At 38.4% G+C, this 71,661-nt stretch overlaps 3 protein-coding genes across 4 annotated transcripts in view; all 3 read left to right on the top strand.

Moving 5' to 3' along the window:
• Window positions 1-20,879, top strand: part of CD99 (CD99 molecule (Xg blood group)) — a 27,026-nt gene extending 6,147 nt beyond the window's left edge. The window contains exons 2-11 of one of the 2 annotated variants that reach the window (XM_066571555.1): window positions 11,575-11,613; window positions 11,944-11,994; window positions 12,465-12,497; window positions 13,412-13,453; window positions 13,603-13,635; window positions 15,014-15,088; window positions 16,542-16,583; window positions 17,103-17,213; window positions 18,009-18,062; window positions 20,598-20,879. In XM_066571555.1, coding sequence (XP_066427652.1) covers window positions 11,575-11,613; window positions 11,944-11,994; window positions 12,465-12,497; window positions 13,412-13,453; window positions 13,603-13,635; window positions 15,014-15,088; window positions 16,542-16,583; window positions 17,103-17,213; window positions 18,009-18,062; window positions 20,598-20,623 — 506 coding nt within the window. In that variant the 3' untranslated portion in view covers window positions 20,624-20,879. Of the gene's footprint in view, window positions 1-11,574; window positions 11,614-11,943; window positions 11,995-12,464; window positions 12,498-13,411; window positions 13,454-13,602; window positions 13,636-15,013; window positions 15,089-16,541; window positions 16,584-17,102; window positions 17,214-18,005; window positions 18,063-20,597 lie in introns of both variants that reach the window. The other variant, XM_066571554.1, reaches the window with a different exon arrangement.
• A 15,697-nt stretch (window positions 20,880-36,576) lies between these two features.
• Window positions 36,577-46,381, top strand: XG (Xg glycoprotein (Xg blood group)). The gene is made up of 8 exons (XM_066571783.1): window positions 36,577-36,751; window positions 37,086-37,142; window positions 41,089-41,124; window positions 43,649-43,714; window positions 44,651-44,698; window positions 45,327-45,365; window positions 45,972-46,091; window positions 46,295-46,381. The coding sequence occupies exons 1-8, from the start codon at window positions 36,577-36,579 to the stop codon at window positions 46,309-46,311; spliced, it is 558 nt and encodes a 185-aa protein (XP_066427880.1). The 3' UTR covers window positions 46,312-46,381.
• Window positions 46,382-50,452: 4,071 nt separating this feature from the next.
• On the top strand, window positions 50,453-69,319 carry GYG2 (glycogenin 2). The gene is made up of 9 exons (XM_066545168.1): window positions 50,453-50,474; window positions 56,176-56,317; window positions 57,693-57,867; window positions 59,114-59,276; window positions 59,782-59,908; window positions 60,809-61,031; window positions 63,237-63,377; window positions 65,083-65,193; window positions 66,906-69,319. The coding sequence occupies exons 1-9, from the start codon at window positions 50,468-50,470 to the stop codon at window positions 67,065-67,067; spliced, it is 1,251 nt and encodes a 416-aa protein (XP_066401265.1). The 5' UTR covers window positions 50,453-50,467; the 3' UTR covers window positions 67,068-69,319.
• The last annotated feature ends 2,342 nt before the right edge of the window (window positions 69,320-71,661 follow it).

The following is a 71,661-nucleotide window of genomic DNA, read 5'->3' as shown; positions in this document are numbered from 1 at the left end:
ATTTGTGTTGACTAGCTCCCCCCCAGCTTCATAGAGCTGAGGTTTGCTCTTCCTGGATACAGTTTGGAGTGAGACATTGTAGAGTTCTACCTTTTTAAGTGCCAGGGGATTAGAAGGAATATGATATACCATCTATGCTCCACGATCTTTCCCTCATTCTTCGATAGCTGTGGTTTTGCTTACTGCTAAGCCTAGCCAAGGCTGCATTCCATCATGCCAACACACTATGTGTTTGTTGCATCTAGGGTGCCACCTACATTATCTTTCCAAGTAGAAAATCTTCTGGCAACTCCTGTCTGATTTTGCTGCTGCATGGACTGGTGGTGTGAACAGAAAGGGGGCTGCTCCACTTGCCAGGCTTCTTCAAACTTCCCTTTCTCCCATCACATTACTGTTTCAACAACTTTTCATGCATGTCCTATTATTCCACTGATTTCACACTGCCTGATGCTTGCACTGTGGCTTCTGAGATGAGTCTAAGCTGTGTTTTCTCCCTCAGTACATGAGCAGAAGTTTCATAGACCTACCTGTCTAAAAATAGCTTTCTTTTGTGTCCACACCATAAGCCTGTACTGGCAAGTCTGGTTAACTGATCAACCTGGTTACTATGTTTCTTAAATTGCCTCTGAATTTCAGATATTCTTATTTACATCATATGTTCAAGGTATTTCTCTGAGTAGCTGTTGTATTACTTTCCATTCTTCTGATGTTGGAAATGGTTTCCCTCATTGCTGCTGATTAACATGACTCCAGTCTTTGACCCATTTCTGGACTGCATTAGTGATCACTCAGGAGGCTGTGTATATGTATTCTCAGGGCCACCGAGGCTCCCAAGCATGTTCTAAGGCTAACAGAGGCCATTACTTCTGCAAATTCATGGCAGCCTCTTCAGCAAATAACTTGTCATATTTTACGGCCTTCATGTTGATTTGCTGGCGTCAGATTAATCAGTTCAGGCTGGGGAAAGAAAAAGACTACATGGTGCCCATTCCTTATTACTGTTTTGAAGGTTTTTCCTTCAATCAATATAGCATCAATACCATGGAAAAATTCTCAAGAGATGTTGCCTTGAACCTTTGTGGATGGTGCCATGGAAGATGGTAGGGTTGCATTTCTGTCCCTTGTAACAGCCAGTTCCAGATATATTGCACACCATTCCAGGTGAAGGCAGACCCAAAGCTAGTGTTTGGAAGGTTGCTTGGTCTCATACAAGGTAGTTTTAGTTTATTTTTCATTTAAAAAGAATAATTTCTCTATATGTTTGTAAATTCTAGTCTGGGAAAGATTTCCCAGCTTGCTGCCGAAAATTGGTTGCTCCTTCCACAGGTACAGTTTTCACCTGTTGAAAATAAATGCAGTGATAGTCATCACAAATTCCTTTTAAACTGGTTTAGCCTCTGCATTTGATGTGACTGTGAAGCCTAGAATAATAAGATCCAGAAGATTTTTTTACAAAGAATTCCAGAAAGTCATAAGGCAAATTCCTCTGAAAGTATAAGAACTTATATCTTTGTGGTATAAGGCCTGTTTACAGTAGTGTTTCTAAATCCTGAATGGGTTTTTTAAATGTAGAACAGTGTCTTTAAAATATATAGTTGACATGTCAAATACAGGAGTAATTCAAACATGTTTTGGGAAAAAGATTATTTTGACAGGAAGTATTTACATTTTAAGTCAGGTCTGATCACACAGCATTGTTGGTTGTATAAAAAATGCATTTGTTTTACTCCATGCACATTTCAGTCACTTGTGAAGTGTCTACATGCTATAAACATCTAAAATTGGCATCCTTAACAGTACTTGTAAAAGGAAAGGAAGGTCTCTTGGCTGGAGCAATGGTTAGTTAAATGCAGATGTTAATTCTGCTCTACTTTTCTCATAGCTTGCATCCTGTAAAACTCCCATTGGATTTCTTCTTGCTCCCAAATTTTTCACAAGAAATGGTATCCGTTTCTTGATGTGAGTAAAGTATCCACAAAGCTCATTTCACTCTGAGCCCAAGAGTTTTAATCATGGTAAAATCAAACTCTTTTTTTTTAGGATAACAGTCGTTCTTTCATTGGTTAAAAGTTAAACTCCGTGTACAAGTTAATCTTTCCATGACATAGAAATTTTTTTTAATTAAGCACCCATCAATTTAATTGGTAAAAATCTGATTTTAATTATCAAACTGTCTTTGTATGCTTTTTTGCTTAACCACAGAAAAATATTGCTTGTATATTTTCTGTTTGTGAAGAAATCTAACATTCTGAGGATAACATGAAGTGAAAATTTTTGAAACTCTGATATTTCCAGGAAAGCAAATTCAAGCAATATTGGTAGGATTACTGTTTTTATGACTGACGCAAAAATATTACACTCTAAATCTTCTGTTTCTGGAAAAAGTGCAGTTAGAGTGTTTAGACATATATTTTACCACTGAATTTTTTGTTCCCTGTGACTTGGAGGAGAAGAGTAAACTATGTGAAGATAAAAGGAACTAGTAGTGATAGTAGCAGTAGTAGAAGTGAGATGTGAATAAAAAGTGAGGCTGTTGTGTTGGGTAGTGTTTATTATACTTTTATTATATAAACAGTGTTTATTAGAGCTGATGCTATTGTTGGACAAACCAGACAGCTCTAGAGTCACACAAGTCCTTGTTAAATTTAGAAATGAGATTTTGGGATACGCTTTGGGGGAGGGGCTTGGGGAATTCTATGCTGAAAGCGTTTAGATAAGTCTGTCTTTTTCTGCATTTTATATCATTATCTTTCAATCTAGTGATTTTTCCCTCACCTCCAGCTACCCATACCTATCTGTGTCTTTTCAACACCAGAAATGCCTTCCTGCCTCCTATGTGGCTCTCATTCCATCCTGGATGCCAGGCCTCTTGCAGTTTGATCCCAGATTCAGTGGTTAGTTCACCATCTATTCCCTGCTCTCTCCCTCCCCAAATGTTGCACATGGTTATGGAGACATCTCTTCTTCACCTCAGAGCTGTCCCTGCTTGTCTTAGCCAGCAAGTTTGCAATTTGATTTACAATATTCTTCTCCACTGTTCTCACAAACTTTCAGCTTTCCTTTTTTCTAATTTGGCCTTCTATGAAGGTCTTTGTATACTAAGCAGAGATGTGGAGCTTTTTTCCCCAAACTTCAGGCAAGACTTGTGATTCTGAAGCTTGTGGCTGTAGTGAGCTGACAGCTTCTCTGATTCAGATTTCTCGTCTCTCTCTCCCTTCCTTGTCACTGTTGCTTCTACTCCTATCCCTTGGACGTAGTCATTGTATCTTTGTCACTGGCTTCATTGCAGTTCTATATCCTGGCACAGCTCCTTCAGCTTGCAATTCTTACCTGTCCTGCATCCATTCTTATTGCTTTCCTTTGATGTTCTATTAAATGATTAAATTTTAAAAAGATAAGTAAATTTATAGTGCAAACTGAAGTCTGGCATGTGAAATGGCAGGCTGCAAGTGATTAACACTGGAACATAAAATCTAATTTGATTTTAGGAAGTGATACAGAATCAAAGTGAAGATGATGCAAATAATTCTTAGAGTGGACATGGAGAATTCTTGTTAAAGGTTTTGTCTAAATATAGCAGTAGTACTTTGACAAGATGGAGTTGAACTGGAAATGCTTACAGTTCGACTGTGAACGCATTCCAGCTGTTTTTCTGGGCTCATAAACACACTGAAACTACTAAGAACATAGCCTTGGTACAAAAGGGAAAACTTGCCTTTTTCCTCAAGTATTAAAGGATAGGAAATGGAAAGGAAAACCTCTCAACCTTATTTTAAATGAGAAACAAAACTTATACCATGTTTCTGGCTTTCCATGTATTTGTGCCAACTCCTGTGATTCAAATCATTGCAAACACTGTACTGAGTCTGGTTTCCTCAACCCACACCTTCCCCACAGGAAGCCCTCATCATAAAACCCAAAGTCTTTCTCTTTCTATTAGCACAGGAGGTTGTAGCTCATTTCAAGTACACAGATTGAAAAGCCTGAAGAGTCTTTTTAGCCATAACTGAACAAGCCACAATTAAAATAAAGAGCCTGGAAAACCAGAGTCAGTTTTACTGTTCAGTTAATGTTTCTGGTTAGATTAGAGATTTTGTTTGGACTTTACTATTAGCATGCAAACTGTATTGAATTGTTAAGAATTGTAGTGAGGAAGGTAAAAGAAACAATCTGTGAAATTGTCATCTTACAAGTATCAGCAGACATAGGAGTTCTGCTTTCTGTGAATCTTCATTTCAGTGTGCTGCTATAAAAATAACAGTGTTGATCTGGCTCTGTAAGCATTGCAAGTGTATATTTCAAATACATTTTATTTTAAAGAAGGAATTTGTAAATGAAGATCCAAGTTCCATTAATTTGTTCAACATAAATTATAATTTAACTCTTTTTCCTTGATCAGAATGAGGATTATTTACCAGTCCAACAGTTGAGGTTTTGGGACCAGTGCCTATGCCAATTATTACCCAATGCCAGATCACAAATTTTGGGTTCTTAGTATTTCCTCATTTCTTGTGCTAAAACTTCACCGTATTTCATCTAATGCAGATTGCCCTAATTTTTTGGTCCCTGGACCTTGCTGCTAGACTTTCTTTTTTTCCTCTGAGCCCCCTACCACACTGGGATTCCTCATTCTTCCATTCCTTCCTGCCTCAATCCAAGAGCCTACCAGAGATGCAGACCAAACAAAATGCTGATTGATTGCAAATGAATTTCTGGCTGTGAAACCATGTTATGGAGTGAAACCTTTAATCTATAATTTTACACATTTTATTCCATATGAAGTGTTTTACTGATTTGGGATGAGCAGAAAAAGCACCCACCCCTTGAAGTCATGCCCCAGACATCACACAGTTGCCCTGCAAACATTTCTCCCTTTCTCTGCACTAGACTGGGCAGGGTACTGAGCTCTAGAAATGCATGAAGAGGTTTGGCTGCTTGTGATGTGGCCACTGTTTTGAGGTACACACTTCAGGCCAAGAGGCTGCCTGGATGTCAGTCAGAAAGGTTTTTCTCAAGAACTGCTGAAGCTATTGCTAGATAAAAGTGCAGAAAACCTTGAGGAGTAACAAGAGTCTTCAACACTGGAAGATGGAGAGGTGCTGACATACTGGCTTTGGCCTTTGGAGGAAGTTATGACAATTTGCAACAGACCCTTGAGGACTGAGGAGGAGGGCTGGGATGCAAAATGCAGAATTACGAGAGTAAAATTTGTGTGCATGAGGTATCCTAGTCATCCTGAATGTGATTTTACACAGGGCTCTTGTAGCTTTCAAATGTTGACTATAACAGAAGTTGACTAATGACTGACCACTAATAATGGTAAAACTTTGGAAAGCACCTGTATTTCTTACTGCTTTTCAACTAATCCAGACATTCTTGGAATCAGATTAACTTTAATTATCTGTGATGCCAGCTGATACTGGGAGGGTTTCTTAGAGGTGTCAGAGGGGTTAGGATGCTGACATTACGTTGGTTGCCCAGGCATATATTTTATTATCTCTAAGCTTCTAAGAAATAAAGTCAGTATTTACAGGGCCAAGCTGTCCTTTGGTTTCTTTTACTTTAGCATGATCAATACCAAACTGTCCAGTAAAATTCCACTACCACATGGCATTGTTAATGTAAAATGTGAACTAATGTACATTAACAAAGTTAATATATTTTTATGCTACAAAAACCGATTGATATAATAGTTGGGAAGGAATCTTACATAACAAGAGTAAATGTGAGCCTTGTGGTCAGAATGCACCTGGTTATGGAAATTCAAGGTATGTGAGTAGTAGCTGCCAGGCTTGTCCGCTTTGTGAAAGCTTAAAATCCTGTCTGTTGAACAGCTTAAACTTTGAAGCTGTAGACTGTGAGCAACACGTAATTAAGGAATTTTGGTGTCTTAGGCTTATAAAAAATTAACTACTGACATTTCTTATGCGAAGACAGAACTTCAAAAGTGTCTGAATGCAAAGCAGGTGCACAGTCCTTATTGATCTTGGTGAGATTTGGGAACAGGTTTTCTTAAGACTGCTTCAGAGCTCCTGATCCAGCCCCATGACCACAGAGGCAGTGGTGGAGATCAGAGAGGTTCTTGGCCCATTGTGAGCCTCCCTGGAGGAACAGTGATTGCCCTGGGACCTGGGAAGAGGGGCAGGGATACTCCTTGCCTGCTCCAGGGGGACAAGGCTGACTTTGCTCTGTTGGTGCAAGAGAAGGCAGTGGCAGGAGTGGCTCTGGGGCTGGCCTTGATGACATCAAGTAACTTCATGTTTAATGCACAGAGTGACCTCGGCGTGTTTGGGGTTGCTGTGAGGAAGGTGCCATGAACTGCTGCACTGGGATGCAGACTAGCCTATGTTTCTCTCTGCCAGTTGTGTGTTGCTTTAGTCCCTGAATTGACACAAAAGGTAACTTAGTAATAATTAAAATGCTCACTAAGTTTAGTAACGCATTTATGTTTGGTAAGGGCAAGTACATAGGTGAAATAGCATTAAGCATAGCCTATGATACTTGCAGTCTTCAATTGTGGTCAGGCCCTCCTGAAATTACAGGTAAGAAAAATGGAACAAAAAAAATCAAATAAATATATCCAATGACTTTTGATTGCTTGCCATGTGGATTCAGTACCTTTGTTACATTTTGCAAAACCCTTTTCCATTCCTTCTACTTCCCACACCAGTGCCCCCAAAACTTTTAATTTCTTGGTGGAAGTGTCATGCTTCCATCACCCAAATGTTCTTCTAGCAGCTCTTGTTAGTGTAGCTTAGGTTTCTGCTTACAAACTTCAGGAGACAGAGCAATGTATTTCAGTTCTCATTTATAAAAAGAATTGCAGACAGAGTGACTTACTTTATTTTTAATTCTATGACTTTGCAGCACAAGGAGTATAGTCCAGTGGCTAGGATTGGCCCATATCACAGAACCATAGGCTGCTGAAGCTGGTGCCCTTTCAGTCCCACCCCCTGCTTCAGAAGGATCAGCCACTGCAGGTTGCCCAGGACTGTGGTCAGCTGGGTTTTGCTTATTTTGAGTGTGTGGAGGTGGTACTTCTCTGCCTTCTGCAGTGGAATGTGAATATGACCAGTCTAATACTGTAGCAGAAGTATCTAAGAGCAGTGACAGGTCTTTGCAAAGATCTTGGCACTCTTATTTGCTTACTTGGATCTCTTGGATACCCTCTGTTCATCAGCTATTCAAAGCCTGTGTTTGCACTTTTTCTTTTACCTACTGTTTTCCTCCCAGCTAACACAAACTGTGTTGGTTACTAGCGGTGGCCTGGTGAAGATCTGTGGGGAAAATTCAGGACTCCTGGACAACTAATCAATATGATTAAGCAGAAGATGTGTATTGTTTACTTTATGCATTTATTTATACATTCTAACTCTACTGCCCATGCTGATCATGCATTTCTTATTGGTGCCTTTGCTTGTCCGTGCATTTTGCATGCACTTCTCAGAATATGTGATTGGTTACAGTCCAGGTGGCTCACAGCTCTCTAGTATCTCCTTCTTGTGGTCTTGGAATTCTGTTTCTTAGCTGCTTCTTTCTTATTTTAGCACAGTTTATGTCTTAGTAACCTTGATGAATTCCAGAGAGCCCTGAGAAAATTCTGATAAGAACAGTTACAAATGAAATGGCTGGTGCACACTGTAGTCTGAGTGGTTCAGATAGATTGCTACAGATCTGTCTCTTGAGATCCAGGTATTTGAGATACAGAGGTGAAAAGAAAATAGTGTAGACGCTTCTAAAGTACTCTGGAATCTGCTCATGCTCCTAGGAGCTAGAAATACCTGCTGTATTGTTCTTCATATGCAATACAATATCTGCTTTATTTGTAAGTATCCTTGTTTAGACTAAGAAAATGCTCATAAGCCCAATTGCTGTGGGTGTTCCTTAAATCTGTAGGGAGTGCAGCATATTCTTGCTGACTTTTCCTTCTCGGACCCTGATAGCACCTTTGTTCTTTAGCTTTATCTCTTGTTTTATAATTGCTTTTTTTCCTGGAACCAGCTGAATCATACTTAGCTTTTCTCCTTTTAGACTAAGTCTCTGAACTTCTACTTTAGTTGGACCCACCCATACCAAAAGTGCTGTGAGTACATTTTTAAAAGCAGCTGCTTTAAAGACATAGGAAGGTTTGTCATGAACAGTGGAGAAATACCTTTCTTTGCTGGGAAAGCTCACTTCCAGCTCTTTAGAGGGCAGATTTTTATTGTAATGAGTTCCATAACCTAAGTCTTGACATTTTTTGCTACCTTATCTAAAATAGTAATGTATATGGAAAGCCTGATGTGCTTGCTGCATGCTTGGAAAGCAGAATTTTGGTTTCAGAATAGTAATTCTAATCAATAAAGCATAGTTATATTTTTCTTTTATTGACTCTCAATTTTATTTATTCCTCTGTCAGAGCATTTTTTATGTGGGCTTGGCAGTGAGCAATCTCATCCTAAATTATTTCTCTGTGAAGTTCATTTGCAAAATCCCTTAAAATAGCAATGTCACTGAAAGCCTGAAAGCACACCCGTTTTACAAAGGTTTCCTCTTCTTGAGGGAAACCACTGCAGCTGAAGCCATTCTGAGTTCCTGGACTGAGTTTTATGCTGGCAGTGGGAAACTCTTCATATAGCCTCTTTGCTGCTCCAGGTAAAATTTCAGCTGCACCAGCTTTCTGTAAAGTTGAGTGTATGTGCTTATTTTTCCATCTGCCTGGAAAGAAACAGGGTTCTTGAAATATACACAGACCAGCGTAATGTTCATTGTGTTAGTGCTATACCTTTGACTTTGAGACAGATGGTGTTACCAGGTCCTGATGGTCTCTCCTCTGGGTGCTGCTCTGGTGGAGTGTTTTGAGGAGTGTATGTTTTCAACAAATTCCTCTGCCTGCCTGTCAGGATCTCTAGCTGGTCAGAGTGACCCTGAGAAAAGTTGGAAAGTCTCTTTTCCCAGCCCGGCGCTTGAAGAAAGAGTCAGGGCTCTTCATTTCTCGGTCTCAAGGTTGTTTATTGTTCCTTATCTATACAATTCTTTCTCCTGACCTGCTGAGGTCTGCTCAGCAGGACAGTCAGATGCACACTGCCTGCCCTCAGGCCAGTGTTGTCTTTATATTAAAAACTACCTATACAATGTTTACAATTACTTCCCAATATCTATCACCTATGTTAGACAGTGAGCTTCTACTCTAAACCAATCTAAAAGTGCCAACATCACAGCAGAAGATGGAGACCAAGAAGAAGAAGAAAGGCTGGACACGCCCAGATCCCTCCATCTTGCCCCCCCGAATCCCCATTCTAAAAACCCCAAAATCTACTTTTTCACCTCGTGATAAATTCACTATCATTCTGCTTAATTTGTCATGGCTTGCAGATCTTCATCTGAGGTTGGTAATTTGCTCCATGGATCATAATCAAAACCACAGGCATTTTGGGCTCTGTGCCAGGGTCTCTGAGCCCCCTGGCAGGGGTCTTGGCTGCTCAGGACAGCCAGAGTGATGTCCTGGGTTCTGACACCTGCTCTCTTGGAGTTACACTGCCAAATTCTGATCAGGTCCTGTCTTAGGCATACCTCCCAGAGGACTGTAGCCTGAGAGGTGTATGTACTTGAGAGCACAAGCAAACTAGAACCCGGGTTTGAGGAGCAGCTATGCAAATGCCTGTTAAAATTTCTTATGAGTGCTTTGACCTTTTTTTTGCCTGTTGATACAGAGGTTTCTTGGTGTAGTCTAACCAAAGGAGAGCCTTCAGAAGTAACTGGCATTTGTGTCTTAGCACCTCCTAACTTCACAGAGGTTTGTAAAATTGTATTGCAAGTTGATATAGACTTCAGATAAATGACCTGCTAATATACGGCATTCTTGTGATCTAACAGAGCTTGTGGTCTCCATCTGAAATAAGAGATACCAAGTAAAATATCTTCTTGCTTTCTATTCAAGATCTATACCTACTTATTTTATCCAGGAGATTTTAAGTGTGCTTTGCTTGTGCACCACAATAAAGCCATCAATCACCTCTGTTTCTGTGAAAGGGCTTTTCAGAGACCAGGTAGGCCTGTCTCCTTACTTGGCTGTGAGCAAGGTGGTTTTAGTTCAAATGTTACACTATGGGAATCGCTTCTTAGACTTCCGATTTCAGTTTCTGCTGTAGCAGTTTAGTTGGCCAGAATGTACATTTTTTTTATTCCATTTCAGTTGCTTCCCTGTTCCAAAGGAAAAAAGAAAGTATCTTACTCTCCTTTCTTTTCTTTTTAAAAAAGGCATTATTGATGTGTAGTTACCTGAGAAGGAAAAGGCATTTCAATTTTGACCTTAGTTACGTCAAAAGATGTCACCAGGTATATAAGCATCCATCATTCCTGGTATTAGACTCATGACTTAACTTGGTCTGTCATCTAAGTGAAAGGTGCATTCTGCTTCTAGTTTGATTTTGATGTTTGTTTTTATTCCTCTCTTTAGACTTTGCAGTAGCTGCTTCTGATGCCTCTTTGGTGGTTACATTCTTAGAGGGAAAGCCAGACACATAATGCTTTATGCAGGTATCTTCTGAACTAAGCTAGTTTCTGTTTGGACATAACTTTTGCTCTGGCTGGCTTGATCCTCAGTAGGTAGAAGTCTTCAAGCTTCTATGGAAGCAGTATATTTAGATGTCTTTTTCTTGAATGGCTGATGGCTACTTTCAGGCCTTTTTCTTTTTCCACGCTTCAGTGAAAGTAAGGATGGTGAAAAATCAGAAACACCCCAAACAGTTGCTTTAGCTATCCACTTACCTTACAAGGCTCTGCTGTTGATCACACCCCACCACATTTGTGCTGTGAGATCAGTTTGTGTCATCTATGTCTTGAGTTGGTGTGTTTGCAGTTGGCTGGGTAAGCAGCAGTAGCTCTAGCACCTGATTTAATACGAGGGACAGTGTTCTTTTCCTAAGGACTGAAAATAGAATCTAATCTCCCTGTAGGGAGACCCCATGGTGGTGCCAGCTGCATTTAGCTGTGTTTTAGGAAGTTGAAAAAGTGCTCAAGATCATACATGCTAATATCTTAACCACCTCCATACTGCTAATCCTAGTTAGGGGCAAAGGTAAGTCTTACAAACCCCTGAAAATTAATTTTTAATGCCAAGATATTAACTCCATTACATAACTTTCATAATGGCCTTTGTGCTCCAAAGCTTTGCTTCACACTTGAATCTTGTATGTTCTCATGCATTGGAGCTGTCCCCCAGCTTATTTTGTGGTTCAGTGGAAAGAAGGGTGGGAAATGCTTTGGGTGGCACTAAGGAAACATGCAGTAGCAGTGGCAAGAATAAAGTGCATTATTGGCTGCAGGAATGTATATTCCAACCCTTCAGGTCATTTCTATAGAGCTAATTTTTAGTGTGGTTCCTTTTTTTTTCTGAAAAGACATATGGAAAATGACCTGGAGAAATAGAGAAGAATGTCTGTCTTCAACCCTGACTCAAAATATTGTTCTAGATGGACTCAGGAAGCAGAAAGCATACTTCAAGATTGATCACAGACATGTTTATGACTTTATTAAGTGTTGGATTTGAGTAAGAAAAAGCAGTGTCCTTACTGTTTCTTTTATCATCTACAGGCCAAGATGAATTTTCCTTAGAAGATGCACTTTTCGGAGGTAAAAAAGTTTCTTTCACCTGTTGATTTCTTAGCATTACTGCATGACCAAGCATAACAACTTTGCTACATTTGTTTAAACCTTTGTTTAAACCTCAGTGGAACAATTCAGCCATGTGTTTGTCAAGGTGTTGACCACACAGAACTCAAATTTGTCTTTTGAAGACTTAAAGATTTCTCTTTGAGGTGAAATTTTCTTGCTGTATAGATTTGATCTTGTGCGTTTTGATGTATAGGCATGTACTTAGATTTGTCCTTTGTCCTTCATGTAGCTTCTGAACAGTGTGTTAAATAGAATTTAATTATTTTTTTCCCTAACCATACCTGACAGAAAGTACAAAGAAGCCTCTTGTAACTCAGAAGACACCATCATCAAATAAAGGTGAGATCTAATTGGCTTGTAATGCCTTTTACTGTAAAATCAAGTGTAGTATACGTTCCAATTTGAGATCCTGAATTTTTCAATTTAGTGGCACACAGGGTTGTGATATTTCTATAAAAGAAAGCAGTCCCCTACCAACAAAAGGATTTCTTCATTTTAGAATCTACTCTCAAAAATATGTTTTGTGATTTCACAAAAAGCCCTGTGAAAATTACTTCTCTTGGCTTTCAGTCTACATGTTTGGAGCTTGCTCACCTTGAGCTGGCCCTTGACAGGTCCCCTCATCTCCAAAAGCAGCAAGTTGCTTGGCAGGTAATGCTGGTAACTTTGTAGGACCTTTCTGTGAGTCACTGATGAGTGAGCACATCTTTCATTTGTAGATAAAACGTTGTGAGGTCCATTTTGTTTAAAAAGTAGTCTAAGAGTACATGTTTTGCATTACAATTAAAACTTTCCTTCTTTCTTTGTAGATTATTTCGACTTGTCTGATGCTTTTGATTTTGGTAAGTATTCTATTTTCCTGGATACTGCTCAAATGTACCTGGTGCAATGTTTTCCATCCTTTATGACCTAAGTATAATAAGGCACTGAGTTTATTAGAGTAGCAGGCTGCTGATAAAAATAACTGCAGCCTAGTTTTGTTTGTTAATCTTAAGGTTCTGGATCACCAAAACTGTAAGAATTTCAATAATTTCTTAGCCAGCTTCTACTTGTTTCATTGCTGTTTTTTCACTAGATGGCACTGACTCCATAAACTATTACTTTTGGAAGTAAATGTTAATTCCATAGTAATCTCTCCCATTTCAAGAAGTATTTTTAGTAGCCCAAGAAATATCAATCTGTTATAAATAATTTGAAGGAAAGTACTTTTTCTAATGTGAAGGTTGTGACAGAACTGTACAGAGATAATTTCTAAGATCTCTTATTTTCCTATTTTGTGGCAAGCCAAATGAAATGTCATTGTGGGGACCTAGTCTAGTTATATTCCCTGTACTTTGTCTATTTTACAAGTGAGGTACCAGGCTTTATATTTCATTAAAACCTGGTAATTTTATAAAAAGAAAACAGCCAAGTATTATGTACCTGGTAGAAAAATTGAAAGAAACTCAGCCTTTGAAATCAGATGTGCAAACTAAAATGCTGCATAAGACTTAATGAATTTTTCTGTGTATGTTCCATCCTAGCAAGGATCTGACATGCTGGTTAATGTAGCAGGAAAACCTTTTCTGGCATTAAAATACACTATGTAGCTAAAATAACCAAAGAAATACAGGATTACCTAATGAAAGGAAAATGGGGAAGTTTTGATACAATATTTTAGGTCAGATAATTTTTCAAGGTCACTCCCATGCTCTGCTTTTGGTTTCTTCACGCTAGTAATTTTGCTCAATTTATTCTAACTCTTATTTGTCTACAGGTGATCCCAAGCCACATCCTCCTGCAAATCCTAGAGACACTGGTAAGACTGATCTAACAGGAATTTCTGAACAGTAAAAGAGTATTTGTTAATCTTTCCTAGTCCCTTTGAACATTACTGTATTATAGTCTGGTTTTGTTATCTTAACATTTCCTTTTTTTTTTTCTCCTAAATCTCTCTTCTTTTATTAGATAACCCCAAGAAAGATCAACCTAAAGACTCTGGTAAGGCTTCTAGCACAAACTCCTGGTTTTACTGTCTCAGTTACACTTCCTGTAATTGATCCTTGTTAATTGCCTGCTATGGATGTCAGGTGTGGCATACATCAAACACTGAAGCTTGAGCAAAAGTTGTCTTGCAAATAAGCTTTGCACCAGTCTGGAAATTCCATAACAAACCTGTTGAGTCACTTTCACTTAAAAACAGGATGATATGGGGAAGAGGCAGGATAGGACAGTGTGTGTGTGTGCTTGGGGCAATGCTGTTCTTGGCCCCCTGTGGTTAAGCACCCATGTATTGCATTGAGTTCTTTCTTCTTTACAAACTGAATCCCTTCTAGTCATGCTCAAAATTAAGTAGCAGCTGCCTATGATCTTTATTCTTAAAGGATCTAAATTAAAGGGAAAGCTCTAAGTTTAAGGGTTGCCTTTTTTTTTTGTTTGTTTTGTTTTGTTTTATTTAAGGACCCCATTAAGAAATACAATTCTTTGTGTTTGAAAGATAGGTTTTAAATACACGTCCTTTCCTGCATGTTCTGCTTTAGAGGTCCTCCCTATCTTTGCCTAATCCAGAAAAAAAAAAAAAAACAGATTCAGAAGGATGCAGCTGTGATGATGCCATTATTCACATGGTGGTAAAGAGTACTGGAATGCAAGCCTCAGATCTTGTTCTTTCACCTGATTTGCAGTAGATAACTTGAATTTGATTCTTGCATGCCTCAGTACAGTGCTTTTGACACCCAACTAAAACATCCTCTGATGCAATACTTTTAGTTTTTCTGCCTGAAAAACTGATTTGCATTGTGTAAACTAAATATTCATTTGGCAGCAGAGAGAAGGAGGAGAAGGTGCCATGAGGGAGACAGGAAGGCTCCATAGGTAGGGTTCATAGGGAAATGGAGAGGGACTACTTCAATGTCCTGCAATAAATCAGAGAAGGGAATTACATTTGGATTGTTTGAGACTTAGACACCCAACTCTGAAGAATCATTCACAGTTGCAACCTTGAAAGTAAATGGTCCTTTTCTGTCCACATTGTTTCTTTGCTTTCACAGGACAGTGAGATTTGGGCTTTTAGAGTTAAGCAGCTTATGAGGCTCCATGCTTGCTTAACCTGATTTGTGCAGTACTACCTGCTCTTCTCTCAGTTGTTCAGGAAGTCCAGAGAAAGGAGTGCTGCTGTCAGACTCTGTAGTGCTGAGCTGAGGGGACTTGACATTGTGAGGTCTTTTAAAAGGTTAAATGCTCTGACTCTGGTGCTGAGCCTAAAGCCACCACAATTTCAGTTGAATGGTCTTGAGAAAATTTCCATGTTATTATATGCCTTGGTGTATCTTATTCACTGAACTTAAAACATGGTAATGTTATTTGCATTGTTTTATAGGCAATTTTGGTGATTCAGATCTATTGGATGGCAGTTTCCCAAGAGGAGGAGGAAGCGATGGCAGTGGCAGCAATGGTAAGATAGCAGGTTGGGCTTCCTATTGTTTCTGTGGCTACCTGAGCTTTTGATTAAAGCCTGCTCATAAGCTGGTTAGACAATTAGAGACCTGGTTAGAGCTGGTTAGCTCTAATTTGTAATGCATTTGGTTCTGGTATCTGAAACTGAAGAGCATATTTTCGAGTTCAAAAGTAACATGTTCTGTCTCTGCCAGAAAAAAGCCCCAAATACTTAGGTGTAAAACTGGTCTAGAGCAAACATTTTCAGTGATTTTTTTACTATAATGCTAAGAAATACGGCTTATTTCACAACTGAAATGTGAATGCACTACTGACTTCAAAATTGACCATTAATGTAGTTTTTAGGGTCATCCAAGTGCTATTTTTGATCTTTTATGACATACTCTTAGTTTCTTTTAGAAGTTGTAGGTAGGAAGCCTAGGAGTGGGCCAGAAGAGGGTCCACCTTATGTTCTCAAAGATTTCCTTTGTCCCACAGGATTAACTGACATTTGCACTTCCAGGTGATGCTTAGCCTTCACTTCTTTACTGTGGTGGTAGTGAGGCAGGTGAGGAAGTGAGAAGTTGTAGATGCTCCATCCCTGGAAGTGTTCAAGACTAGACTGGATGGAGCTCTGAGCAACCTGGTTTAGTGGAAGGTGTCCCTGCCCATGGCAGAGGAGTTGAAGCTTGGTGATCACTAAGGTTCCTTCACCACCATATGATTCTATACTCTGAACAGTATAAAACCATTTCATAGCTTGCCACACTTTTTTTGGTAATTTTCTATGCCTAAAATTACTGCTTTACTGCAATTTTAGTATTTCCAAATCAGAATTAGTTTTAAGTATCTTGATGGGGTTTGGGATGTGCTAATGGTTACTGACTTCTCTGAAGACCTGTCCTATGGTGGAGACTGTTGATGCCACTGTTTTGGGTAGCTTCCTCCTTCCAAGGTTCCTTTGGGGCAGTACTCGAAAATTGGAAGGGGCAAGAAACATCTGTGGAGACTCGAGTGGTGGTTTCATCTGCACAGGTTCCTGCCTCAGTGGTGTGAGTTGCACAGTAACAAATTTAGAGTTAGCACTTATAGAAATTCTGGCTTGCTTGTGAAGAGAATTGCAAAGGTAGATGAGGCTGGGATTTTAGGAAAAGATAGTTGGTTCTGTGGAAATACAGCTGAATGTTACTCTGACATTATATGAGTTCTCTGTGGTGGTGCACAGGCTTATTAAACTAGATTTCACAAATGTTATTAGCTCATTTTGTAGAAAGTGCTGAGCACTCAGGGCTGGAGTTGGCACTGCTCTGAGCCATACTTTGAAAACAGAAAGTTTCAGTGCCAGTTTAACACTGTATGGATATGATATAATACATGCCTTGTATTTTTTGATAATTAATTGACAAAATGTCAATTATGATATAAGTGTTCTTTAGACATATAAAATGTAAACTCTCCATTTATTTTTACAGAACGGAAGGGTCCAACTCCAAATAGTGACCAAGAAGGCGAAGGTAAATGCATGAGTATGTGTGTATGATGTGTTTAGATGTATGAAGCTTGTTTTCTTGGGGTTTCTGATTGCTAATCTTCTGCTAGAATTTTAATTGTAACCCACTACTGGGAGTGGGTTGCAATTAAAAAGCTTTTCTGCAATCTGGAATTTAAACTCTGTTTCCATAGTCCTTTAATATTTCTATGTTACAAATGATTCCCAAGTGTTGAGGTCTCAGAGATACTGGTGCAGTGATGGCTTTCATACAAAGTAGATGTGGCAATGAAAGGGTTGCTTTTTTAATTAGTGGAACTTAAAACAGGCATGCTTAAGTTCTTTAACAATGGGCATTGCTAAGAAATCAATGGTTACAAAATGAGAGGATTCACTTTTCATTGAGCACAGAGTTGATTATTACAATTTCATGTAATTTCAGTTTAATGGTTTTTGGAAGTGTTCTCAGTGTTTACTTTGAGGCAATATTTTGATGTGGCTTTCAGCTCTGAAATATATTCATAAACATCTCTGTTTTTTTCAGGTTCTCAGGGAGTATTAGCTGGAATTTTAAGTGCTGTGGGTGCTACTGTAGTTGCATCAGTAGGTAGTTTCATTGCTTACCAGAAGAAGAAACTCTGTTTCAAGCAAAGCGGTAAGAGTTCCAAATTAGTTTTGTCTCCTACTGTCTAAAGATAGGTATTTTTGTATTTATATGTGAACTATAAATTGATCCTATGCATAAGGTAGTTGTAATAGCCCAGTGAATTTATGTTCACCCCTTTCCTACTAGGCATCTAAGACTGACAAATTCCTTGCCCAAAAACTAGGAGGACTCAAAGCTTTACATTTCCTAAAATAAAAGCACTTCTTGCTAAAATTAAGCAGGAGAGACTGCAAAAAATACTTTTTAAGGAGAATCAAGTGAAGGTTAGGATTAGATATTTTTCATGCTGAGAAATACTTGGTAGTTTCTAATTTTGCAAATTTTAGCTTTGTGTCTTCACAAGATGCTTGCCTACTTATTAGTTTTATGACAACTTACCCCAGTATTCATCCCCAGATTATTCTTCTGCAGTGATATACTGCTTGCTTCCTTTCCACCTAAATAAGATATAATTTGGATATGAAAACTTTGGGAGTACTGTGGGTGATAGGATGGGCAGAAGCTTTGGTTTTGTCTGTTTTAGTCTTTCTGACTATTTAGTGAAGGGATAGAGCAGTCATTCAGCCAGGCACTGCTGTTTTGTAACTTGGTAAGTTTGGAAACTCTTAAAAAAGATCTCTACCATGTGTGTTAAAATTAATGTGGAGGCAAAACAGGGCAACTCAACTACTGTCAGTAGCCCACTTTTTCACTGCTGTTTCTTCTCTCAGATTATCTCTATTTATCAAGAACCTCAAATATAAGAGAATTTGAATGCTAAATATCTGGTTTTTTTCCCAGCAGATGAAGAGAATGTGAATATGGATAGCCACAGGGGAGCACAATCTGAGCCACCTGGTAAGACAAGAATCTAGATAGAAGATCAGCTCTTTGCTGGGGATCCTATAAAATGCACTTTATTGACCATACTGGAGAAAATGAATTGTGCTTTTTGTTAAAAAAAAAAAATTTACAATTTTGGCAGAATATGAGCTAACGGTGTGCCTACGTAGCCAGGAAGGCCAGTGCCATCCTGGGCTGTATCAGCTATAGTGTGGCCACCAGGACCAGGGCTGTGATTGTCCCCTCGTATTTGGCTCTGGTGAGGCCACACCTCGAGTGCTGTGTCCAGTTCTGAGCCCCTCACTTCAAGAAGGACACTGAGGTGCTGCAGCATGTCCAGAGAAGGGCAGTGGGTCTGGGGAAGGGCTATGAGGAGTGACTGAGGGAGTTGGAATTGTTTAGCCTGGAGAAAAGAAGGCTCAGGGGTCATCTTTTCACTCTCTACAGCCACCTGAAAGGAGGTTGTAGCCAGGTGCGTGTCAGTCACTTCTTTTAGGTAACAAGTGATAGGACAAGAGGAAATGGCCTCAAACTTTGCCTAAGGAGGTTTAGATTAGATATTTGGAAAAATTTTCTCATTAAGAGGTTTGTCAAGCATTGGAACAGGCTGCTCAGAAACTCCTCAGGAAAGCACAGGAGTTGTCATCCATGGAGGTATTTAAAAGATATATAGACTTGGCACATAGGTGGACTTGGCAGTTCTAGGGTAAGAGTTAAAATGGATGATCTAAAAGGTCTTTCCCAGCATACATGATTTTGTGATTCTATGATTTTACCATGATGACAAACTTAGAAGTGAATCAGGCATTTGGCTCTGACAATATGGCCACTTTTCTTGAGTTTTTTATTGAACAGATTGGTTTATTGCCTTGAGAGGGCGTTGAAATGTGGCAGCTTAGAGAAAGTGAAGAATTGAATTTTCTCTGCAAAAGTATCATTAGAGGCAATTGTGAAAACACAAGCCTGCTCCATCACTGTGATGAATAACTGCAGTTGGAAGTTTATTAGTGCATATTTTTTCTGATTAGAATCTGAAATTTTTTTCTAATTATAAACTGATAACACAACACTGAAAGAATATATACTAAAAATTTATGATATTTGGACAGATATGAAACTACACTGGAGGCAAAGAGGACTGAACTCACTAGCATGTTGTAATTAAAGCATTCTCTATTGTGAACAGAGAATGATTCTTGTATGAAAGAACCATCACATAATTAATATTTCTACAAAGGTGAGAGTTGTTGAAGGATCTCTTTTAAAGCAACAAATACTGAGAACCTCACCCTTCCACGTATAGTTGTGTAGGGGATTTGGATGATGGAGCAGGTGATAAGCTCCAGAAATCCATGGACAGAGCTAGAGGAAATGGTATAGGTGAAAACTTGGCCTTGTGACTGGTCAACAAAAGAAGAAGCACTGTAACCTCATGCTGAAGTTCATTGGTTTTGAAGTACTGAGTATTAATATCTCACAGCAGTATATATTTGCAGTATATTCTTCTGTGAGTTTAATCTTAAACCTGCAGAACTATTTCTGGGTTTTTTTATAATTGAAAAATAATTATGCCTTATTTCTCTCGGGTATTTCATGAGTGTGTTATAAAGTTTCATCTGGTTTATTATCTTCTTTATAAACACTTTAAGCTGTTAAGTATATAAAACTCTCAAGTACAAAACATTTTCTTGTGACTGGCTGTAAGCACTGAAGAGACTCGGGTATTCTCAATTCAGCTGTGCATTAGGGAAGCAAGTGGCATCATTCAAAGTCCTCTACCAAAGGCAGTTAAAATATTAAAATATGACCTGTAGTTGGGTATGCTGAAATTCTGGCCAAGATTCACCGGAACTCAGAAGTGAAATGCCTCAGATGATGCAACCTTATCTTAACCAGTAAAGTCACACTTGGGATGTTGTCAAATACGATTACTTCTACCTATTGATTTAATCTAATCTAATATTGATGTCATATTATGTCCCAGATTTCATACCTCTGTTATATTTTGCAGACAAGCATGATCATGTGCTTAGCTAAGGGACTGGGCAGCCATGGTCATCATGGTGCTGCTCCTGATCTGAGTTCTGGGAGTCAGCAGATGTTAGGTCTGCTTTTGGTAATAGATGTGCCTACATGGCTTCCAGTTAGAAGCAGTCTCTCATTAAGCCAGGTCAAATGGCATAGATCTGTGTTTTTAAAATTTTCTGTAAACATGTCTTTGATTTCCTGAACCTATTTTCACTAGGTTACTTTTTGTATGAGCAGCCTGTTTGCATTTGCAAGACCTCAAGCCTGAACTGAGTGGTGGGTTACAGTGCAAGTGTAGCTAGCTTCCCTGTGTGATTATTTGAGTGAGAAATCTGAGTGTAACCTTCCTTGCTATGCAGCCTGTTGGCTTCATAGAATCAAGCCTCCGCTTTCCTAAATTTACCACACGGTGTCAAACATCTGCTGAGTGTTGTTGACTGCATAAACTGTTACATAGTAATGTATAACTTACATTGTATGCTAACTTAGTGCACTAATCTTGAATTGGTTTTCACTTTTCAGTTCAGCGCACACTTCTGGAGAACTAAATTAAAGGAAGAGTGGTGAAGAACAGATCTTTGGAACTGGATAAACAACCTGCATTCTGCCAAAAAAAAAAAAAGAAAAGGAAAGGAAACAAAAAAAAAGCATAGCAAACAGCAGAGCCTGAAGTTTCATGAGAAAACATGAAACTTGTTTCAAACACCTCTGGGACTGTCACTTAGACCTGAGTACTTCTGTATGGTTAGCCCTGTGAAGCATTGTTGCACACCAATACATGGCCTTAATGACAGGAGTGTAGAAGTATGTTGTGCCTTTGCATTCTTTCCTTAACTCCTCTGACAAATAGGTGTATCTCAAGTGCATTCAGTGTATTTAACTTTTCCTTACCTCTCCAAAACCAATATGCAGTTATGGTTTCTGTTATGTTATTGCTCTCAGGCAATACAAACATTTTTTTAAATAACCTGAACTCAGTGAGTGGACCAACAAACCAGCTTGGTGTATGTTGTGGGCACCTGAAAGCAAACAGCTCACTGTGTATGGATGGTGGATCTGTGTGTGGGTGCTGCTGATCCAATCTGTGTAGCTGCCTGGGCCAGCTGCCAGGGAAGAGCTGCTTGTGCTTGAGCATTCAGGAGACAAAAATTCTGTTTTGTTTTTAGATTTTTTTTCATTGCATCTGTCTGGTACAGATTGAGAAAACCCAAAGTTAATGCACACCAAGCCTTCATCCTTTCTGGCTCTTCCTGCTTGGCAAGTACTGAGCTGGTCAGTTGTGGAAAAGCTTGTTTTGCAGATCAGAAACATAATTGGACCTTGTATTTCTGGTGTCATTGACATTTGGCATTGTCTAAAAAGTTGTGGATGAAGAACTTGGGAGTGGGGATTAACATTTTCAGACTTCCATAGCCAAAAGCTTAAGTAAAGATTGTGTTGAATTCAGAAGGCTTATCATACATGTATAAGGGACAGAAACAGTGCCACAGTTCCAAACTACAAACAGCAAGAGTGACCAGAACAAGCCTGTCTCACTCCACAGGCATCCACTGAACAGTAGAAATAGCAAACACGTGAGAAGTGCTTTTGGACTCGGGAAGGATTCCCCTAGGGTGATCACCTGTGGTTGCATCCTCCTCTGAAAGCACTTGTGACCAGTGCTGTGGCTTTTGAAAGCAACAGGAAGGTTTCAAGGATCTGTGGAAACACAGAAAACTACAACTCATAACAGCTAAAGGACTAAGTCTGAAATAATAACTAGTTCTGTCAGGAGGGAATGGTCTGACCAGTTTTGTTGGCTTTCATTCTAGTTGCTTTAAATTTTCATGCAATTTTACCATTTGTGTCTTATTAATGGGCTTCAGCCACCTGACAAAGTTCTACAGGAAGATGGCATTTTTTGGAATATCTTAGAACTTAGAAATTAATGAATTTGGATATTAAACCTGTAAATATATCTGTACATTCAGACGTGAATGTATGCTAAGGATAATTCATTTCAGAATTTCTTGTACATGTTTCTTAGCTTGCAACAAAGCTTTACACAAATTTTAGTATTTTCTTATGGAATTAATTTGTAAGTCTCTTTTTGCCCTCTGTCTGCTTTTAGTATAAAGTGCTAAAGCTTTTAAGTGTGTTTGAGAGTGCAAAAGTGATTCCTACATAAGCATTTGGTTTATGTAAATACAGAGAAATGTACTGCTTGCCTATATGAATAAACAGATATATCTATGCCAAGTGTAGAATAAACAAAAATAACTGTTTGTTAGGGATAAAATGACAGGAGGAGCTCAAACTAGCTTTTAGCTAACCAAGACTGTTGAATCCTTTTTCAGCTTTTGTGAACCCAAAAGTTACTTACTAAGACCTATCAACATTGTGATTTTTCTAAAAATAAATTTTAAAAAAAAGGTTTGTGTCTTCTTCTCCTCAGTAGTTCTGAAAATAAAAAAACTTGGTGCTCACTCACCTAGGGAAGGACCCTTTTAATAGTTTGTCTACCATCAGCAGCTCAAGTTTATTTCCTAGAGACGTTTTAATTATTTTGGAATGAAGTTGGCCAGAAGCAGCAAAGCTTTGTGCTACTTACCGGTGTGAAGTGTAGAGAAGACATCTCTCTGTGTGAAGGACAGGCATGGCTTTTGAAGAAAAAGATTTGGAAACCCAGAAAAGATGCTGAAAAGATGTACTTAGATGTCTTAGTATGGGCAAACTTAACAGTGTTCAATTTTCCTCATCCAGTTATCATCAGATCCTGGAGCAATAGACACTTTTGCAGGTCCATGTGTTTCCTCACTTTCTGATGTGGGAGGACCATAAGAGAAGGAAAAGGGAAAGCAGGGGTTGCCAAGTGTCTGAATAGTAAAAAATTTACTGATTTTTCCAGCTTACTGATTTGTCCACTTGTGGTTCCACAGTCTGGAGTTGTGGAAGGAAGATGACTGGCTGCTGCCACCTGGATATTAAAGGCTAAACAGATGACTTGAAATTTCAGTCTGTTCTCTTGTGAGAATGTGCCAGTTTATGGGTTTCTGTTACTTACCTGTGGATAAAACAGCAGTTCACTTGCAGTTATTGGGGTATTAATTTGTTGCATTGCTATTTGCCTCACTACCCACAGAAAATTTGATCTTGTTTCTTTCTCACTCAACTTCCATTACGTTACAGAGCTAAATATTCCAATTCATTATTTCTCCCACACATTGGGACAGGAAACATTACCAGTTAACCATTATTGGCCACTCTGCTGAAGTGGTTTTGCAGTCACATCCCACAGATCAGCAGCTGCCCATCATGGCCTTATGAGCTGCCATTGGCTTTCAGATGTGGGAATTAACGTAGTTTCTATACAGGTTTCAATCAGGCTGTGCAATGGAATGAAAAAAATACTGCCCTTTCTGAGTCCAAACTGCACCTTGATCCCTGTGAGGTACCTTCATGATCAAACTGAGAAAATGGGTGGCAACAAAGAGCCCTGTCCCAGTCCTGTGGTACACCCTCTTCATTTCCATTTCTTACTCTAGTCTACCTCCTTTGAGGATGAGGAGGGGTTACCATCAGTAGTAGGAGGAAAAATAATCAAAGCAGGATCTTATTGTAGAATATGTCACTTTAGCTTCCACAAGGTAGCTGCAGTGGCAGTTTATTCATCCTATTGGTGGAAAAGACTGCTTGAAAAATGTTTTGATGGTTTTCAAATGCCATGTTCATTTCAAATACTTATTCAAAGTTATCCAAATGAATTCATTGGATTGTACAAGCAAATGAAAGCAAGCAAATCTTAATCATAACATTTAGCAGCTTTTTGCTGTAGCTCTTATTTGTGCATATTTCAGTATCTGTGCCAAATTTTGAATGCTAAGGAAAACATTTTAGTGCACTCAGTTTTCAGTATATCTTGGGCTGAATTACACTTTCAATGATGCTTTTCTGTGTTGGCTTTTTTTTTTTTTCACTTTAGGCCACAATCTCAACCACATGTTCCATGTGTGTTTTTCACTTGAGAAACAAGTTGAAAATATTACTTCCTTTTTGCTCTTTTCTGTTACAGAGACACAAAGACACGTTTAAAAGGAAGTAGAGATTATTAGGAATGGGAAGAGGACTTAAATGGAGCAAACCCAGTTTTCCCAAATCTCTGTATTTAGAGTAAATTTAATAACCACAAGAATAAAATACATGTTCCTCCATCTGCTTGTGAAAAGTCATTGAAGCTTTAGCTAGTACATAGTAATTTTATTCTGTTGCCAAGAAATTGTATCACCAATTCACTTGAGTGTTTGGCTTACATTTACATTAATGGCTTATATTACTGGATGCTTCAATATTTTAATTAAAGCACTTCTGCTTTTATGAAAAAAGATGAGTAGTGTAGGATATTAGTGGCATTCCCAAGTAGTTCTAGTGTATAATTCAGTTGTTTCATCTCCAATAGACACATAGGGCAGGTTACCCACACCAAAGAGAGCAATGCCTGACCTCTGCCCATAGGAGGATGGGGCTGCCACTGTGATGAGTTGTGACTGAACTCTTGTTCTCTTTTAGCTTGTCTCATCTAAAAGGCCTGATGGGGTAAAAGTATGTGGTGTAAAGAATAGACAGACACATTGTCTCCTTTTCTACCTCCATTTAAGTTTCTGAAATATTGGCGTTTTCCTTAAAAGACAAGTAAAAAAGTAAAAAAATGTAGGCAACCCATCCTACATTTATATAGGTGAATAATAGAACTTTGTTGTCCTTTATGCAGAAAAAGATGGGTCAGTGATTTTTCAAGTGCTAAAACTGCTATTTATCATCAGGTATTAGCTCATATATTTATTTTTAATATACAGTATTTTTTACTTGCCATCTTGGGCAAGCTGTTGTATGTTTTTGCCAGCACTGGGATTAGGAAGTTCCTGTAATGCTCCCAAGAACAGGAGGGGGATAAGCATTCAAGACATCCTGACTCCTACACTAGATCCACTCCTTCCAGTGCTGCCCACTTTCATATTGTTACTTAGCTAGACAGGGCAATAGCTGGCTTCAGGACGACTGAACAAGATGTGCATCATCTTCAAACTTCATCTGAGAATGTTCCATATCACAGTGAAGTTGTATCAGCAGGCAGGTGAGACAATGCATTTTGGGAAGACTTCACTTGCAGAACAACTGTTTTGAAGTAAAGCTACTGAACATGTGTAAGCTGTTCGGACCTGCCTGGGACTATTCCCTAACCTTGCCAACATTCCTGTTCCCTTCAGGCAAATTCATCCACTTGTATGAAGATCAGCACATGTGGCTCTGCTTTTGGCATTCTGATTAAAAAAATAAAAAAATAATAAAAAAAATCAACCAGTGGATTTATAGGATTTCTCATTTCATGGTATAGTTCTTGTTTTAACTGACTGAAAAAGTCACCTCTTCAGCCTAAGTGTCCTTAGCTGTTCTGAGACAGCAATTGGCCCTGACATGGAGGATGATGATACTCAAATCGACCTGTAAAGCTTCTATTAGTAGCTTTAAGCCAGACATATATAAACCATTCTGCTGCTTCAAATTTGGGCAGGGGAGAGGGAGGCAGTTGATTTACTTGAACATCACACTTTTTGAGGACCCAGTACCACCAAGTTCTATCAGTCCATCTTAATGCTGTTGCACCTGGTTTTTGTAGTTACTGTAGAAGCATGAGATCTGTTGTATGTTCTGGGTAACTCAACAGAAATGCAGCTGGGGACAGCCTGTGCCCCACACCAGACTGAATCACCCTGCAGCACCACAAGTGCTCAGACTGGCCACTCATGGTAGCAAAGTCCTGAGCTATTTGCTGCCCTAGACAAAACAGCTCCGACAAAACCCCCTGCAGCTCATCCCCCAGCACAAGGGAGGATGCACGCCAGTCACCCTGCTGGTGCTGGGCACCAGGGTGGAGGCTGCCATCCTGTTCACAGGACAAGGCTGTGTTTGCTAGAGTGCTGCATGAGATAGCTATGATGCTATGACAAAACTGGATTTAAATCACATCAGTAATTTTAAATTAAATCTGTGTACAGATAGATGCATTTTTTTTTTCATTTTCCAAAGCTTTGTACCATCTCAGTCAGCACTATCTGACATCTCTCCCCATAAAGGATATGCATGGATATTTGTATTTAAAAAATAAAACCAAAACAAAAAACAAACTAGATCAATAGAAAGAGTCATGATGGGCAATGAAGATAAGCAGCTACTGGGGTTTACCTCTGAAGAGAAGCATCTACTGGGGAGCAGAGCATGCTTCAGTAGTCCAACATCATATTTTAAATTTATGAAACTAGGTTTTTATGTCATCCCTCTCTAGCCAATTCCAAGCTGCTGTAAAGTGGATTCCTAATCTCCATCCACTTCCTTTATTTGGTGGCCTGACTGAGGGGTTAAGTCTGACAGGATTGCTTTTATCAGCTGTTATTGCTGAACCAAGAAACAAGCAGGAAAGTGCTGCTTTGAGGACAGAATATGTCTGAGTGATTCTTTCAAGCATGCTTCAGAGAAAGACAGTCTCCTCTTACAAGATACCTGAGCTCCCACAGCACCACACCCTACTTGGAAGGCAAGGATGTCAAACAGGTTGGCTTTCCCCTCTGGGAAGGAGGTGGATCCAGTGTGTTCAGGCACCCTCCTCATTGGGTGCTGCCACTGCTTCCCCAGCTCTCTGTGCTTCCTGCCTGGACGATAAATAAGTTTCTTGGAGCACAAGTGTCACCTAATGTGCTGCTCACAGCTTGGCTCTAGCAGGGTTGCTTGCTTTCGTTACTTGCCTTGTAAGCAAAAAGGTTTCTTTGTCTCTTGCAGAGCTTGGGTGTAGGGGTGAGAAACCTTTTTGGACAGAGCTGCTGATTCCAAGTGTCTCCCTCAAACCTTGGCACTGCAGTTGCGACATCTACCATCACTGCTTGGAAAAAAACCAGCTGGTGCAATCAAGGCACTGCACAGAAGAGCATGGAGAAATTCAGAAGTATTTTTCTTTTGTGCCTTGGCTTCCTCCTAGTCCATGTGAGAGGTAAGTGACCTTTACCTTGGCTTATTTCAAAGGCTAGATTATTAAAAAAGAAAAAAAAAAAAAAAACCCAAACAAAAAAACCTAAGCTCCCAGCCCTTAAAATGGATGTTTGTTTCTTTGGAAATGCCTGCTACCTTTTTTTTTTTTTTGGAGCTACTTTTTCATGAGAAGCATTCAAAAGTGTTTATATGTACTTTACCAGTTTCTAAAGAGATACATGTCTCCTGACTGATTGTTCATAATAGCTGTGCCAGTTGAAGTTTGTTTATTATGATTTCTTATTTTCTTGCTAGTGTTACCTCCCTAAAATAATTCACAAGCTTAGGCTTGAGTATAAACTTTTTTAAATGGAAGCTGTAAAATGAGAGCTTCCAGGGGAACTTAAGAGTTTCCAAAGAGATCTGTAGTCAAATCATGACTTCATGTCTTAAAGCTTTTCTTGGCTTTTGATATTTTGAAATCTATAAGTTTTATTGTAAAAACAAATTCTGATGCAGTTTAAAGGTGTTCATGCTTTTATATTGGTGCATATGCTTTAATAATTATAAACCAATAGTTCAGTTACCTTAGTAAATGTATTCCACAAGCATACTTTTTCATGCAGGATTAATTAAGAATTGAATAAATTTTGTACATATTTTTGGTGAATTAATAGCAATAGAGAAAATGTAGCCTTTTCATACCGAGTCACTTTATTCAAACATAACTTCTTTCAGCAAAATATTCTTTAAAACTTTTGTTGAGGTAAAACCAAATAGAATTATTTTTGTGTGCATCTGCCATGTGGTGTAACCTTTTCTTCTTTGTATATTAGCAGTACTGCAGAAACTTTCTGTACAGTATTGGCTGCAGTAATCATTCATTAATCACTAGTTCATGAATCACAAATCAATCATTAATCACTAGTTCCAAAATAGCAGCTGCTGCTGATCCTCCCGCCTCCCCTGATTTAAATGAAGTCCCTAGGAGATCTTGCAGTGATGGGCAGTGAAAAACACCTTGTCTTAATTTAGTTTAATAGTTTGATTTTAACAAATGAGGAATCATTTAGAGGTCTTCAGCAATTAGCATGGCATAGAAAGAGCAGAGCAGAGACTGTGCTGGCCTGCATGTTGTGTTGTGAGCAGTGATTATTCATGCAGTCTCTCACCTCTTGGCATGCAGACTTTCTTGTTCTGTAGCTGTCATATGCTGAATAGTTCTGTTCAGACAATCTGAGCATGAGCAAGCCAATTTGCATATACTCTACTATTTTAATTACAAGGGTAGTTAGCCTAATCATTCTTCATTTATACATGTGCTAATTTAGAGCAAGTTCAGGCTCTGCTTTGGGGGAGAAGTCATTGCTGAAAGTTGCTGTAGGCTTTGGGCACAGTCTTATGACTCTGGAAACTATTTAATCCACTTTAATTAAGCAAACTTAATTATTTTAAGTCTGTGGCAAGAGCCACTGAATTTTATCATCAAAGTATTCACCATATTTCAGGGATATTTACAAGAACCTCCTCTCAGTCCTAATCAAGATGTGATGTGAGAAATGCTTGGCCATGTTGGTAAAAACCTGGTCTAAGTACTTATGAAGGGAATGTCTATGGCATGATTCACCCTTTTATAGGCAGCTTAATTCTTTTCTAAATTGTAATCCTCTGTGATAGCATCTATAAACTACTGGACAACCACAGCCAGACCAGATGACATCATTCCTCTTACCATCCAGAATTTCCTTTATGTTCAATCATCTTGAGTTACTTAGCTAGACTACCTTGATGGACACATCTTGACAGAAGCATAACGGAACCAAGAACCATATTGCATAAGGAAAGTGAAATCTGATACAGTTCAGAAACATATATGCTCACTGCAGTATTCCATTTTTAGCTACACTCTAGATTTTGGAATTTCCAGACTTAGGTAGGTTACATGAAGACTCCTATGTATTTGAGCTTCAACAACTAATTGTCTGTGAGGCTTTTAGCCCAATCCGAATGAAATAAACTTCACAGAAACTTCTTCCACTGAATTTCACGGTAACATCCCTCATGAGTTCCTGGAGCTTGGCTGATCTCTGGTAATTCAGGTTTGACTGTGTCTACACTGCCCATTTAAGGGCTCAGACAAAACTCAGGCTGCTCCCCTGTAACTGGGATCATGAAACTGTTTGAAGCATAGGTCCCACCTGGGCCAAAAACCTGTGTGCACTCCTGCAGTGAGGAAGCTGTGCAACCTGGGGGCTCTTCCCTTTATGGACCTGGAAGGCAACTGAGACTCCCACTCAAACCTGACTGCTTGGAATGCTCCTCAGGCTCCCAGTGTAGATATAACCTATATATCCATGGTCTTTAAGGCTGACAGATGGATCCCCTGTCAACCAGTAACAAAGACAGTGCAAAGACCGATATGTCTGAGATGGTTTACATTTACTCCATCAGCTATTGAATGCTACATAGGTAAAGGGAACAGCATTTGTTGCTAGTCAGTAAACCAAGCACCTCTGTTCAGCTAAGGCTTACAAAGCTTTTGACTCAAAATCAGTTGTAGTCTCAGTTAATCAGCTGTGCACTTTATAGGGAGGAAATTGTAGACCATTTTGAATTTGAGACCTTATGTGACTTAGTTCTACATCTCTTGTAGTTTTCCCTGGAGTTAAAAGACAGAACAGGAGAGATGACAAACACAGTCCTGTTTTTTCTTATACTGCTCCATGTATCTGCAGTCCTCACTGTTCTGTGTGAGGTCCCTGTGGACGTGCTGAAGCACTTACAGATTCAGCTGGCAACAAATTCTCTTCTGCTGGCTGCCAAAACTATTTCACTCCCAAGACCTGAACTGCAATTATCCACAGGCACATCAGTGCTATCAGCTAAGGGTGGAATTGCAGTTTGAAAAATCCACATACCTGAGCTGGCTGAAACACTAACAACGGCAGAACTGTTGCAACATCAGAGCTTGAGAAGAGAAAACAAGGGGTGCAGTTACTCAGCTGCTCAGGTTCACTTTTCAAACACTGCTGCCACTGTTGCAAGCCTGGCAGCAGTGATCAACCTGCCTGAGTATTTATTATTAATTTATTTTCACCATCAAATAATTATTTATTATTAACTTATTTGCAATTGTCAAACCCTTTCCATCCCATTGAGGGTAACAAAAACCAAATAAACATCAGAATTCTTTCAAGATTAGAAATCACTAAAAATGGACCTTTCTGTGGCATTTTAGCTCATAGTAGGAGAAGAGAAATTCACTTTGTTTTGATTAGAGTCTTCCTTCCTTTCCACAGGCTGACATCTATAAATGTTATGGGAAAATACTAAAAATACTTAAATCTGACCTGTAGTAGAATATCTTCTGAAGGCAAACACACCATCCCAGCTGAAAGAATGGGCTTGGATGGGTTATGAAAATATAACAGTCTCACTTCCACTGAATAAGCATTGCCTGTTATCATAGATTTTTAATTTGTGAAGAATTCATGCAAACGTTGTTTGCATGAATGCTACAGAAAAAAGTGAATGAAAAGTAAGTAGGCATTAAGATTAGCAGACAAGTTGAAGTCCTTCCTTACATCCCTGGTCTAATTACACCAGTGGTAAAGGAACCAGGGTCTATTGAAGGTCAAGAGCTCTTTTGCATGCATTTTACCAGTGTACCTGGTGTGAAAGTGGGAAGGGGAACATTAAAACACATTCTGTGAGCAAGAGAAACAGCAAAGCCTGGCATCCCTCTGACCACCTATATTACATTCAGTTCTCTCTCTTGTCTCCAAACTACTCACTGGAGAAAGTGGGGATTAGCCAGCTGGTACTTAGGCAGAAAGTGGTCACTCTGAGAGCCCAACACAGCTGTTGTCTGTGCCACACTAAGCATTTCAGTAGGAATACTCATACAGGTCTCTTGCTTCAGTACAGTTCTCATGTAATGTGACCAACATTAAGCCTAAGACTCTCAGACTAAATGGCTGAAAACGGCTGGTGGCTTCATGAACCTGTAGTGCCAGAGAGAAGCTTTGGATGAAGAGCCCACACCATGGGCTAAGCTCTTCTGCCTCAGGACACAAAGCTGAAAATCTGAGAAAGGTGCACAGGAACATGTATGTTGTTCCTTCATGGGAGATCCCAATTCTTTTGCTCTGCCTGCAATTTTACAGCACACACCATCTCTTCTGCACTCACTCTCTAGCAAAATACAGAAAACCATATCTGTTTTATTTTATGTATGCAGGGCATAACAGATCATAAAGAACATCAGTTACCTTTGAACAGAAAGGCAAATGTAATAGAACTAAAAGATTTTTGTTTGTGTTTGGTGAGACGATGTTGCACAGAGCTAAAGCAATACTGCCACTCCTACTTTATTAGTGCATCTAATTATTTAAATGTGTTCTTGTATGAATAAGCAAAAGAGTCCTTTTCATTTCCCCTGCATTTAAACTAAAACCAGAAATGGCCTAGCAAAAAACATGAAGCCAATAATCAGGTCCATATGTTGTGGTCTATATGCTGGGCCTTGGATCTTAATTATAGATTTTAAAGCATACTCATTTTCCACCCCAGCATCAAGGGGTTGTAATGGCAATCGTTGTTTATGAAACTAAAGGTCCTTGAAGGAAAAACAAGCTACAGTAACATCATCAGGAAATATGGATCATGGGGCTATTGCATGAAAGAAATAGTACCTGCTCATTGAGATTTTGTCCACAGTGCCCACTCTGGGGTGTAAACCTGTGTGTTCTCCCAGAAATGAGTAATTTCCTTTAAACAAACATAATTGCTTCCTGAACAAAGTTGGAACACTACATGGGTATGTTCCAAGTCCCATGCATGGAAAAATACATACTATTTTCTCATTATGGAGTAAATAGGTTTCTAGATTGTATTATAATCAGAAATGGTCTGTGCAAAGAATGACTTACAATTTTAGCTAGAAAAACCCATAAAATGAGTTTAATGAGTGATTTTGGTAACATATTGTTCCCTTTTATAAAATTTTCATTCTCATTTTTAAGTCATAGATATCTTTCTCAGTCTCTTTCAGCTTCATAATGTTTTAAGCACATTGTATTCATGGAACAATTCCTATTTAAGTACACTGAAGAAATCATACTTGATCAAGTCTTTAAATACTGTAAAATCAACTTATTTTCCCTATCTTGCTTAGAATTAGAAGTTAGTTGCTTCTAATTTATTTGTCACACACATAAATTCATCCCAAACACATGACTTCTAGCAATGCACCAAAAAACAATTAATTTAATCATCTTAATGACAAAATTATTAATCTAACACAATACACATAAATGCATTTTAGTTGTGTGTCCAGAAACATGTACAAACACATTCAAACACCTTTTCTCATGGATTTTAGCTTCCTTTTTAATACTAGACTATGCATATTAAAAGCCTGAGAAGTTAGTTTCATTTGTCACATAACCTGATCCTCACTTAGAAATATTCATTTCTGCCTTATTTAAATATGCATCATAGTAAGGGCCACAAGCTGTGTTCAGTTAGAGATTGAAAATTGTAGAGAGATGTGGTAGCCTTTTGTCAGAAAATTTAACTGCTGTTGTCATGACAAACTGGTAACACTCCCTTGCAGAATCCAGTCTTGTTCCTCATAAACTCAACTCAAAAGCTGTGGGACCTCAGACCCTTGTGATCAAACAGATATATGTGGTTAAAGGGTGGTGAATCCCCTCAACATTTAGATAACAAATTAAACCACAGACAAAAGATACTACTGTCTGCATTTTAGTGACTGGATATTTGGGTCACATTTTCAGAAAACTAATATTCAAAATTTGTGAACACTAAATGCAGATGTGCCTGAGGACATGAGTTTGCAAGCATTTTCTCAAATTCTCTGTTATAAGTCATTGAGGACAACCCACAAAAAACATTATTACAGTAATTTTATTTCTTTGTCAAAACAGGGATACTCCCAGAAGAAAGGTTAGAAGTAATGCCAAGAAATAGCATACTAGCCAAAAAGCAGCAATAGCAGAGATAACTCTGAGATAATACCACCTGCACAGCTAAATCTCTTCACAACTTTATCCAGATTAAAACAAACAACAAAGACAACAGCAACAAACACAAAACTCAACCAATTTAAAAAAACCCAGTGAAACAAAGCTCTTTCTGCCCCACTAAAATTTCTTTCATTCTTGTTATCATCAGTATATTTCTAACTCTTACTATTATTATGGAAACTGATTAAAAAATTATGTGGAAAATTAATTTATTTCAGTCTGTTTTTTCTGTGGAGAGCTTCACTAATTTATTTCTTTTGTCAGTTATCTTCAGAGTTCTCTGAAGTGACTGCAGCTCCTATTGAGTGAAATATTTTCTGAAGCTCTAATGTGGTTTTGTTTTCAGACTGACCATGGTCTGAGCTGTTCAGCTATTTAACCAACTATCCTCCTTAAATTAGGTTCTTAAAAATGTCTAGGTACAGTCTCACAAATGGTAATTAGCATTTAAAATTCTGCTCCAAAAAATCTTACTCCTTCTGGTCATTTTTGATGTGATTATCGGAGGAAACTGGCATTGAAATCCAAGCAGTCTTTAGGTTTATTGCAGTATAATTTACCATGCTGCACAGATGTCCTCATCCAAACTGCCCATCTGCCAAGGTTTATGTTTACATAGTCAAAGAGATTTCACTGTGCACTCCTGTCTTACTCCCAGGCAGCCATTCTGTGTTGATGTCCTTTTCTTTTTATTGCTTGGTTAATCATTAGAAATATTTTTTTAAAAAATCAATCTGAATAATTGTTGAAGGAGATTTTCAGTCTTCGTTTTTCTCTTCTTAGAATTTCTGTAGCTTTCTTCTGTTTCTCACTCAAAGTCTGAAAGCAGGACCTTTTGCCTTTTCACACCTTTTCCATAGGCGAACAGACGTAACAATAGGAGAGGGAAGTGTTGGTATTGTCCAGAAGAAGGGCAGGTATCAGTAAATGCTTCAGTCTGTTGTTTTGCTTTAGTTCTCATGCAATTGAAAGCATCTGGATGATCGTGCTTGAATTCCATAATCGGATTAGATGCCACCTTCTTTTTTTGTTTTTCCCTAACTTCAAAGAAATATTCTACCTGAAAGTTTTCCGCAGTCTTCCTTCACAAAATGATTTTGTCACATTCTCTTTGCAGCATTAGGACCTCAGTAGTTGCTTTCCATATTGTTAGTTCCTGCTTGTCATGACCTGTAAAAAGAAGCTGGTTTGGCCAGCTTTGTTATTACAAAATTATTTCTCCTGACTCTTATTCTGATTATGGTTACAAAATTATTCCTGATAACTCACTCCAACAAGAAAAGGTTTTAGCCATTGATTGTGGTATCCTGAGGCAATGGGGTTTGGGTCAGACAACCTCCTCCAATACTCAGGATGCTGATCAAAAATGAGGATTTTGCCAGAGGTCAAAATCAAAGGACTGTCAAGCTTATGTTGCTTGTACTGCTGGCACTGAAGAAATGCTTCAGAAAAATATAATTCGACCATATAAGTCCAGGCAATGCCAGGATGTCTGCCTGTGCATAGCGTGTCTGCATCAAGATCAAAGGGTCCCATGGCTGGGCTGATAGCCCATGGGCAGAGGCTCAGGGCCAGTAAGGGCTGGTGGTACTCAGGGCTCAAACAGAAAATATCTTCTGATGAAACAACTTGTTTATTTTATGTATTTATATATTTAATGGATTAATATTTAAAAGTCCCAACCAGTCAGAGTCTTAGATTATGGCTTTGATAAAGGCTTTAAATTGAAAGAGAGTAGTTTTAAATTAGACTTTAGGAAGACTTTTTACTGGGAGTTTGGTGAGGCACTGGAACAGGCTGTCCAGAGAAGTTGTGGATACCCCATCTTTGGAAGTGTTCAGGGTTGAATATGTCAATGAACAATCTGGGCTGGTGGAAGGTGTCCCTGCCCATGGCAGTGAGAGTGGGAAGCAGATAGTCTTTAAGGTTCTTCCCAACACAAACCATTCTGCGGTTCTATGATTCCGTGAATATTATCCACCTGAAGACCCAATCCCAATCTATTTTATTGGGATGGTTTTACTTTAGAAGCCATTCCTTCTTTGCATTCCAGCCTTGTTTTATCTCTTCCATCAGGCCCCATCTATAATTAAGTCCAAGACTTACACTAAAATCCTCGTGGGAATCAAAACATTTCCACTTTATATTCCTGCCCTGACTGTTATTTGAGGATCACACAGTGTTTCACCACTGATAATTAATCTTTCTGGAAGCTCTTTGACACACGCAAGAGCTATTATTCAGGAACAGTGATTAATGAGAAGAATGCCATGAAGATGTACAGGACCTGTCAAGATGAAGGAGCTGAGCTGAGCCCTGAGTACTGCTGTGCTGACAAACCTCTGGCAGCCTTTCTCTTCCTCAGCTTCTTCACTTGAACAGTGATGCCTTTCTTGCTGTGAAGTGTTCAAGACTTGCCAAGAAAAACTCCTTAATGAACAGTTAGGTATTAAGCTTTTAGAAGGGATAATAAACATATGCAGATCAAGTGCAGCTTGAGGCTTACTCAATAGAGCACAGTAATGCATTTCTGTGGGAGGGAAGTCATAGCATGTCATGACTTTTTGTGGGTTTGTGCAAACTGTTCTTATGTTTGGAATGCAAACACAAGGATGATGCACCACCCTGGATGAAAACCGCTGGATACATGTTCACCAAACATGTGTTTCATGAAGCCTGTATATTACAAGGAAAGAGGCAGATTGCAGAGTTAAAAACAGTTAATATATTTAAAATATTTCCCAGTTTTCTTTGCCTGCCAACTTCAAAAGTACAGATGCTAATTACTCTGCTGTGACATTCAAAGATATTGTTTGTTGTCACCTAATGGAGAACGGAAAGAATTTTTTTTCCCTTTTCAGCTTTTTTCATTTACAGAGGAAAATAAGTTGGATAAACATATCTTAATATATTTTACTTATGGCCCATGTTGCAGTGAGAATTAAAAAAACAAAGCTGATTTGTATTGCAAGTGATCACAAAGCTTGACAGTAAAGCTGCTTGCCAATAAAATAATAATGAAGATATCAAAAATTATTAATATATATATGTTATATATTAATGGAGATATATAATATATATTTTGATATTATATGTATATTATATATACATATAAAAATGCATATATACACACATATATATTATATATGTAATATATATTGTTATATACATAACATATATAAAGGTATATATGTTATATATTAATGAAGATATTAAAAATTCTCACCTAGTGATTTTGGTTCACAAGTACTATGCTGAATGCTACTTTCAGCTGTCTCCTGGCAGTAGTCCTGTGCCCTCTAGCTGGCAACCTGTGTTCTTCAAAGGGCTGTTTGTACAGCAGCTGAATATGATAACAGGAGAGAGCAGCTTCTCTTCGGCCTACCTGAACAAATAACTTCCTTGGATTAAATGAGCCCATCTCTCACAGTCATTCAGGACTATGCTGTGCAGGAATGACAGCTGACAGCTTGGATGGGTCTTTCTTTTGCCTCTTACGGGTGTTCTGCTTCTGTACTGAGCCCTCCAGGTCTGGGGGTGATGGAAACCTGCCTGCTGACTTAGTGTCTTCTGTCACATTCCTTCTAGGTCAAGATGATTTTGATTTAGCTGATGCCCTTGATCACCCTGGTATGTAAATTTTCTATCCTTATTTTACTATGGCATTTACATCTAATAGTAAATCTTAAGTATTTTTCCTTGAGGAATGGAATATGAAGTGGCTCCTACTTCTGTTAAAGGTACACAGAACTGAAGAATGCTAGGTTTCAATGTTTCTATCATGAAATAAAAATCTTCTTTAAAACAAACCGACAAAAAACTAGATTTGAAAACATATTCCTTCATTTTTGGCTTCTGCTGTGATACATAAAGATGTATTGAAAGCAGCTCTCTACATTTGCACATACCTGCTTTTGTTAGTTGAAGCTGTTAATGTCTATTGGCATGTCATTGTGTTCAACAGATGACATCATTACCAGGAAACCCACAGTGATTAGAAGACCGACAAGACCTGTGTACAGTGAGTAATAAATAATGGGTCATAAAACTGATTTTGTACATGTAGGAAACTTTCACATGAGGTTCTTTATCATATTTGCTGCTATGCTTTAGCTGAGATAATGTGTGATTAACAGCTGTCTTCTTAAAGTAAAATAAGCTCTTTTGACAATTACCAATTATGTGTCTTTACTGCTTCCAGTGAGGCAATCAAGCATGGCTGGCCAGTGATAGTATTTTATTTCCTGAAGACCTTCTTCACACTTTTCTAGATGGCTCTGAACCCCCTAGGGAGTATAACAATGGGTACCTGTTGCTAAAATTGGCTAACTGTTCCTCTACTTTTTTTCTCTATTATCTTTATTTTTTATATATTTATTCATGACACTTGATAACAGAGTTGGAAAGGAATCAGAACAAAGTTGGAGCTATTCTTTTTTCTCACCATGTATTTAATTCATATTATCTACTATTGATTGATACAACCACCTGTGTCAGAAAGGAGAAAAGGCTCTGAACAGTGGAGAGCTGTAGTCCTGAGAATGCCAAACAATGAATTCCAATGAACACTTGTTAACGTTGAAAAAATCCAAATTCCAAACAAGAACTAAATTGCATTTGTGATGGAACAGTTTATGACAGCATAGATTTTTTTTTTTTTTTTACCTAAACTGCACTGGAATAATTTTCTGTCTATCAAACAAAATGCTTGGAAAATGCTAGATAAAAAAAACCCCATCAACTTCAGGTCTTTTTCTGGATAAACATTGAAATAAGATTTTAGGTGCATGAAAGTAGTTACATTTTTCACACAATTCTCTGGCTCCCTCTCTGAACAAACAGGGGCAGTGTTTTGTGAAAGTGATAGCCATTGTATACTTTAATGGCTGCATTCTTTCTTTTCATTTCATTTGATAAACAAAATTTGTATCTGGCCTAGATTAGAAGTGTCTATTTTAAAATATTGCCCTAAGTGTGGATTTGTTCATATCCTAATGTAAATGTTTCAAGTTACTTGAATTGTGCCCTAAAATACTTTATCCTTGGTCATGTTTAAAGGTAGCTTAGGGTGCCAATGTCTGTACTCAAGCTGCCTCAGTCAGGTGAAAGGAATTTTTATTTTTAGGGACTTCTAAATCTGTTAGAGATATGAACATCTGATTAATATCTGCCCTAACCAAATCCACTTCACTAATTTTTGGCCAGGAAGAACTCCATGTTTTCCAGACTATTTCAGAGTGTCCTTTAGCACTACAGATGACTGCAGAAAGTTTTAAAAAAGCAATAAAAGTTATTAGAAAACCCAAGATTGCAGTTAAAAATCAATTATTGGGTTTGGAAAGAGCAGGAAGATGGTACGAAAGTACATTCTAGCATCTGCTTAATGCTTCATCTTAACTTCAGGATTTCCTTGATGTCCCTTTCAGAAGTGAGGCTCAATGAGATTTTTGTGCAGCTGTGTTGTCATCTTATCACAGGGGTTCCATACTGTTGTCTCCTTATCACAAAAGTTTCATATCTTGATATTTTCTTGTGGGCTTCTCCTCCAAGCACTGACTCTTTCTTCTTCACAAAGCAGCCAACTGACTCCAGTTCCCCACTCCACCAGCCACCCCACTCTTTTATAGCACTCTTCTTCGCACTGGTTACAGCTGTGGCCTGTTAAAGTCAGGCCTGTTCCTAATCTTTGATAATTGGCCCAGCTGCAACTCTTTAGGGGTAAGATTACTTTCTACACTGTCTTTATTTTCTTACAGTCTATCCCCCTACACAGCTGAGGCCAATTACAGGCAATGTCCTCTGGGCATCCCATGCACCTCTGCCTGAGTTAAAACTCTCCCGTAGGGCACCTCCCTAGTGTAGCAAAATTCATCACAACAGTTCATGGAAGGTAATGCTTATTTACAGAATCTCAATGTGTAAGTCGATATTTACCCACTGACCTTGTTCCTGCATTCTGTTTAATTCAGCCATACCCTCACACCCACCTGCTCAGGAGCACCAAGATGTGTGTGCTCAGGTGGTCTGGTGAGCATTGTGGGCAACATGAGACAAAGCTTGCCAGCTACTGAGCTCTTATCCTGTCTCTGTGCTTCTTCCTGATCAGAAATGACAAGTAGAATCCACAGATCTTTTATATCCTTTAGGAGTAATCAGGTATTATAGAGGTCCTTTGCCTCATAATATTCCTCACTCCAGTGCCTCTGAACCCTTGGTCAGGTTGCTGCCCACTATATTTTTTTTCACTTGTTTGGAGTTCACAGGCTGTGTGCACAGACTTATTTTCTGGGTGGATGATCAGAAAAGTAGTGATATGCTGCAACCTTTGGTGTTAGAATGCCTTTCTGCTTTTCACAAATGACAAGTCATCTGTGCTGTCATCAGAGCATAGGCCTGCTGATTTTGACAGAAACAACAATCCTCAGTTTTACTGCTGGGAACAGTGACCTTTAGTTTGTTTTTTTAACATTTTGCTGTTTTTTCTGGTCCCGACAGACAAATGCATTTCCATTTTTATTTCATTCATACCAACCTTAGCATTTCTGTAACAAATCTCTACATTAACCCTTCAGAGCAGAACTTGCATTTTACCTGAATTCTTCATGTCAATAATAAATTGAATCCAGTTTTCAATTTATTGCTTCTTACATTGTTAACATTTGACAGGTAAAAGTATTTATGAAATGCAACTCTCTGCTAGGCAGACACAGGGAGGACCTACACCTGACAAGTACAAACCAAGTCATGTATTATGAATTTGTTTATTTTCCTGCCAGATTTCCTAATGACATCAAAGCATTTCTGAGTTGTTACTCAGAAATGAGTAATTCTCTCAAATGAGACTAGATACTGTGCTAAAGCAGCTTCCCAATCCTCCTAGGTATAAAGAACAGAAGAAAATAGATTTCTGCATGGTGATTTTCCTGTGTTTCAGGAATTCTGGCATGTCTGTAATGAAAAAAAAATTGTTTAATTGAGGATCTATCTAATTGTCTGTGGCAACAAACACTGTTACAAAAATTTAGATAGGTTTTGCTACCCCTTTTGTTCTGATTCTCTGTACCACTCCATGCATATAAGCATCAAGAAAGGGATTCTTGGAGTTAAAACATCCATCTAATGTATTTCTTTCAGAACTCACCATCATACCATACACACCTTAAAATACCACCCATTCACTCATATCCACACCTGCATATTAGAAACAGAGTTCCTCCTTACCCATCTACAGCTCATGGACAAATTGTTTATTGCATGGAAAGATTCCATCCCAGGTACAGCGAGACATCCGTATGGTGCTGGGCAATGGTCACAGCCAGGTGATTTACTGGGTAACTTTTGCATACAGACATTTAATTCTATCTAAAAACCTTCATAGCTCAAGGAAATAAAAACAGACTGTCTCCCAACCTCAGACAGGTGCATATGATTGCCTGAAGCAAGGGGTCATCCTGACCCTTACATTGATATTTCATTCAGTATCTCCCCAAGTAGGTTTATTGCTCCCTAGTATTTGCTCTTGAAATGGATATTCAATTTTCCTAGTTCAATAAATTACATTCAAGCCAAACATACATATACAAATTTTAACCACAGACATAAATGTTAATAATTAAGTATATTTTAAAAATTTGTACAGTTACATATTATAACATAGCTAATTTTATTTTTGTACTTGCAGGTATATTAAAGAGGTATTGATCTTGATCATTTAAAACAGGAAAAAAACCTTTGTATTTTGAATAGAAAATACTGTGCTATTTGTCAATTAGTGTGTGGGAAAAATGTTAGACTCTATAAGAGTTTTCAAGGAAAAGTGTGATAAGTTATTCGAATTTGTGGCACTGACTTGAAAAAGGTGCTTGTCGAACATGCAGTTGTACACGTTCTAATGAAAATAATATTACATTTCCCTGAAGAATTGTGTGTAACTCACTTTTCTACATCTTCCTCCTATTCCTTTTTAGACAATGATCTACATTTAGGAGATGCACTTGGTGGGGGTGAGTACTCCTTTGTTTCCTTGAATACAAGGGGATTTTTTTCTTTCATAGTCTTTTCCTGAACTCTGCCTAATTTGTTAAAAGATATTTCAGTAGTGCAGGAGGTGCTATGGTTGTGAGAGTTATTACAGCTCATGTACATGCAGCCTTCTGCCTGAGGCCATCACACAGAGTGGGGACAGCATCTGGTCACCAGCAACCTTTCAGAGCTTCCAGCTGCCCTGCCTTGCATGAACTGAAGTTAGCTGGGGCTTGCTGAACGATGGCAGAGCACCCCAGGCGTGGCTGGGGAGAGCAAACGTCACCCATTCACTTGGGATGGCTCAGGGTGGAGTCCTCTGACACAAGCTTGAAGAAGGTGATGGCTGTAGTTTCTTCAGTGACCAAAAATGAGCCTGTCTAAGATTAGGAATCAGAGGTAACACTGGATGGGGAGGTTTGAGCTTCTTGGAGCTCTGCTGATGGCAAATTAGAAATTCAGGAAGGAATGTTTCAGAGATGAGCACTGGTGAATACAGCTTAGGCTTGAAACAGTCAAGCTGTTGTAACATGCTGTTAACTTCCAGATATTCCCATAACACCCAGACCTGACCTTGGAAGTATTCTGAGTACATTACTGTACTGAGCTGTGCAGACATATGAAATCCTTTAGGCTGGGAATTTGTACACCAGATTTTATTTAGTGTGTTTAGAGATATACCAAGGATGTGAAGTACTCTAGAAAAGTCCTTGAATACTGCAGTTACCCAAAATGCAACTAGTATTCAATCAAAGCCTAAAATTCCACTTTAATCAGAGCCACACAAAAGAAAAACTGCACAGAACCTCCAAATCAGCTGCAGTGGTCTGGTTTGCTCACATTTCAGTCTTAGAGAATGACACTTTTTATATTAGGGTTATTTTTTCCATTTCAACCTTCCCCTGTGGCACTTCATGCCTTTGTGTGAATGATATATTAGTCCACATTTAACAAAGCTGGATCTAATTTTGTTAATAATTCCCATGTTTATAATTTCATTTATTCTTCCCTGTAGTAATTCTTCCATTTTTGCAATCTTTTAATGAGTACTGTTATGAGAGGATAGGTTAAATATATTGGCTAAAGTATTAATTAGTAGCTTAAGTATCTTAACGAAACCACATCTTTTCATTCCAAGGATGGAAAATTGTATATTTCCATTGGTTTTTATTTCTTTGTTCCATTTTCTGTTCAGGTTCTTAATTGACCTTCATACATGATATAATAAGGTTAAAGTTATGAATTTCATTATCAGTATTGCTGAAGACATTTTTTCACCAGTTGTGCCACACAATATGTCCTCTTATGCTTAGAGAAGACTAAGTTCAGCATCATGATAAAAATTAAATGTGGGATTGGTGGTTTTCTGCTTTTGTGCCACAGTGAGTCTTAGTTCATTACACAGAGCCAGAACTGAGCAAGTCCTTTCTCTGCTGAATATAATTTATTGGGCAAAGTTAGATTCAGCAAAGATTTATGACTCAACCTAAAATCCATTGGTTGCAGACTAAACTCACTTGAGGTTAAGCATATGCCTAAAATAATTTTCTGGGTCAGAACCTAAACGGTGCTCAGAAACGGAAGCATTGTATTTAGCAGCTAGGCAAGAAGAAAACATAGCAAAAGGGCATCTGGCATGTTTAGAAGGTGAAAGATTTAAAGAAGGGGAGGGAAATTGCTATTTATTTCTATGACCTAATTTTGATTTATGCAGAGAAAAATGCACTGTCTGGCATTTTTAAGAACAGTTGAATACCTGGTTGAATTGGTTGAGTAAAGGGTGGCAAGAGAAAACCGACTCTGTACACACAGAGCAGCAACCCTAGATATTAAATTTGGCAGGCTTTGACCTGGGTGAGCTCTTCAGCATTGTATATGCAGTTTGCAAACTGCTTTTAGTGATCAGATCTCCTGCTCTATCCACTGCATCTCTTTCTAATCCTTTGGCAAAAAATTAAGGCTAAATGCTAGCACAAAGTTCTAAGCAACAGCAAAACTGAAGTCTGAGATCATTTTGCACAATTCAAGAGCAGAAAATTGATTATGCATTAGATAAATTCAGCATCTGTTAGATGAAACTAATCTGCAGGCCTTATTAAAACCTGTTGATGGCAATGAGATAACCTGTTGCCTCCTGCCCAGCCTAGAACACCAGCTTCTCTGTTGGCTCTGAATAACTGCACCACTGACACCCAGAGTGACTGACACATCATGCCTCCCAGCTGTCAGCTTTAATCAATGTTAGCACTTGCCAGATATATGTAAAATATTTTTCCTCAGTGTTTTTTGTGAATTCTTCTCTTGTTTAGAAAATATTCCCTACTCACTTCCAAGTCAGTTTTTATAGCTAGCTATTTGTTGATATAGTCCTTAAATCTTCTTAACTACTGAAAAGGTCCTTTTATTAATTCACAGGAGGACAAATTAGAAATAGGTATAAAATGCTTTTATTTAAAGTTCCCAGTTTTGCCTGTTCAATCATCTAACAATATTAATTATCAATAGGTGACATCTCAAGAAAACCTTTATACCCACCTCTTCCACCACGCCCCGGAAGTTATGGTAATTCCGGTAAGACTGCTTGCTCATAAGAAAATGTAATGCTATCAGCTGTTCAGAGCAGACATTTTAAATACTTTATTTCTCTAGTAATAGCATTTTTCTATTTATCTCTCATTTTATTTCTTATTTCCCTAGTAATAGCGTTTATCATCCTTTTCCCACGTCTTCCTTTTGTAAACACTGTTTCCAACCCAGGAGTGAGAAAGCTTTTTTCCTGAATGTTAATGTTGATACTGTAAAGTTTTTCTGTTTGTTTAAAATGTGGGACACCGCATATTAAGCGGCATGAGACTAACTTTTAATCTTGTTTGTGTTTTCATTTTGGGTGTGTATACACTGAACGATGCAAAGGCTCAAATTTGACATCCAGTCACAGGGCAGGGATAAACCTGTGCTCAAATCAATGTGAGACATGCATCTGAGATGGCCCTGGGGCATTCAGCAGGTGGGGCTGGGCAGCCTGTATTGCTTTTGAGTTTGGTTCCAGACACTTACTTAAATAAAGTAAATGTGGCATATCTATTCTGGCTTTCACCCTGTACCTGTACCTACTTTGGGTATGGCTGTAGTGGTGAGCTGTGGACAGGTCCTTCTGGAGTCCTTCCTGGAAAAGACCCACTGACTCTCTGCTTCAGGGGTCACTGGGACTCAAGATGTCCGCATTATATAAGAGTTTGTGTTACTGGGAGCCCAAACCCACATATCCCACAAGTGCCCAAAACAGACACAGAATACAGAGACACCAACTTCATGTCAGTACTTCAGCTTTCAGGTGAATTTTGGTAGGTGACTGTTCAGTGTAAGACATGTGACCCATCCACCATGTTGCAGCTGGGGTTTCAGAGGTCCCTCACCTCTCCCTAGAATGCTACAAAAGGAGTGGGCAAGGGAGCTGAAGGGGTTACCATTGTATATCATTTTGCAACTGGAATCTTTATCTTGCAGGAGGTTTTGATGACTCAGATCTGATTGGTGGAAAGCCTTTACCACCAGGTAACATTTGCCTATTTCCCTTGCAACATGTTCCTAACACCTGTTAATTGGAGCCAGTTGGTTTTCTTTTGTGGTAATCTGTTTGTCTCTGAAGGTATATGACCAGACTGCACTGTTGTCATTTAGATTAGTTATCCTTCATGATAAACCATGGGTTTGAGCCTGAAGCTAGAACTCAAAACATATTCCAAAACACTTTTTGGATGTCAGAAGCCTGCAGGTTTATACCTTTGAATCCAGCAAGGAAAGTCCAAAAGCAAGGGGCATGCTGAAATAGATGGACCCAGACTAAGATCTTGACATAAACTACTAGTAAATGATCTGATTGTCTGGCAGTAGAAAAGAGATATACTGGCCTCCCTGTAAAATCAGCTTGATGTAGCCTGTTACAGATGGTCCTTCTATTAGATTATAACATTCTTCCCCAAAAAGGAAGTTTCAAGAGGATGAGTAGTTATTCCTCTGGCCAGCACAGCCATCAGTGGGGAGTGGAAGGGGAGCTCCTCTCTTGTAGTCTTGTTGGGCTACCCCTTTTGCCCTTTGTACATCACACTTTGCTGAGTAAAGACTTGGTTCTTAAAACAGGATGACAAACATTTCTTTGATGAAGCTTCACTCTCTATTCCAGGAGATCAGGAGCATCATTTTAATCATGGAGGGAACACAGGTATAGTAAATAATTTACATTATTCTGCATTTGATTTCTGATCTTTATGAAATACTAAAACATGTTGTCATATATAATGCAAAAGTTCTATTGTCATTACATTACAAGGGTTCCATATTGCTAGAGTTTCATACCTCCTTGATGTTTCTTGTAGGCAGCTCCTCTAGGCACTGACTCTTCCTTGTCTTCACAGTAGCCAACTGACTCCAATTCCCCTCAACCAACCAATCCACTCTTTTATAACACTCTTCTTATTGGCTACAGGTGTGGCCTGTTAAAATCAGGCCTGCTCCTAATCTTTAATAATTAACCCAGCTGCAACTCCTTAAGGGGTAAGATTACTTTCTATACTACCTTTATTTACTTATATTCTATCCCCCTACAAAAACAATGCTAGCTTTACACAATAGCAGATATAATAAATTAAGCTTTGAGACATAATTTTCACATCAGCTGTAATATAAAACAATTTTTTATTAATCTGCTTAATTCTATAGTTTCACCAAACTATTTTCATAATTTGGTAAAGGTACTCTTTAGTAGACAATATACTTCAGACAAACCATTTAAGTGCCTCTGAAAAAAAACCTTTCTCTTTTTCCACAGATTCGGGTTTAATTGCTGGAGTTACATCTCCTGTAATTTCTGCTTTTGTGATACTGATTGTTGGATCCATAGCAGCCTACACCGCTTACAAGAATAAGAAGCTTTGTTTCAAACCACGTGGTAAGGCCCAAACAGTTTTCCACTGATTTAGTGCTGAAGTTGATGGGAACTTGACAAACAATTGTCTCTGCCTGCACAGAGGTACCTGGCAATTGTGGCTCTGTGTGGAAACCAGCCAGGGTGGCCCACCCAGATCAGCCTCAGAAAAGCTGGCAAAGAACACCCACAGTGGAAATACTGAATGTTCAATTTTCATTTTTCAGGTGGGGCTGCAGTGTAAAGCACTGAAAGAAGAGTTGCTGTCTGATCACAGGCTCCTTTGGTTGGTGACATTCTACACTGCTATTCTGACAGATGAAAATCTTCCCCTAACGAATATTTTCTTGAGACATTGCAATCCTGCTCTCTCTAACCTGATGTCACTTTTGCATCTCAAGCTTTATGTCATCAAAAATATGCTTAAGACATCCAGGGATTGTATTGCACTCTCTGACCTGCATTCATAAAGGCTGGATACAGATTTTGACAAAGAAGTTATTGTAAACAACAAAGAAATCGAGTTTGATATAAGCTAAAAATCAAAGGATTTGTGAGGGTTTGTGAGGATTTGAGTCACCAATTTTTTTTTTTTTTCTGTTTTCAAAATTAGCCACAAAACTCAGTCCTTCTGGTAGAATAGGAATAAGGAGTTTGCCATTTCCTTTCACACCTATTGGGTTTCTCCAGTATATTTATGTAATATTTACTATGTTTAAAGAAAATTTGTAATTGCCTAAAGGATTAAAAATTTGAATGCTTTACTTTGTGTTTATGTCTGAATTTTTTGCAAAGTGAAAGGAACTATAGCTAAAAATTCATTCTTAATTTTATAATATACTGAAAAGATTATGTATATTGACCACTGTTTAAAATAAAACAGAGAGGAATACATGCTACTTTTATTTATTTATTTATTTTATTGATTAATTACTGAACTGGTGTTTAGCTCTTCTCAGGAACTTGAATTTTACATGAGTTTCATTTCTGTTCTTGAAAACTTAGGCCTGACTCTAGGAACCTTTGAAGGTACTAATCTAGAAAGATTTTTTTAAAATATTATTTATAACTTCTGAAAAGGGAAAATGGGTACAAAGATTTTTCTGATTCATTTAGAATGAGTTTGGGATGCTTCAATCTCTAAAATCTAAGTCACAATGACTTTTGAGCTTCATATTATGTAGAGGTGTAGTTGACATAGTTTTTCTAGTTAGACAGTTCCACTTCTTTCCTTCATTCCTGAACGACCTTGCAGTGCTAACAATATCCTCATGTAGACAAACCTATCATGAAAATTGACACCTTTCCTGTCTCTCTGCCTTCATTTAGCTAACTGGATAAAAAAAAAAAATAGCAAGTGAATGAAATACAGATGAAAGTTGGCAAAACTAGCAGTTTACTGACATAATTCTGCAAGAGACATTTTAACTGACATTTAAAGCATAAGGAAATTGGTGTGGTTTTATCTTCATTTTATATCCAAAGCATGTTTTTTGTTACTGCAATTCTACATATATGGAGGTGAATATGATTTTGTGCTTATTACATCATTGAGAGGAAGACATATACTAAAAAAGTAATTTTTCATATAACAAAATACTATTTATCTGAATTATATTTTCAATGGATATATATCAGTTGCTTGCTTAGGCTACCACTTTTTTTTTTTTTTGATCCTGAAAAAAATATAACGTACATCAGTTTAAACATAGAAACATCTCAACAATATACAAACAAATGAATACCTTTTTGGCTATCACTTTCAACTAATAAATAAGAAAATATTTTTAATATGGTTTTCAAGGACATCTAATATTTATTTTTAAATATTAATTTTCCATGTTAACAGTTAAAACAGATTGATGTATATTTTGTTGGACAGACATAAAAGTTTTGATTAATGAAATGACAAGTGTTTTGGTGTTACGACTTCAGTTGTTTGTTCAACCATGAAAATATATATTCTGCTTCTTTCTCTTCTAAATTTTCAATAAACTCCTACTGTGTTTTATCTAAGATGACCCAAGTTTTGTTTGTTTTGTTTGCTACTTTCTGGGACATATGAGGATTGATACATTCTGTATACAAGTTCAACTATGTCCCACTAGAGAAAAGAAAATGCTTCAAACTAAAGAAAAATTACAGGGAAAAAAATGAAAACAGCTTAACTATCTATTCTTTTCTCTTTTTTTTTTTTTTTAATTTTACCAAGTGTCTAGAGAAGGATCTATGTGCAACATTTTTGGTTTTGCTATATTATGACAACTTATTTTAAATTGTTCATAATATTTTCAAAATAATTTATTACTTGTGTTAATATTAATAGCCCAAAACCAGATTTATTATGGAGAATTTGAGCAAAACCCATAAATCTGAATGGATAAACCCTGACTACCCAAGTGTTTAACCATCTGAAGCTCTTTGGTCTAATTCATCAGCATATACCAATATATCAATAAACCAGTGTGCAGATGCACTTTTAGGTGTCAATTTCCCTTTCAACAAGAATGATGATGATGGTAAAAACAAATTTATAATTATTGCATTAACTATTTCTAGTATTATTGTTCCAGGTAATTAAGGGGTTATGTAGGGAAGCTCTAGTGTGAAGGAAGGAAGGAAGGAAGGAAGGAAGGAAGGAAGGAAGGAAGGAAGGAAGGAAGGTTGGTTGGTTAATTGGCTGTTAGAACATTGAACTCTAGCTTGTGATACTGGCTCTGATACTTAAAATTCATTCCATACAAAAAAAAAGTTGCTGGCACACAAGTAAAACAGATTATCATCTAAATATAGACATCACTTTCATTACCAAGGAGTAACTTTTCTTAGCCTTCAAGTCCCCCAGCTGAAATAGATCTGCCAGTAAAATTATCTACAACAGTAATCGTGGTACTGATAACTATGTAATCTCGTTGATTTGTCTATGTAAGTCAACGGTGAACACAGATCCCTGAGAATTTTGTTTCTATGGGATAAATAAAACTCAATTTCCTGTGTGTTTATGTCCATCCTTCCTTCCTTCAAACACTTTGCCGTTACTACAGAGCAATGACACCCTCTTCTCCAGTGGACCTTTAGGATTCTTCCAGGGTTTAAGAGAACAAATGCTGCAGCTTGGAGTGGCAACAGAGTTCTCTTGCAAATTGCTGGAAATAAAGTTTTAAATAGTTGAGTGGTACCACTAGGCAGTTTTTTCAGTGGCACATTACCTGAAAGTTGTTTACCTCTGCTACATATATACTGATGTTCACGGCAGATTTTGAAATAAAAATGCCTCGGCTAAACCACATCAGCCTAGAATTACTTTGCAGAGACATAGTATGGCTGAATTACATCACAATTACATGACTTCTAAGCTAGTGGCAAAAGCATGTGGTGCAAATAAATATGCATTTATTTACGCACTCGTGAAAATATTTATAGCCCTCTGAATAGCATGAACTTCCTGACACTGGAAACATCTCCTTGCTTGTCAAGGAGTGACAAGGGATCAGACTGTGGGTGACAAGGGATCAGACTGTGAGTATCCGTAAGGGATACGATGGCCCCAGGGAGTTAGGGGCAGACCCCCTTCATTCATGGTGAATCCCGTGTATCTGAGTGACCGCATGCCGCGCTGGAATCACTGTAGTCATGCTCTGAGACCTTCTTCCACGCTCCTTCATAGAGGTTGGTGTTTTCCTCTGGGCGCTGCGCAGCGGAGTCTCCCCAACCCGTGTCCCTTCCTCTCGGGAAGCGTGTGCGTGACAGGGAGGCTTTGTCGCAGCGGCTGAGACCCGGAGGGCACCCAGGGCATCGGGGCAGGGACGGGAGGGAACTGGAGGAAGGGGAGCGAGGGTCTCTCCCATCCCAGGGAGCGGGAGTGCCGCGCCCGGAGCGGGGCCCGTGTCAGGCTGCGGAGCCGGGCCGAGGTCCAGCCGGGCTGTGCCCGTGTCGGGCTGTGGAGTCCGGCCAAGCTCCAGCCGGGCTGTGCCCGTGTCGGGCTGCGGTGCCGGGCCGAGCTCCGGGCCATGCCCATCTCTGGGCTGCGGTGCCGGGCCGAGATCCCGGCCGTGCCCTCCCGGGAGCAGAGCGCTGCGGGGCACGGAGCAGGCGGCGGGAGCCGGCCCCCCTCACAGCAAAGCCGGCGCCCGGAGCGCAGCGGGGGCGGAGTGGATCATACCAACCCCCCCGCCATGCTCTCCGCCGCTAATGCCTTTTCTCTGCTGCTGCGCAGGACTCCCTGCGAATGTAATTCACCTGCCGGTGCCTCCAGCAGAAGGAGGCTAATCCTATTGTGCGGTTTAGCGGCCCCCCGCCCGCAAGTGAGGCGGCAGGAGCGGTGGGCGCCGCTGTCCGGTCCCAGCCGAGCCCTGCCCACTCCAGCCCAGCCCAGCCCAGCCGGCCCCCGCCTGCCCAGCATGTCCGGTGAGTACCCCCGGCCCGCAGGGCCCCGCCCGGCTTGCCCTGAGCAGCTCTCGGGAATAATCGGCAGCGCAGCCTGGAGCCCCCCGGGGCTTTGCCCTTCTCACATCCCGGTGCGGGAGAGGGTCCCTGCTGCTTTCTTATCAGCAGAGTGCTGTGCTGAAATGAGCAGCTCCAGAGGAGGATTTTAACTGTCTGGGTGATGGGGTGAAATAGGTGAACTCATTTATGTATTCTGCTTGTATGTACAGCTTGGCCTGCCTGTGTGTGCTGTCCTGGTGGATCCCCAGGGTGACAGGCTGGGGCTGGCTGTCCCAGTCTAAGGCAGAGTCAGAGAAACCTTTATCACCCCCCTTCTTACACAGCAGTGGTATTGGTCTGAGTCAGTTATCCTTAAAGCCATGAGGTACTAGTTTTAGGGTAATCACAGGGGGTAGCTGCAGGTGCTGTTCTGGCTCTTGAACATAATCAACTTTTTTCCTTTTTTCTCATTTTTGAGAGCAGCAGCTCCCACAGATCTTGGTTTCTTGAGCCATTTGAAGGGTGTCAGTCATGTGGACTGAATGATGACGAGTTTGAATTCATGTATGTAGCACTTCAGCACTGGGAAGATGCAGAAAGTGAATCTGCAAATGAAAGGATTAGAGCATTGTGATTTTGTTTGGTCGATTTTTTTGTTTGTTTGTTTGAGTTTTTTGGGAGTTTTTTGGTTTTTTTTTTTTTTTAAATTTGATTTTTTTTCTCTTGGTTGAAAGGAAGGTGTGGAAAGACTGGAAACATCTAACTTGATATGTACCGTAAAATTCCCTGTGCTGCCTCTGGATTGCTTAAGTAATTATTTCTAATAATTATTACCAATTATTACAAATTTTCAAACTGATGTATTACTGTTTTGGGTGTTATGTGTTATGCTTGTTTGCATCTTATGATACTGTTGCATTTGAGTTTTCATGAGGATCATTTACCATCTGTTGAATAACAACACTGCAGAGTCTTGAAGTAGAATGCAATAGTTCTTAACTGAAAGACACATAATAAAAGCTACAAAGAACTGGAATCAAGTGGTCTTCCAACACAAGAGCAGTAATCCTGCCTACTAAAATTCAGCAGTGTTTTAACAGAAGATAAGAGAGAATCTGTTTTTGGATGAGGCAGAACTTCATTAGGCCAAGAGAAATTTTGTATACCACTGAATGTCAATTTAAATTCTGTTATAAAAAAGTCTTTGTAAAGTGTTTGTTGTTTATATTCATTAGTAACATCAGTGCTTCTACTATTAGATCTAAGAAAGCATGGGAATTAAAACTGCCAGCTCTCATTTGTGTACTAGAGCAAGAATTGCCTCTCTGCTGGAAACTTGCATAATAATTTTTGATAGGGCTCTGACTCAGGTTATTGTCTGACACTATTGTTAATGTTTTCTACTTATAACAAAATACTTCTGGATTGCTTATAAGGTTGTGGGTGTCAGGAGGAGCAGAGATTTCTGTTCCAGGATATGGCTGTGCTAGGCCAGAGAAGTGAGAAGCCTACAGCCTGTGTTCTCTTTTTTGGCAATCTAACACACCTTCATGGTGCTTCTGGGGGAAGATCCACAGAAGTCCTTGTGCAGGAGAGGGAGTGACAGAATTGGTGTCAGGAAACGTGCTGTGATTTGGAGCTGTGTCACTGTCGCCTGGGATTTGAGAGAGGTGCTGTGGCTCAGTGGGTACAGGTGGAGGCTGCAGCCTTCAGTCCTACCGATTGTCTCTGGAGTAGAAGGGGGGAGGTGACAAGAGAGCAACAGATGGCATCAGGGAGGAATTTAGGAAAGCAGTTGTACAGTGTTGGTTAGTAGGAATGGCAGGAGGCACTGGGGACATAACCAGCCTGTTGGAAGCTTTTAGCTATTGATTTATCTGCTCTTATTTTTATGCATAAGATGACAATGTGTCATCTTAGAATGTTCTTACAGAAAAATCCTAACATAGGAGTGTCTGGTCTCCTGTTGCCATTTTGCAGTGGGCAGCTTGGCAAATTTGAATTGTTACATTTGGAGTTACAGATAGACTAAATTTATGCTTCCTCTGTCTATCAGAAAAAACAGAAAAATATTATTTAAAAGCTATGTCTAATGGATTATGAAAAAAACCTCCCTACCCTACTTAAACTTGTCTTGAAGTTGGAACTTGGGTCACTCAGAGCGTGCTATTATCAGTCACTCCTGAGTCTCAAAAGGGGTATCTGGTGTTTTTTAATCCTCTTTTTCTCTTTGAACATGAAAGTGAGCACCACCCTGTCTGCTTGCTCTGTTGGTATTCTAAATAAAGCTCTTAGGTTCCCTAGAATTAGCTTCCACACCTGTCAAAGAATTTTGCCTCTGGCAGTGTCGGAGGTACTACTTCTATGATTAAGTAGCATAAAAAGTTGGTGATCTTGGCTAAAAAAGCTGTTACAAGTTCCACCTAAGATCACCCTGACTGTAGTGGTTCACATTACTTTTGCTGTCTCTTCTGTGTAGCTGCAGAGCAGGTTGTAGAATAACTCAGCAAGTTAATTCCTTGAAGATCCTTGTTTTGTTCTAAGAAAGTATTGTTAGGTAATAAAACTGAGGAGCCACTACTGATGATAATGATTTCTTAATTTGCATCATCATGTGCTTTGTGGTAATCCAGACAAGAGAAATGAGCAGATTTATAAATTCATATGACAGGGTTTAAATGGGATTCTAAAAATACACTTTCTTTTCTCATAGTTTACTGATAGCCAGTGGTATTTTGTTAGCCATAACGATCTCCAACTTGAAAACAAATTTACCTGAAAACTTAATACCCTGAAGAGTAGGTATCGTCCATAAAAAATCTTATTCAGCACAAAGAATTAAGGTTATGCTTAATTGTCTCCTTGACACTTAAAAAAAACAAACTAAAAACCAAACCAAACAAACAAAACAACCAAAAAAAATCCCTAAAAAACCCTAAAAACCAGAAAGACCACCAAACCAAAAAACAGTTGCAATGAATTTAACTATATGCGCCTCTGGCTTTCAAACTTAAAGAATTTTTGCTCTTTTAAAGTCAGTGAGTGAAACTTTGTGTACAGTAGATTTAATATCTCAGCTAAATGGAAACTTTCAGGAAAACCATTTACTTCCAAACATGTATATGAAAACCTGACCCTTACTTTCAGTTATAAAGATAAAATGTTTGTTTATTAGGCTATATTCCAAAGAATTTTATAAACAAAGCAAGAAAAATATCACTCCTTTCTTGAAAGCAAGGATTAGATGAAAGGAAAGGTAATGATAAAATATTTTTATATTAAGCCCCCAATGGATCCTTAATGAATAAGTGATGCCCCTGTATGATTTTAAAATCATTAGGATTTGCTTCTCTCTTAGTACCAGAAATATTTTAATGTTAAATATTTTCAGTCAATAGTTTGATAATCTATTCAATTATCTCTATGATGGTTCACTGTATTAAGAAGGCTGTAACAGGTATCCTACATCTGATTCTCAAAACAGACAGCTTCTGTTCTTTGTGAGGGATCAGCAAGAGTTTCTTAGAAGCAGCAGTTATTTGGCAGTTTGCTTTCTTGGGGTTATGACCACACGGGGACAGGGCACAAAAGCATTTGGAGGACATGGTAATTTTCCATACCAATTTGCTGAACCATTTAATGAGTAGTTTGTGTATTTTTCTATGTATTACTTAAGTAAAGATTCATCTTCTGTTGCCAAAAGAATTTGCAAAAGCCATGTGAAGATTGTGTTCAGTTTTGTGGTTGGTTTTAAAACAGTATTTTAAGATAGGAACTCCCACTCATTTCACAATTTGTTTTTTTTTATATTAACCTAACTCCCACATTCCTCTCAGGAGTTGTTTTATTACCTTTCTTTGGCTGAAGATGCTTGTTGCCTAACACAAAACTGCTTTGCTTTCCTGATCTTTTGCATCTTTTCAGAGTAATTTTCTTGCTGAAGTAGCTTTCAGCAGTTTTCTGGTTCACATTGATTTTTGGGGATGCTTATATTTATTCCTTTAACCCTCTGGGACACTGCAATAGGAGCAGTTTACTTCACATCTGTTGTTTTAAAGCAACTCCTTATTCACTGATTTCTGGAACACCTGTAACTTGCTTGAGCTGTTATTATAATGGGACATTTGAAAGTTGAATTCTTCATTTGCTTTGTCTGGATATTGCAATTAGAAATGTTACTGGAGTTTGCTCAGCTGTGGGCTATGCAAACTATTTCAAGTTTGGATGGATGGTTTGGGTTTTTTTGGCCAAGTCTAACACTTACTGGGATTCTCCTGAGGTGCAGAGATGTGTGGCAGTGTCAGCAAATGTAAAGTATGTGTACTTGAGATGAAGATGGCTGGCTGGAGATGAGTGAAAAAGGGCAAAAAGTGGGGGGGGAAAGGCAGCACACCAGTGGGCCTGTGTTTCATTCTGGATTTGGAGGATGTGAAAAATAAAAATGCTTAATATCTGTTAGCTTATTGTGGGCATCAGCCATACTTTACTGCATACCTTGATGATGGTTAGGGGCAAGAATTCACTCATTTTGTCAGCCTCTGGCTGAGGCAGCCATGAGGTAATTTGTTGAGTTCTCTGCATCTAGCTCTGTGAGATTCTTTCCTGGTGTTTCTCACAGGCCCTGGAAACTGTATGACAGGTTGTTTATGTTAGTATTGTTTGGTTGTTTTAATTTATTTAATGCAATTGCCTGTCCCTTAAGATGATGGTGGTTCTAAACAAGTATTTCAACACAAGTGTTTATTGAAGTTTCAGTCGAGCTCAGTGGAATTCCCTTCATCTGTGTGACCTGCTCATCTTGTTCTGGTTAATTTTGCAGCCTAGAGTGTATTATCCTTCTGCTCCAAGGAGGTTTTTCACCTTGCTGAGTTATAGGTCCTCCCCAGAAGAGCTCTGACAGTGGTGGTAATATCATGGGGCACAGCTGCAGAAGCAGCCCCTTATGATCCTGCCATGGGAGTGGTGTCTTTACAAAATACATTTTCTCCTGTTATGTAGGAGTGTAGGTTGCTTTCTTTTTTTTGTAACTTGTTTCCTCATGTGTTTCCTGACAACAAGGAACACTCCTAAATTCCCTGGAGTTACTTGAGGTAGGGATCCTCAGCTTCTGGGAGGTGTACTGATCTTGATAGGAAATTCTCTGCACTTGTTCAGCCAGCACCAGGTGCCCCAGCACAAAGAAGGCAGAGCAAAAATAATGATGGGTTGATTCAGTGGCATTATGGAAAGAACATTTCTGGCTACTACTCAACATCTTGTTCTTTTCCTTAGCTTTTGGCACTGTATAAACAATAACATTTTCCTTATTGGTTGTATTGTATTATGTTTGTTAAATATAAAATCTAAATACGTACAGATCAGCTTTTTTGATTGACATTGTGTTTTGGCAGTAAGACCTAGGGAATTATCTATTTAAGGCTAGTGCAAAAAATTTATACCTGCTATTGTGTAAATCAGGCAAACAAAAATAATAAAAATCAGAAACATACATTCTGCACTCACATTCACTGGGTTTTCTATTCAATTGTGACTTTTGGGGGGAGTCTCATCACAGGAATGGTTGTTATAATCACAGTGTGGTTGTTATAAGCCACAGACTGTTGTTTATCTGGAAGAGGAGGGAGCAAGCTAAAAGAGCTTACATTGAAGTTGTAAAGTGACTCTTCTGAGTACTTTTTTGCAGTAACAGATCAAGCCTTTGTGACCCTTGCTACTGATGATGTGTACTGTCAAGGCGCTCTTGTTCTTGGACAGTCGTTGAGGAATCATAGGACATCCAGAAAATTGGCAGTTCTAATTACTCCAGAGGTTTCCAGTGGGATGAGGTAAGTATTAATGAGCATTTGGAGATTTAAAGAGTGGAAGAATAAGCAACAGCATTGCAATTTTTGTCGTGATTCTACAGGCACTGCAGAACAGCATTTACAGAAATCTTATTAAATCTGAACTCAAGCCCTGTTATTTGGAGGACTGTGATACTTGTTAAAAGACATGCCATGCCATAGCAACTTGAACTCTTAGTTCTGCTACGTCTTAGGAAGTGTGCAAGCTCCTGTTTTCTGTATGCTATGTGAATGTATTTGCAATGCATCTGGCTCAAGAAATAAATTTTCATATTTTTGCTATGACTGGATGCACAAAAATCTGTTTTCACAGACTTTTGAAGTATGGACCTTGTCAGACCACTGTAACCTTCCTGAGGGAATACTGTATCCATTTGATGCATGGGTGAATACTAAGTCTGTAATTCTTTTCATGTCCATTGAGTGGGAAGAAAAGAGTTTATATTATGTATTTTAAATCAAGGATAACATTAAAAAAAAAAAAAAAAGAAGAAAGCAGATCACTGAAATAAACTTCTAATAATCTGTTCATTTAGTTCTTTGCCAGTTAGTTCCTGTTCCCTGAAGATCAATCAGGCAAAAGCAAATGATCCCAAAACCTAGATTTTGAACAGAACAGGTTTTCTTTTTCTGTGTTTGTGAGACATTGACAATGTTTCTTTGATTATAATAGCATAGTATAAGTAAATTAGCTTTGATTATAATAGCATAGTGTAAGTAAATTAGCTGTGTTTTAAATACTTTTTTTCTTGCTCCTTGAAGGAAAATTAGCTACTTTGGTGTTACCTATAGAATTCCCATAAAATACATGCATAGAAAAATAAAATGTTTAGCCTAAAGTCTCATTTGAGATGCTATATAATAGTGAGGAACTATATATGGTGAGCAAGTACACCTTATAAAAGGTGCAGTTTTGAAGCAGTGTTTACTTGGTCACAGTAGGTACAAATGAGTGTGCTGGCATGTCGCATCTTGTAAAATGCAGAGGGAACACGGTATGGTGCTGTTCTTTGGAATCAGTTGTGCAGGATGAAAGCTGCTTTAATTTCTGTTGGTGTTTCCATAGGAAATAAGTGACTAGAATAAGGATTGTTTTTTCCTTCAAACAGCAGCTCTCACTTTTGAGATGTGCTGGCCCCCATAGTGGAGAAGACAATGTTTTATGGCCTGATAGCTGCCTCTTCAGTATGCTTTTTCCAAAGACTTTTCACTTCTGACTTCTTATATAAGCAATCAGTCTAGTTTTGGTTATTGTCATAAGTAATGTCATGCTGTGTGTCACTGTTGTCACGCCTGAAGTGAACTCTGATGAACTTGTCTAAATCCCCTTCTTTCTCTCCACTGCTGTCTCTGGTAGGTCAGTCCTCAGCAGCGTATTTGATGAGGTGATCGAGGTGGGTGTGCTTGACAGCACTGACTCAGTCCATTTGGCTCTGATGCAGAGGCCAGAACTGGGTGTAACCTTCACTAAGCTTCATTGTTGGACTCTTACTCATTACAGCAAATGTGTCTTCATGGATGCAGACACTTTGGTGAGTGGAGAGGGAGCCATGGAAACATTTGTGTCTGTCTCTGACTGTGGGATGCTTCCTTGCCAGGCAGCCTTCAGGCCTGTGAAGTGACCAGATTTGCTGGCGGTCACAAGGTCGCAGGAGCTCCATCCTGGCACATTTTAGCAATTCTCACATTTGTGCTGGCTGCATAAAAATAAATTCACTTTGGAGAGTAGCCTCAGGACTGTCCTCAAAAGAGATCACAAGCTCTATGTACTCAGTCTTCTGACAGAAGATTAAAATAGATCTCTCTCACATATTTTTGTTTGGAACTATTCTGTCAGGAAGGTAGTTTTAAAATAAGGACAAAAAAAAAAAAAAAAAGAAATTCCAGACATTATTATTTTTTTAAAGTTTTTAGATGTATGGAGATAAAAATGGTCATAATTTTGGTGAGGACAATCATTTCAGCCTTCCCTTGTGCGTCTGAAAGACTGGGATACATTTTAATTTAGTAGGATTGTATTTGAATTAGGAACCAAATTAAGTTATTCTTCCTGAGGAGGAAGGCTTATGATTTCTTGCTTTACACTAATGTTACAGGAGGAAGGCAAATTCTTGTCCTTTTTAAAAATTCAATTAAGTAATTTTATTTGTAAAAAAATTTCTCCTGTTTTTTACAGTGGCTGTGAAAGGTGGGGGTCCTGACTTTCACTGACTGCACAGCTGTCTTTCCACAAACTTTATCTCTGCTTTAACCCGATTGATTTTCCCACTTCCTTGTGAAGCTTAAAAGAAAACAGAAAAGCAAATCTCTGAACTTAAGTTGTATCAGAAAACTGGCAGCAAGTGACAGTTTTTCTACTACCGTTTAGTCAGTCTGTTGCTTACTAAAATGATTTAGATTCCCAATTTTCATTCAGTTCTGTTGTAGTTATCAAAAATAATGGACTATGGAAAGGTGAGTTAAGAAAGTAGGAAATTGTGTGTTTTCTTGGTATCATATTTAAAGAGACTTTGGATGTTCTCCCAGCTTCATGAAATAATTTCTCGTGCTTTGCATTTTATCAGAGAAATCATGGAGAATCACAATTAATGTTGCCTTATTATATCAAAAAGAGAGGTTCTGGTCTCTAGCATATTTTACAATGGCACTGCTTTTATGCTCTGCAAGCCATGTACTAGGCCAAACTATCAATTTACTCCATTGGTACTAATTTGACAATTCTTGCTCTAGACAAACATTTATTCTAGCATCTTTTTCTCTTTTCCTACTTTCCATAAGGTACTTTGCAACGTTGATGAGTTGTTTGATCGAGAAGAGTTTTCTGCAGCTCCTGATTCTGGCTGGCCTGACTGCTTCAATAGTGGTGTGTTTGTGTTCCAGCCCTCCCTGAAGACTTACAACCTGCTGCTCCAGTTTGCTGCTGAGCACGGCAGCTTTGATGGTAAGGGGCAAGGCGTAAGGAATGAGATGCCAGACAGTTTCCATGCTATCAGGCAGAATAGAGGAAGGCAGGAGTTCTCTGGGCTCTATGTAAGAATTCAAGAACTTTGCTTCTTAGACTGTATTTAAGACCTGCTGACTTACTCTAGACTGGCCTTCCCAGAAAAGGGCAGTGAAGGGACATTGTGTCTGAGTCTTGCTAGGTTAATTTTGCTGTCTGGCTTAGGAGAGAGAAACACACCTGATCTTCAGTCTTTTGCTCTTTGAGGGAGACCAAACACTACTCCTTTCTTCTTATATTACAATAGGACTTCATTTACACTGAGCTTGCAGTGGAGTGAATCAGGGATTATTCACTTGTACATGCTCACATGGCCATATTTTCAAGTCCAAGTTGGAGTCCCATGAACACACCAATCTCAGTCCCCAGTCTCACTCCCATCCAAATTTTGATACAAATTTGAGTGTACACATGTTATGGTAATACTGTTTTATGTGTTCTTTAGGAGGTGATCAAGGCTTGTTGAACAGCTTCTTCAGCAACTGGGCAACAGCAGATATTGGCAAACACTTGCCTTTCCTCTATAACTTGAGCAGCAGTTCTGTATACACCTATGTTCCTGCTTTCAATCAGTAAGTAACAACACTTCTGTAAACCTCTGTAGTTTGTTAAAGAACATCCTTTTGTAAGAGAGACTAATAATGGCATATTCTGTTAATTATAAATTACAGTATCACAAATGATCTTCTGTAGAAACCATGCAAGAGAAGCTAAAATTTAATGTGAATATCTGGACACAGAGAGAGTCCCAGAGTTGGCTACACTTTCTTTTATGTTCTTTCAAAGAAGCTTCTTTCATTTTGACAAAATGTAATTACTTTGGCATTAGGTTCTGACAAGTTTTCTTTTAAGCTCGTTCCTTTATTCTTAAGTAATTTCTTAGAGAAGCAATTGGCATTGCTTGAATTTTTTTGAGCCATTCCTTAGTTCCTTAGTATTATGAAATGAAATTTGTGCTACTAATTATATTATTCCAGACAATGCAATTGAGAATCTTATCTGGTAAAAGGCAAGTTAGATTTAGGGTGTCATGAATTTCTGTTCCAGTTGCACAATACACTCTTATTGGAAGATGAACTTAGGCCAGTGTATTTATTAGTAATTTTTAATATGGGATCAGTAATACCCAATTTTGGTGATTAAATATTTGGAGTAATATGTATTTTTTTGTGACTAGAGCATGAAGGAAGACTGGAAATAGTACTGCATGAGACTGTCAGTTTCCTTCATGAACTTTTCTACTAGAATTAGCAGCTGGAAGCAAATGGCAATGTAACTTTTTGTTTTCTGTATTTTAAACAAGATTAATTAAACCAGGAAGATAGAAACAAAATATTAATACATATAATCTCAAATGTGTTGCTGTTGCAAAATGTTAAATTACCTCACCTGTCAGTAAGCATGTTTCTTCTAGGAGTTAATATAAGCTAAGAAATATTTTAGGTATAGACCTGTATATTTGATCTCTACAGTTTTGGTAGAGATGCCAAAGTTGTTCATTTCTTGGGAGCAACAAAGCCCTGGAACTACAAATACAACCTTCAAACAAAGAGACTTATGCAGGATGGTACCACATCTGGATCTTCTCATCAGCTGTCATTCCTTGTCCTCTGGTGGAATATATACAGTGCCAGTATATTGCCTTTGTTGGAAAAACTTCAAAAGATGGAAGAATCAGAATCTGAGGAATGCAAGGTAACTGATAAGGAGTTAGTGGGAATATGTTGGAATTTAAACCAAAAATTCTGAAAATTGGTAGAGGAAGAAATTATATGATGTGTTGGGCTGATTCTGGCTGGATTCCAAGTGCCCACCCAAGCCACTCTATCACTCTGCTCCTAAGATGGACAGGGGACGGGAGAGAAAATGTAAGGAAAGACTCATGAGTCTGGATAAGGACAGGGAGAGATCTCTCACCAGGTATCATCAAAGGTGAAACAGGCTGAACTTCAGGAAATTAATTAAATTTATTACCAATCAAGTCAGAGTAAGGAGAAAAACCCCAAATTTGGAACACCTACTGCCATCCCTCACTTCTTCCTGGATTCAACTTTACTCCCTGTTTTCTCTGACTCCCCCCCACCTATGGCACACGGGGATGGGGAATGAGGACTGTGGTCAGTTCATTTCATGTTGTCTCTGCTGCTCCTTCCACCTCAGGGATTCCTCACACTCCTTCCCTGCTCCAGCTGTGGAGTCCCTTCTATGGGAGACAGTCCTCCATGGACTTTTCCAACATGAATCCATCCCATGAGCTGTGAGATGCAGTCCCTCAGGGACTGCCTGTCCCAGTGGGGGTCCCCATGGGGTCACAAGTCCTGCCAGCAAACCTACTCCACTGCAGGCTCCTCTCTTCATAGGTCCAGTGCTGCTGCCAGGAGCCTGCTCCATCATGGGCTTTCCATGGGGTCACTGCCTCCTTCAGACATCCACTTGCTGTGGTGTGGGTTCCACCATGGGGTGCAGGTGGATCTGTGCTCCACCAGGGACCTCCATGGGCTACAGAAGGACACCCTGATGCAGCATGGGATGCAGGGTTATCTCTGCTCTGGCACCTGGAGCACCTCCTCGCCTTAATTCTTCAGTGACCCTAGTGCATGCAGGGTCGTAGCTCACACATATTCTCACTCCTCTGTCTGCAGTTGTCCAGTTGCAAGGAAACTCCTTCCTCCTCCTTAAGTCTTATCCCAAAGGCACTACCACCATCACTGATGGGCTTTTTGGAGCCAGCTGTCATTGGCTCCACTGGGTTTGAGGGAAGCTTCTAGCAGCTTCTTACAGAAGCTACTCCTGGAATCACCCTGCTACCAAAACCTTGCTGTGTAATCCCAATATGTGTGGGAAAACTTACTATCTGTTGGGTTGGTAGTAGAAGTGACCAAAGTAGCCATTTAAGAAGGATTTCTTGTATTATCTGCTTTCCCAGGATATCCTGCAGCCATCTTCTTAATTGATAAAGTTTTTATGGTAATGTATGTGCAGAATATGATACAAGTTAGCCAGAGAAGAGATAACCTGGCCCATGAAACAAACAGACTTCTGTTTTTCTTGTAGCTAAATTGATACAGACCATATAACTAGGTCTTGATCTGTAATAAAATGTACCTTTTCAGTACTACATTATAACTTGTTTCATGAGGTCATAGCAAATAAATCAGGTTTGCAAAAGCAGTGTTAATTGCATTTAAGATGATATGTACAGTACTTCTATGTCATCAAACATTTAATGATCTCTTTATCCTTTTTTTTTCCAAAGAATATGCAGCAGTATGCTTTTCATGAATAGAATAAAAATAATCTGTTTATAAATAGATGATTTCTTAGAAACCAGTAGCATAAAGAAATGTGTAGAAGTACAATTTTTAATTTTGTATCCAGACATTACAAATTAGATCCCATTTATGCATATGTAAATATTTTCTTAATGCCTTATAATATTAAATTATTAACATAATTGAACTAATTGCATAATCCCCTTAAGATCAGTTGAATATTTACCATCAAAGCCCCAGAGAATAATTTGGTTTGTTAACCTCATGACGAATTGGAAAGCAGAGGAAGGAGTGGTTAGTTTTTGATCTTATACTTTAGCATGCTTTAATTTTTAAGGCACTGTGTATTAAAAAAAATATTTGAACTATGGTAAATGAAGATGGAAATACCTGTTAGATTTACCTCATGATGCTGGTGTGCTCATGAATGCAAAAACCAAAAACCTAAACTGCAGCATGCTCTGAATCTAGGACCATATACTTTTTTTGCATTTATTTACTTTTTTTACATTTATTAAGTTATTCCTTTAATGATGAGAACCCTCTAAGGAAGTGCAACTGTTGTAAATAAGTTATTCCCATCCTGAAAAGTTGTATTTCACTGGTGAGATGTTCTTGTTTTCATTAGCACGCTTTCAATGGAGTTGAAGTTACCCTGAAGAAGGTCAGTCCTTATGTGGCCAGTTCTCTACAAAAGCCTGAGCTCCCAGAGCAGACAAGTGAAGTAAATCCCACAGCATACTCACCCGAGGAACTCGCCTTCAAAGCTGTGAGTGTGTTGTTTGTTATTATTATATGCAGAAACAAAGTCAAATTATATACTAAAAGGAGATGCTTTCTGATTTGGAAGATCATATCTTCAATTTGGCTGTAGCTATTGGATTTTCTCACTAGCATTAAAAATAATCTAAAGCCTATTTATTTTCTTTAATCTTTAGTTATGCGTGTATGATGTGTCTGGAAGTTGAAAGAGTTTGCTTTGCATTTTAGGAAGAGGTTGTTTATTCAAAGTTGTTAAGTACATAATTAAATGCAATATAAAAAAATCTGCTACCAAAGTAATATTTTGAATATTAATGCTTTTGTGAATCAATATATTTAAAACTAGAATCCTTTCTATCATTCTTCTGTAGAAAGTTTTTTCCCACAAGTGTTGGGCCAGAAAACTGTTTCTCAAATTTCTGTGACTTGAGCAACAAGGAGAGCCTTGAAAAAATCCACTAATGAATATTGCAGTCTTTCTGCTTCTTTTGTCACTTCTCTTGTATTTGTGTGTTTCTGTTGCACTGCATCTCCTTATTTTATGCAGGAATTAAGTTGGACATAGTAAACACAATGCCTCTGCAGGTGTAAGTCATTACATATTGCGTGATATACCGTATTACCCCATGGTACAACTGGGAGAAAATAAAATTAGTGTTCTAATGTCATCTGCATTGTAATTTGTGAACTCCACTCTAGAATGATGAAGACAACTTTCAAGATGTTCTTCCCTTCATTTCTTTAGCCTGTCGTTACTCTATAAAGTAAAACTGTAATTTTCCTTTCCCATTTGCCCTGTCCTCCCCTTCTTCCCTTTCCCGTCCGAGTGTGAAGGAGCTGAAGGAAAATCACAAACCTTACAGTTCCATAACTTAAGAATAATTTATTTGCAAAGGATGTACTTTCTTGTGTGCCTTATGCATCTGATTTCATTGGAAAGGCTCAAACTAAATAGGGACACATTATCAAGATGTTCGTTTGGGGTAAAAAAATCATAATTTTTACCTAAAGCAGTTTCATTAAAATTTAAATTTCTATTGGTATTTTGATTACTAAGATTAGCTTATCAGAAGACCATATTAATTGGAAAGTAATAGCTTGGTTCCCTTCTTACTTAAGAATACCATCATTCCACTTTTTGTTGCCCAGCTTCAATATACTTGTGAAATTGTTTTAGGGGAAAAGACTTTAGAATGGGATCTGTCTACTCATTTATGTTTTGCTATCTGTCAAAAGCAAATATTTGGGACAATATTTTTTGGGCAATCTATTTTACCTCTGTTTTGAAATACTTTGTTCTGTTATTTCATACATATAAAAAGTTTATGTGAGAGCAAGCTATAATCCTGAAATGAGATTTTTCTTGTTGAAGTTTGGCCTCATGAATGGTAAGCTTGTTTCCCAGGCTGTATGTGTAGTCACTGAAAAATGACAGCCACTTTGAACCTGTTTTAGGATGAGATGAGCTGCCCTCTGGAGGTACTTTCCTAGATGGATTGTAGTAGGAGCTTTGATTCAATGCCATTTTTGATACTAAAGCTGGGTGACATGAATTTTCTCCTTGGTGATAATGTGCTTCTTTGCTTTCCTCCCATCCATTGCTTTACCCTCCCCCAAGACTGAAAGTAGTTGTATTGTATTGTACAAATTCTTGTGAAAAGGAAATTGTGAGAAAATATTCCCCTAATAAAACCTCACTGGCTGTATTTTAGCAACCTGTACATGAAGTCGAACCAAGAGATTCTAAGGTCCGTCCCTCTGAGCCTGACAGACCTTCAGAACAACCTGCATTGCAACCTGCACTTCAGGAAACCTCAGAAATGGTACATGTAGCTTTGTGCATTCAACATCTATTGATAACTGCATGTGCATCTTTGCTGCCAACATAATTTTAGGAAAGCTCAACTAATTACAATGCAATGTGCAAATAAATTCCTTAATCTTTTAGCCATGTTATTCCTTAACTGTTTCCAATACTGTGTTGTGATCCCTTTCTAGTTCTCTTTTCAAAACTTTGAGGTTTAAATGTGTATTTTCCTGTGCTAACCCCTGAGTAATCAATGCATGGTGTTACTAACACAATACTAACACAAGCAAAGCTGTTTGGGTATTTTGTGTTAGTTAGTTCTTTTATATTTTGTTTTGTTGTGGGTTTTTACCTGCTGAAGTGATGTTTCCAAGCAAGTGGAAAGGGAATGTACAGGAGCCTGAGTGACCAGGCTTTCCTTTGTGGACTTGCACCGCATTTATGGACACTTGTAGATGTGGGCAGTGTGACAACAGAGGCAGACTTGGTGTGGATGGGGTTGACAAGGTGTCAAGGATTTGTAAGGTTCACCACACAGCTGTTTTCCCAATAAGGGTTTTGGTGCGATTGTGAAGCACTGTAGTGAAATACTTAAAGACTGAGAAACAAAAGCAGCCAGGAGTGTTTGGGCCCTAGGTAAAATTCTTAATTTCTAAAAACATTATGATTCTGGTCATCTTCTTAAGGGCTTCCAAAGCTGTTTCTAAAACTTGCCAATGATAAAGTAATCTTGACACCTTACTGCATGTTGGTTGTGTGAAATACCTTACCTTGCCTTCCACCAAGTCCTATGCTTTATCTGCCCCAGACTGGCAGATGCAATGGATATTCCAGGGCATTTAGGCAGTTTAAGACATTGATTCCTGCCCATTAAATTCTATTTTGAAACATTTTTACCTTGAATTTGTGAAGACTTCTCTAGAAAGCTGTTCTTGTTGATTTCAGTTTTGTTTACAACGTGAGAATAGTTGTTTTCCTGTGAGCCTCTTTGCGTTCTACTGAAAGAAGGTTTTTAGTGGCTGCCTTGATTGGTTCTTGTTATATCTCATCTTTATTACAGGTTATAATTGTTGGGATGCTGCTTTTTTGCTGGCATTGGTCAGTTGGGGACACAGTTTTCCTTTTACATGGTAGAAAATATCACTAATAATGTGTCTTGCATTTGTGCGCCTATGATGACTTGACTTTGAACCAGCATTTACAATTTTGGAGTGTCATTCAAAATGCACTAGCTGTTGGTATAATGAATAGTATCCATATTTTGAATTAATTTATTAAACAATGTGCCTCACATCTGCTAAATAATATTGATTTCACTGGAGTTCAAATAAAACTAATTACCAAAAATTCTAGAAATGTATGTTCACATGAAAGCTTGTTGGAGACAAAATTCGAACAGATAAATTATAAATTCTTCCTTGTAGCAGATATTCTATTCTAACCAGGCAGTATTTGTAATATTGTCATTGTATTGTTGCCAAGTATGCCAAGATCTGAGTTAAGACCAGTAAAATAAATGTTTGGTATGTTCAAAGATGCCATAAAAAGTAGTAAAACCATAGGAAAATGAGGTCACATTATCAAAACAGGAGTGAACATTTGAATATTGTTTATTTCATTGTTTTAACTGGGAGTGTACAGCAGAAGTTTACCATTTAAGGTTTAGCATCACAGTATTGAAATAAGAAAAACCAGATGACTGTTTTCCCACTCTTCTTCTTTCCACAGAATGAGGTTGCACATTTTGTTTCAGAGCTGTCTATTCACTTCAAACCAGCAAAACCAACTCCAGAAGATGAACGGAGAAAGTGGGAGGAAGGGCGCATGGACTATATGGGGAAAGATGCTTTTGAACATATCAAAAAGAAGTTGGATGCATTTTTACACTAAGACAGGGTGTACTGTTATGCCCATAATGATAGATTTCTTTATAAATGCAGTTCTTGAATACTTGGCTGTCTTAACCAGTTTAGGTGACACCAGTTAGAGGTGATTATTGATCCTCATACATTTTTGGGGGACCTTAACAGATACAGAATCTTGGTTTTTAACTGATAAATGTGCCTCAACTTTATTGTTACATGTGTCTCATCTTCATTGTTCTTACGCAGTGCCTTCTAAAGAATAATGAATGGTACTTTCTGAGTATAAACTCTCATGTATTTATCACTCTTCCATGATGCACCCCATCTGCAGAAACAGTCATGTGTAGGAAACATGTTGGAAGTTGAGATTGTTTTGGAAATTGAACTTCTCCCAAACTGAGATTACTCCTAAAGTACATTCAGAAGTTGCTATAAAGTATTTAAATAAAAAGAACTTATTCTTAAAACCAAATTAACACCTTCAAGGGAGACCATGATGCAGATTTCAATACGAGAAGGAAGTGAAGAAATCCTGACCTCCTAGGAGTCTGCAACAAAACTTTTTAATTTAAACACATTTAGGATTAGAGGAACTTCAGACTTCATCTGAAATCACTAGTGGATGCTCTACCCAGTTATAGGCAGCTGTTCAGGTCCATAACTAGTGTGAGGAAGCATGGTTTAAAACTCTTTAGGACAGATTGATAATGTATGTTAACCTTTTATATTGTTGCTATAGAATACTGATGCTTTTTTAAATATTGTAAGCTTTAGTTGCATATTCTGAGTTGTGTGGTCAGAAGAAGAAATGCTGACAGCATGGTGTAAACCTTCTGGTGCTTTTTATAAATTTGTTTACAGTACTTCAAACTGCAGCTGATAAAGGCCCTCTTTGACTTAGCATTGTTGCCCCATACTGCAGGCAATTTGAGTGCATCTGAAAACAAAATTGGCACTCATTTTAGTAAACAGGCCCTTTGAAGATCTTTTAACAATAGCTGTGTGTGGGAACCAATAAATCTCTGAATTCCAAATTCCAGGAAAAGAAACTACTGATGAGACTGCATTATATTAAGGACACTTACGGTAGAGTGTTTTGTGTATTTGTATACTCAAGTTTGACTTATCTCAGTGAATTAACTTTAACAAACAAGTAAAATTTTTTTTCAAAGCAAAAAACTTTTTAAAAAAGAGTCTTAACATTTATGCTAACATAATAATATATTTGACAGTTGTTTGTTACCTCACTCAATATTGGAATAAGAGTTCTGCAGTGATGTTGCAGGACTTGCAAAGTTTTGGTCTAAATACATCACAAATTTTGGCAGAGAGATACCTAATGAAATTTCTTGGGAATTCTGTCTAAAAGCTATGATGTACCATTATGCATAGATGCTAGCAGGAAAAATGGATAGCAGGATAGGAGGGAAGAAAATTTTGTTTCTTTTTCCTCCCATCAAAAAGGATGAGAGGGTAGGGCAAGGAATAAATGCACAAATTGGGAAAAGAATGAAAGAGTCAAAAGGTCCCTTAAAAGAAGAAAGAAAAATCTTTGAGTATCTTAGAATTACTTCCTAATATTCACATTAGTGAATTTGCTTTCACTTTTGTAGGATATTTCTGATTTTACCTAGTTCTCATTTATCCTTAAACTCTTAAATGGGAATACCACTGTTGTGTCTGTCGAACACAAGCTTCTAGATCCAGTTAGGTGTTTAGGGGCAGCAGAGAAATTGAGAACAATTCTCCCTCTGCCTAACCCTGGCACCCTCTCTATCCTGTGTTTCTGGGTAGGTGACCCTCACACTTTAACACAGGTAGGTGTGTTCTACCTCTTGGTGCTGTGGCCCAGTGCAGCAGCTGCAGTGTGCCCTTACTCATGTGGCATTTGGTTATCCCTGTTTCTTAGACATCCTTGTGCACTTCTGAGAAAGTCCTCTGTTTTATGAACATTGCTGCTAATATACTCCTAACAGCTTTTGAAAAGTATGTAAAGCTGTGGCCAGCAATGTGAACTCATGCTTCATGCAGCTGTACATGTTATATTAACTACTAGATCTTATTCGGTACATTGATTAGATCATGGAAGAAAAATTACTGATGTGAAATCAGTAACTGAAAAGTTTTAAAAATAGGCATAAGAATTTAGTCAAATGTGTCATTGAGTACATTTCAAACTGTTAATATGTACAATGGTACTCTGTGTGGCTTATACAATGTTTTGCAAAGAATTGTAGTACAATAAATGTAATGGAAATAAAAGAAGTGGAAAAGACATATGAAGTCATGTGCTTAACAGACAATGAAGAGCTATAGGTTGTTTACATGATGCCAGGGAATATTAATTGTGAATAACTAGTTACTTTAATTTATTTTTTAATTTTATTGAATTGCTTTTGAGACATTAGCATTACCTGCTGAGCAGAATTAAAAGTTGACAGTAATAATTACTTCTAAAGACGTACATAATTATAATGTTTAGAATCTCTTGAGTTAGCAAACAGTAGTTGGTTTATTGTATTTCATGGAAAAGTATAGATGTTAAGAGCCCTGCCCTAATTTTTGTGTCCTGTCTACACACACGAAAAATTGAACTACTTACTGGTAATGTAGTGTTGCAATGGCTTCTAGCACACAACTGTTGCCACCAGGGTGTGAAAAGGGACAATTTTTTATGTGAATCCAGTTCTGTGCTTCAGGTAGCATTCTGGGCTTTTATGGCCATCAGTTCTGAGCTCCTGGGTCACAGGCAGGTCTCAGGGGTGTTATGGGCTGCATGTGCCCATGAACCACAGTGCTGAGCTTTGCTAAGTCAAAATGTGTCTTGATAAATAAAAACCTACCAAGCTGCACCTGGATTTTTTTTTTCCACATTAAAGTGTGGTACAGCCTCAAATATTTTTAGGGTAAAGAAAGTTAAGAAGTGTAAGCTTTTTGGTGGCACTATTCATCTTTGAACAAGGCTAGACTGTGACTTACAGTTGTGGAGTAGGCTTTGTATTTAGAGAGGACAACTTGTGTTTAAAACAAAACATGCTAATTCTTCTGTCATGTGCCTGGAGGTATTCACAGCTTTTATTTTCCATACAACAATTTTATTGGGTGCTCTTCATGTATAAGAAGGAGATAGTGTGTGTGTGCCACAAGGAAAATTCTTGAAAATTTTAGACGTGTGGGTTAATGAACTTTTCTTGCCTACAGGAAAAGGAGATTGGTGTTCTTGAAATATAATTTTATTTACTGTCTAGTGTTTTGTGAGGACATTTCCATCTGGGTTGTTCTTGGGAAATAAGTTTTCTTTGTCTCTCTATCTCAGTCAGCTCACAGCCATGGTTGTTCTAAAGTTGGTACTTGAAAAAATGCTTTGTTTTGTTTTGTTTGGTTTTCTAAACCTTGATTTTTCTATCCATGATTGGGAGGCTGGGTTAGTAGCAGGTGCTCGGGACTTTTGTGTGCTCCTATAAACAGCTCAATTCTCACTAGTAAGTCTGCAGTCTGTCTATTTATTTCTTAGTGGATCTGATGATTCTTTTGCTTTCCTGATCTAAACTGTTTTGAATTCCATGACTTTGAACATAACATTAAATGGACCTGTTTTCTTAATTCATATCTCATTAATTCAAATCTCACATTCCAGTTTCCCCCCCCAGTTTTTTTTTATTATTTTGGGATTTTATTTCTGTGGTATGAACTTTTGTTGGTTTGGGGTTTTTGATTTGTTTGGTTGCTTTTTTATCAACCCAATAAATGAGATTAAATGCATAGTAGTAAATTTTTAAATAGCCTCCAAAAATATGTGTCAGTTAAGTCTGCTCACTGAAGTAGTCTGCATTGTCAGCATATTGGTTGCAAAATGTTTCAGCTCAAATTCTGTTCATCCTAAGATGAGTGGCTCATAAATAGTTTATTTTGTGCTAAAAATTAAAAGCTGTGACACTCAAGTTATATTTTGCATTCTCGTATATACTTTCATTTTGTATTAACATCATACCATAATTATAGCAAAGGTAGCTAAAAAAATACAGTGATAATAATTGACTTAAACTTATAAATAATAATTTCTAGAAAAATGAGAGTTATATTAATAAAGGGGAAAAAATACAGTTGCAAGAATTTTTTTTCTTGAATTTTACTCTGTTGTGAGAAGCCTTTCAACTTCAACAAACTGGAGGTATAAAAACCCTAAAATTCCAAGACAGCCAGTCTCTTAGTTGTGATTATTTTAATACTTTTCAGGATGGCATAACATTTAACTGCCTTGGAGAAGTGTTTGTTCAATTTTATGGCACTGTGCATCATTCTGAACAATGACAAATACATAAACCAGATAATTTGTTTATTTTAGAGCAATAAGATTTTCAGAGCCTTCTCACAGGATTAAGTACTTGGAACAGAACTAATTGCATGTCATGGATGGGTATCTGTTTTGTTTTGTTTAGTTTAGAGGCTTTTTTTTTTCTTTTCAATCCTCCATGAATTCTTTCTGTTTCCAAACCTTTTACTTACAGCTTTTAGAGAAATGGCAAAGGAGAAGCCAGGGTTGTTTGGATCCTCTACTAATTCCATTTATCACAACATGGAAAGTTGCCATTTCTAGTCTGGCATTCAAAAAATCTTAG

Source organism: Molothrus aeneus, chromosome 2 (genome assembly GCF_037042795.1).
Source record: "Molothrus aeneus isolate 106 chromosome 2, BPBGC_Maene_1.0, whole genome shotgun sequence".
NCBI classification, from domain to species: domain Eukaryota; kingdom Metazoa; phylum Chordata; class Aves; order Passeriformes; family Icteridae; genus Molothrus; species Molothrus aeneus.
The sequence above is the reverse complement of the archived record's forward strand: the minus strand, read 5'-3'. Positions and strand labels throughout refer to the sequence as shown.

Excerpts from the sequence above, each read along its gene's own strand:
- GYG2 (XM_066545168.1), top strand. Across the intron at positions 56,318-57,692 it reads GAGGTTTCCAGTGGGATGAG|GTCAGTCCTCAGCAGCGTAT; the intron begins GTAAGTATTAAT and ends TGTCTCTGGTAG. Across the intron at positions 57,868-59,113 it reads TCATGGATGCAGACACTTTG|GTACTTTGCAACGTTGATGA; the intron begins GTGAGTGGAGAG and ends ACTTTCCATAAG.
- XG (XM_066571783.1), top strand. The coding sequence starts at position 36,577 with ATGACAGCTGACAGCTTGGATGGGTCTTTCTTTTGCCTCTTACGGGTG. Across the intron at positions 36,752-37,085 it reads TGATGCCCTTGATCACCCTG|ATGACATCATTACCAGGAAA; the intron begins GTATGTAAATTT and ends TGTGTTCAACAG. Across the intron at positions 45,366-45,971 it reads TAATCATGGAGGGAACACAG|ATTCGGGTTTAATTGCTGGA; the intron begins GTATAGTAAATA and ends CTTTTTCCACAG.